This window comes from Giraffa tippelskirchi, chromosome 1, assembly GCF_054371585.1.
Source record: "Giraffa tippelskirchi isolate mGirTip1 chromosome 1, T2T-mGirTip1v1.2.pri, whole genome shotgun sequence".
NCBI classification, from domain to species: domain Eukaryota; kingdom Metazoa; phylum Chordata; class Mammalia; order Artiodactyla; family Giraffidae; genus Giraffa; species Giraffa tippelskirchi.
In genome coordinates this window covers 211783959-211856047 of record NC_137275.1, presented here as the reverse complement: position 1 = coordinate 211856047, position 72089 = coordinate 211783959, and the positions used below count along the sequence as shown (strand labels likewise).

Below are 72089 nucleotides of genomic sequence, written 5' to 3'. Positions count from 1 at the left end.
CATCCTCGAGCTGACATTTTGTAGTTTAAAAACTTGGCTAAGGATTCTGCCCAGCATGTCTTTTTTCCCCCTTGATTATTGAGGTGTAGCTTACATACAGAACAGTGCACGAATCAGAAGTGTACACCTAGACAGTGAGATGGGGTGGGAGGGAAGTTCAAGAGAGAGGGGACAAATGTATACCAATGGCTGATTCATGCAGACACATGGCAGAAACCAACACAATACTGTAAAGCAACTGTCCTACAATTAAAAACAAATAATTTTTTTAAAGCTAAAAAACAAAGTATACATCTCAACAAGTATTGGAGAAGGCAATGGCACCTCACTCCAGTGCTCTTGCCTGGAAAATCCCATGGACGGAGGACCCTGATAGGCTGCAGTCCATGGGGTCGCGAAGAGTCGGACACAATTGAGCGACTTCACTTTCACTTTTCTGCATTGGAGAAGGAAATGGCAACCCACTCCAGTGTTCTTGCCTGGAGAATCCCAGGGACGGGGGAGCCTGGTGGGCTGCTGTCTATGGGGTCGCACAGAGTCGGGCACGACTGAAGTGACTTAGCAGCAGCAGCAGCAACAAGCATGTCATTTGGGTTGTATTAAAGACCTTAAAAATATTCACAAGTGCACACACACAGAGACACATATGAAAACAGAAGCCAGTCTCCTCTCTAAGAATTTTTGTTCCAGAGGGAAGGACTCTGAGCAGTCAATGGGCATGAAAACATCATTAAGCCCAAACACCCTACTTCATATGGAATGCAAGACCCTCCGGCATCTGACTCCTGCCCACTTCTCCTCCCTCACTTGTTGCCAACAACACCACCATCCCCTCCCCAAATTCAGCTCTGGCCTTGCTAAGCCTCAGAGTCCTGGATCCCAGCTGCTCACTCATCCATCCACACCCACTGTGCTTCTCTTGCCTTTTCCCACTTACTCCAGGTCCATCCAGCAAATTCTCTCTTGGGCTTTCAGGCCCTTGCAATGCTTGCTCTTTTCTGAAGGCCTCCTCCACTAGTCTCCTATTTCCATCCCTATCGCAGTTCCATCACTATTTTTTTTTTATTTCTAAATTCTATCAGCACAATTCCAAGGCTGTCTCTCCAGAATGAGGTTGGATACACCTTAACTCTCTTTGGATGCTGTTACCATCACTGAGCTCTCAAAAGAAAAAAGGAAAAGTATGTTTTGAAACAGACTCACAGACTTAGAGAATGAATTTATGGTTACCAGGGGGGACGGTGGGGGAGAAGAATAGATTGGGAGTTTGGGACTGACATGTACACACTGCTAGATTTAAAATAGATAACCAACAAGGACCTACTGTAGAGCATAGGGAACTCTGTTCAATATTCTATAATAACCTAAATGGGAAAAGAATTTGAAAAAGAATAGATACATGTATATGTGTAACTGAACCACTTTGCTGTACACCTGAGACTAACAATGTTAATCAGCTATAGTCCAACATAAAATAAAAACTTTTTTTAAAAAGTCTGTTTTGACTTGTGGTTGCCAAGGAAAGAGGAGTGGGGAGAGAAGGATTGGGAGTTGGGGATTAGCAGATGCAAAGTGTATTATGTATAGGATGGATAAAAAAGGTCCTAATGTATATCACAGGGAACTATATTTAGTATCCTGTGATAAACCATGATGGAAAAAATACGAAAAAAGAATGTACACATATGTATAACTGAATCACTTTGCTGTATAGCAGAAATTAACATAACATTGTAAGTCAACAATAGATGAATAAAATAATTTTTTTAAATGTCTCTTTTGAAGAAAGCAAGAAAGGAAAGAAAAGAAGGATGGAGGGAAGGGAGAGAGAGGAAGGGAAGGAAGAAGAAAGAAAGAAAGGAAACAAAGGAATGAGGAAGGAAAGAATATACAAGAGAATTCACTTTTATTCTCAGTTCCAAGCCTGGCAAAAACGTGTTGGCTATGTAAGACCAGGAATCAGAGGCCCAGGCTCGAGTCTGAACTTTACAACTGACCAACTGTGGATGATGCACAAGTCAGTTCACCCCTCTTCCTGATTCCTTCCACTCTGCAATTGTCCATGATCCTCAAGCCAGAAATTTAAAATTATAATAAACAGTATGTTTAGTGATCTCACTTCTCTGCTTCCACCATCTCTCATTCGGTCTCCACTCGTGTGAACAGACACTGATGCAAAACATATTTCTTTTCATTTTTACCCTCTGAAATATAAAACTGGAACAGAGAGGGAGAGAAACAAGAAATGCTGAATTCTTTCTACATGCAACACAATAAAGTCAAATAATACACGTTTTAGTCGTCCTACAAGGGAGCCAGATTAACAGCTTGGTTGGCAACACCACGCTGGCCCCTCTCTCTTCACAAACGCAGCAAATGTGTACATTCTCAAGGGCCAACTGGCCAACCACCCCCGCATCAGTCATTCTCTTTAATGACGCTCCTCCATCAGACCCCATTCTCTCGAAGACAATTCATTTTATGAAACGGCCGCAGCTGCCATTAGAAGTGGGCGAATCCAGGCATGTGTTTGGGTTCGAGATCTGTCTTGTGTGATGTTTCAAATACTTTAGGTTTGGCAGAAGCCAAGACACATTCTGTCAAGTTCTTTTTCCCCTCGCTTTTTAAGCCCGTGTGGATTCGAGAAAAATGTGGCCATCTGATTCTCATTCGTTTTTGCCTAACTCAACAACAAAAATTGTCTCAGAAGAACTAGAAAATGTCCAAGTGGCAAATACAACCTCTTTCACGGAAGCCTTCTTAGACTCTCTGTTGGTCCACCCGACAGCTTGACATTCTCCAAACAGGCCAAGCGTTTTCACTTCTTTGTGCCAGCTGCCCTTGCTCCCTGAGCCTGGAATGTTCTTCCCTTTCACCCTCTCCTCTGCTCATCGACTCTTGCTCTCCAAGTCCCATGCAAAGACGATCTGCCTCATGAAGGTTTTCTCCACCGTCCAACTTGTAGACACTCCCTTGGTCCCCTGAACTCCTGCAGGACTTCACCTGGAGCCCTAAAAACCCCTCTATTCTGTGCTGCTTCCTGTTACAGTGAAGGTTTTCTCCACCATCCAATTTGTAGATCCTCCTACGGTCCCCTGAACTCCTGCAGAACTTCACCTGGAACCCTAACGACCCTCTATTCTGTGCTGCTTTCTGTTACAGTGAAGGTTTTCTCCACCATCCAACTTGTAGACACTCCCTCGGTCCCCTGAACTCCTGCAGGACTTCACCTGGAACCCTAATGACCCTCTATTCTGTGCTGCTTCATGTTACAGAGCTTGTTGAACCACGTGAATCAAGCCCTCACTGATGTTGACCTGGACTTCAAGCTCTCAACCTTAATTAAAGGCCTTCACGAGAAATGGCAGACAAGAACTGGCATTTGTGGGAAAGCTGTTGCCAAAAACATTAATTATTGTGTCTCTCAATGTCCCTAGGTGGGCTTCCAGGTGAGAACTGAACTTGAGGCTTAAGGACCAGAAATAACAATGGGCTTCTTCCTCTATGATAATGAGAGCTATGTTCTCTTTTTCTCCTGGCTGCCAGGAAGCTAAGCAGCAGCTCTGATGTTTGTTCATAGCAACTGTATCTCATGCCAACTTCCTTTTTTTTTTTTTCTTTGTGGACTTGGTTTTCGATTTCTACGTTATTAACGTATAAAGGAAAAGAAAATCTATCGTCCACCATGAGTCACTTCCAAGTCTCTGTCGAGTAGCCAAGTGAAAATAGTAAAGAGGTATTTGTGATGGTTTCATCTAGAAAATAGCTCTAGTACTTAGAAAAAGGTTTTGCTTTTAGTCTTAGGTTTTTCATTTAAAAAAAAACAGAAAAACCTTGGACCCTTTTTACCAGGTGCAGTAGTAGTTCACAAAAAAGTCAATTTTTAACTTAAAATTAATTGTTAAAAACATAATCATTTATAATTCTGACTCCCCCAGAACACAGCCCATGTCATTCATCTCCTCTGAATCCTCCTCCATATCAGAGCACTCTGTATACAACTGGCATTCACCACGTATCTGTTAAGTGGACGAGGAACAAAGTTCTCCCAAGTCAGTTTCTGAAGCCAAAGAGAAAGCCCTGGACTCCGTATCCCTAGCCTCTCCTGGTTTCGAAGCCCAGCTCTGGCTGACCACTAAGCCTTGAGACAGGCAGTTACTTGGATCCATCTGAACCTGTTTTCTCATTTGTAAAATGAGGCTTTAACTACTTCTGTTTCAGGGTTGTTTTGAGGATTGATTGAGAGATGAGCTGCTTAATATTGCTAATTGCCTTCCTTTTATGTACAGGTGCTCCTGGGCAGAAAAACAACATTGTATGTTTTAAACAGGAAACTGACCACAGGAAGTTGCATTGCTGGAGAACACAAGAGTAGATTATGTGGGCAGCTGTCATTAGCTGGATAATGCATGCTCTTCAGTTCAGTTCAGTGTCTCAGTCGTGTCCGACTCTTTGAGACTCCATGGTCTGCAGTAAGCCAGGCCTCCCTGTCCATCACCAACTCCCGGAGTTTACTCAAACTCATGTCCATTGAGCCAGTGATGCCATCCAACCATCTCATTCTCTGTCGTCCCCTTCTCCTCCTGCCTTCAATCTTTCCCAGCATCAGGGTCTTTTCAAATGAGTCAATTCTTCACATCAGGTGGCCAAAGTATTGGAGTTTCAGCTTCAACATCAGTCCTTCCAATGAACACTCAGGACTGATCTCCTTTAGGATGGACTGGTTGGATCTCCTTGCAGTCCAAGGGACTCTCAAGAAAGAGTCTTCTCCAACACCACTTCAGAACCACAGAAATGGGAAAAAATGAGATCAAAAGAGAAGCCAAGCCCACGGGCTTCTTCCAAAGGAGGCAGTGGCCCTTACTTGCTAGTCATAGAAATCAACAATTTAGACAGAAGAGATTCTGCTCAACCATTAAATGAGAGACATGAGTGACAGAAGAAATAAATAATCTTTTGGATTTTAACATCTAAATTGCTCTTATAAACATCAAGGTCCTACTGTTATACAGGAAACTATACTCAATATCCTGTGACAAACCATAATGGAAAAGAATATGGAAGAGAATGTATGTATTTGTATAACTGAATCACTTTGTTGTATAGCAGAAACTAACACAACATTATAAATCAACTAAACTTCAATAAAATAATTATTTTTAAAATACCAAGAAAAAAAAGAAAGAGAGAAAGAAATTGCTGTAGAGTTGTCGTACAATGGTTTTCATCAAAATGGAATACAAGTACCACTGCTGGGATTCAAGATGATTTTATATGGCACGAGAGAAGCATTTATTCTTTTAATCATGTATTTATTGTATATTGTGTTATAGAACATTGAGCTAGTACAGCCAAACTGTGATATTATACAAATTATTATGGAGTGTATTTTAAAGTTTTACAATATTTTCTAAATAAAAATACTGAACGTATCATGGCTGGAAGAACATATCTATGCTAAACAATTTTAACATAGTTCTAGAATTACTGGAAGTGTGGAAAATACAACTTTAACCTGTGGGTCTTCTTGAGCAGCTATTTGGGCCCCTCAATTTTTGCCCCCAAAATGACTTTCCAAATATTACCAGTCTCATCTCCCCTCTCCACTTTGACCCCACTGGACTTCACACCAGTCCATCTACACAGCCTGCACTCTCCCACCTCCGTGTCTTGCTTTGCCTCAGTGCCCCTTCTCTTCCCTCCCTGCCAGGCCAGCCTCAAGCAGAGTCAGTCTCTGTCTCCTCTGGGCTCTCTTGCAATCTTGTGCACAACGCTTGCTGTTGCAACACTCAGCACTTTGTTTTACAATTTCTTTCAGGGGTGGTCCTAGGCGGTGTCTTGGGTTTTTTAAATTATTTTTTCCTTTATTGCAACATGGTTGATGTGACATATTATGCCAGTTTCAGGTGATTTGACATTTGCATACACTATGAAATGATCACAATAAGTCTGGTAACCATCTGTCCCCATACAAAGTTATTACAGTATTATTGACCATATTCCTTATGCTGTATATTACATCCCTGTGGCTTATTTATTGATATAACTGGAGGTTTGTCCGTCTTAATATCCTTCACCTATCTTCTCCAACATGCCCCTCCGGCTTTGTGTATCTATGAGTCTTGTCAATTTGTTTTGCTTTGTGTTTTAGATTCCACATAGGCTATACCGTTTGTCTCTATGCCCTGAGAGCCTGGCCTAGAACATTAAATAACTCAAAAAGTTAATAACTTAGAAATACCATTGAGGCTATGCTAGGTTCAGAAATTCAAAGGCATAAATACTTGTGGTAACTGTCAGGGATCATAGTCCACAAGGAGGACATGACTTTCCTCTCCCCGCTGTACTCCTTGTATACCCCCACTAGGCCAGTTTCCTTTTATAAGCTTTCCTGTCCCATGCCTCCTCTTTCATAGCAGTGTTTGCACTTTGCTATTATTTTTTTCTTGTTGCTGTTATTTGACTAACATTTTTTCCCAACAATAGACTATAACCTTCCTATGGGCAGGATCACATCTACCTTTGTTCACCATTGGCCTTTTTTCTTCTTTTTTTTATTTATTTATTTGGCTGTGTTGGGTCTTAGTTGCTGCATGTGGGACCTTTGTTGCATAGCGTGGGATCTTTCATAGCAGCACAGGAACTAAGAGTGGGCTCAGCACTTGTGGCCCATAGGCTCAGTTGCCCAGTGGCATGTGAGATCTTAGTTCCTTCACCACAGATCAAACCCATATCCCCAGCATTGCAAGGAGGATTCTGAACCACTGGACCACCAGGGAAGTCCTCCACTGGGCTTTCAATCAATGCCTAGCACTGAGTCAGACACACAGCTGGTGCTCCCTAAACATCAACTGTATGAATGAATGAATGAATGAATGAATGAGCGTTTCTCCCTACACACACACACAACAGAGGCTTCTAGCACCTACATAGTTGTATAGATCACTGAGTAGGCAGATGGGTGATACAAAGACCAGTGTAAACTCTAGTGTTTGTTTTTCAGACAGATTACAGAGGAAACACAATGTTTGCCAACTAGACAGGGAGAAATTCAAATGGTAAACGGAGCGTTCTCGTTCACAGCACTCTATGAGGGCTTGACAAGCAACATGAGCCAAAATAAATGTGTCGAAAGTATACTCCAGGCAAAAGAGTATTGACTGTGTCTTTTCAAGAATTTTCCCAGCCAGCAAGAAGAAAAACTGTAAGGACTGGACTTTGAAGAGGACTCAGGCAACTAGGGAATGTAGTCTCTATGCTGACGACTTCTCAGAAATGGGAGGACACTGAGGCCACAGGGAAAAAGCAGAAGAAAGAATCGATGTCCTATTAAAATGAAGGCAAAGCCACTCTAAGAATTGCTTTTGCCCAAGCTGACAACAGATTTTCTAAAAGGATCAAAGTTACTTGACCAGCACAGTTTTCAGCAGAGTTGTATGGAGGGTGAAGAAGAAATGTCTCAGCTTTGAGAGCCACCAGATTTACTGCTTTTTTTTTCCTTCTCACTTGAGAATATCTCGGCTGAGACCATCCAGAAAAAGTCAAGAATGGACCCCACCATCCCAATGAATCCTGATGCTTCGGAGCCGCGGGGGCCTGGCTCTGCTCGCTCTCCCACGTGCAGCTGAAGAGCCCAACGTGCAGACAGAGCCCGTGACTGACCTCAGCCCACGTGCGTGCATAGCAGGGCATGGACTGGGGAGTGAGCGAGTGACAGCTGTGTCTGACCCTGCGACCCCATGGACTGTAGACCGCCAGGCTCTTCTGTCTACGGGATTTTCTAGGCAAGAATACTGCAGTGGGTTGCCATTCCCTTCTCCAGGGGATCTTCTCAACCCAGGGATCAAACGCAGGTCTCCTGCATTGCAGGCAGATTCTTTACCCTCTGAGCCACCAGGGAAGCCTGTGGACTAGGGGCCAGCCCATCAGTTTTGTGGTCAGGCTCATGTCCCTCCCCATCCTGCTCTGTGACTACCCCAGACCAAACACCAAGCCACCACCTGCCCCAACCCTCGTGACTGGCTGCGAAAATCTGCTTGAAGATCGGCCAGCTGAGGGCCAGGTGTTAGTCCATCTGTGGTCTTTGTTGCAGTGCTTTTTCTATCCCAGGACATCCCCACTCAGTGCCACCATGTAAACAAGCAGTGAGCCTCTTTGTAGTATCTTTTCTTAAATAACTGCCAGTTTCAGGCAACCTAATCAGATCCCAGTAGTCTAGAATACAAGACGATATATGTTGACTGGCTCTGGAGCTCCTTGAGGGCAGGAACCGTTTTTTACTTATTGGTGCAGCCCCAGTGCCCAGGCTAGCGTCTGGCTCACGGAAAGATGGCAAAATGGGAAGATGCCCCCAAATCACACAGAATCTGAAATTGAAGCCAGAGAGAACCACATTAGAATCCTTGGCCAGAAGCTTACAAATATGCCTAACCTCTGTGGACTTCAATTTTCTCATTCATAAACTAACACGTAAAATGCCAACTACCTGACAGAATTGCTACAAGGACAGAAGATGATGAGTGTAAGTGTGCAGAGCATCAAGCCACGGGATGCTCCGTCAGTAGCCCTTACAATGACGTCCTTCATCGTTGTAGGTGCAAGGAAAGGATGAAGTAACGCAAATTGTAATTGGTTCTTTTCTAGGAGACAAGCAAGTAATAAAGCAAAGGAACCAACAAATGAGTTACTCAACCTGTGAGTGGTCAGACTTTCCTCCGCTATTTATTGTCAGAGCTCAGGGGCCCTGCTCTAAAGCCAGCCCTGCCTCATCCCAGCTTCTGCTTCATCTCCCACTGAAGTCATAACGCTGGGCTCACTCTCTGTCTATTGACACAGAGAGCCTGTGAGTCACAAATTCAACAGGATGACTTTGCTGCTGTGTGATTGACTGGAAAATGTTCCCTCATCTGAAAGACTTTTTTTTTTTTTCAAGCAAATGGACATGCTTATTTTTGCAGCATGGAGTGCAAGCTCTGTATTTATTTGACGTTGGTCTCTGTGACATTCCAGCCGGCCAAGGGAGGACTCAGAATGTTCACAACTTGCCTTGCAAAGTGACACATATTTTTCCCTCTCCCTCTCCTTCTCCCTTCCTGCCGACTAGTATATCTAAAGCAAACAGTCCCAGCACAATTGTTAGATTGCACTTCAGTTTGATGTTTACTTGACATTTACACATGGGCCATGCTGGACAGCTCAGTCATTCCAGAAGAGGACCCGGCCAGCAAGCATTGGGTTCCACTTGTGCTCAACCCCTAGCAACACAACCCCTGAACCATCTAGATAATGTCTTGAGAGGTGCTTGTGCTGCTGGGTTTTACTCTTACATGGGGATGCAGAAGATGTGGTTTCGACCCCTGGGTCAGGTAGATCCTCTGGCGGAGGAAATGCGACTCACTCCCTCCTTCTCGCCTAGAAAATCCCATGGACCCAGAAGCCTGGCAGGCTACAGTCCATGCAGTCACACACACACACACACACACACACACACACACACACACACACACACGGACCCAGAAGCCTGGCAGGCTACAGTCCATGCAGTCACACACACACACACACACACACACACACACACACGGACCCAGAAGCCTGGCAGGCTACAGTCCATGCAGTCACACACACACACACACACACACACGGACCCAGAAGCCTGGTAGGCTACAGTCCATGCAGTCACACACACACACACACACACACACACGGACCCAGAAGCCTGGCAGGCTACAGTCCATGCAGTCACACACACACACACACACACACACGGACCCAGAAGCCTGGCAGGCTACAGTCCATGCAGTCACACACACACACACACACACACACACACGGACCCAGAAGCCTGGCAGGCTACAGTCCATGCAGTCACACACACACACACACACACACACACACACACACACACACACACACACACACACACACACACACACACACACACACACACACACACACACACACACACACACACACACACACACACACACACACACACACACACACACACACACACACACACACACACACACACACACACACACACACACACACACACACACACACACACACACACACACACACACACCCTGGGGTGAGGTGTCAGAATGTCTTCAGTCTTCCCAGGAAACATCTCCTTGATCCATTTAGGGCAGATGGGTCTTGCTGATACCACCCTTCCTTGCTTTACACCCAGCGCACACTTTGCCTCCTCATTCACTCTAAGACAGATGTAATCTAGTTCCCCGTGCTAAATCTCCTTAGGACTGGGCACAGGTTACTCATTTGATTAACTTCATCTCCTGTTTGTTCATCTCCTCCTCTGTAGAGTGCAATGAAGAATACCTACCTAACAGGGTTACGGAGGGCCCAACATAGGCAGAGTACCTGGGGTAGGTGGGAGTGCTTAGAAAGTGCACCAAGGCACTTCTCTGGTAGTCTGGTGGTTAAGAATCCACCTGCCAACACAGGGGACAAGAGTTCGATCCCCGGTCCAGGAAGATTTCACAAGCCATGGAGGAACTAAGCCCATGCACCACAACTACGGAACGCATGCTCTAGGGCCTGCAGCTGAAACTACTGAGCCCGTGTGCCACAACTGCTGAAGCCCACGCACCCAGAGCCTGTGCTCTGAAAAGGAGAAGCCATCTGCAACGAGAAGCCTGAGCACCGCAACAAAGACCCAGCACAGCCAAAACTTAATTAAAAAATTTTTTTAATTTAAAAAGAAAGCACACTGAAAATGTTGGTTCTCATCCCCCACTGAGGTCCACACTTCTGGCTGCAGGAGGGAAAGGGGCTCAGGGTAGGGTGAGTTTTAGGGGTTCCTGTCAGTCAGTGCAGTTTGAGGCAAGCAAGGAGCTGGGACTTGGCTGGGAGTCAGGACACATGACTTGTGGTCCCACCTCTGCCAGTGTGTGGCATGCACAGCCACCTCTGTCCCCTAGGCCTCTGATTCTGTATGTGCAAAGTGGAAGCCTCTGATTGCATTTTAACATTGTCTGATTTCCACACCCTCAAAGTCTGGAAGCTATCCAAACCAACTGCCCTACAAGGTTGACTAGCGTCAAAGCTGACATATGTAGATGCCTGGATTTCAAAGGAGTAGCAGAGAACTGTACTCAATATTTTGTAATAACCTATAATGAAAAAGAATCTGAAAAAGAATATATATGCATATAACTGAATCACTTTGTTGTATACCTGAAACACATAACATTATAAATCAACAATACTTCAATTAAAAATAAATCAGTTCAGTTCAGTCGCTCAGTCATGTCCAATAAATAAATAAAAGCAAATGAACTTATTTTACAAACAGAAACAGACTCGTCGTCTTGGAAAACAAATTTATGATTACCAAAGGGGAAGTGTGAGATGAGGGTAGGGATAAATTAGGAATCTGGGAATAACATGTATACACAGTACTACAGGTAAAATAGATAATCAACAAGTACCTACTGTATAGCACAGGAAACTCTACTCAACATTTTGTAATAACCTATATGGGAAAGACAGAGAAGGCAATGGCACCCCACTCCAGTATTCTTGCCTGGAAAATACCATGGGTGGAGGAGCCTGGTAGCCTGCAGACCCATGGGGTCGCTAGGAGTTGGACATGACTGAGCGACTTCACTTTCACTTTTCCCTTTCATGCACTGGAGAAGGAAATGGCAACCCACTCCAGTATTCTTGCCTGGAGAATCCCAGGGACGGCGGAGCCTGGTGGGCTGCCGCCTATGGGGTCGCACAGAGTCGGACACGAGTGAAGCGACTTAGCAGCAGTAGCAGCAGTATATGGGAAAGAATCTGAAAAAGAATGGACGTATGTATATGTGTGACTGAATTATTTTGCCGTACACCTGAGACAAACGCAAAATTAAATTATAAAAACAAAAACAAACAAGAAAGCATAATAAATAAATCAAAGAGTAGCAAGAGAGTAAAATGCTAATACTCAGTGCTGGGCAGCATGTAATACTGCCATGTAGCTTGCCCTTTTGTCATCCTTGTTTCCTCCTGTCTTCAGCTGTGCCAGGCTCCCCTTTGTCCAGAGTTTTTTTTTGATCAATTTCTCCAGCAAATAAAGTTCTCACCTTTGGTTCAAGTTGGGGGGAAAGCAGTCACACTGTTGTATGGGGTAGAGGAGGAATCTTAGGGCTTGACTGATTGGATGGATGGATGGGTTAGTGGGTGGATGGATGTAATATACCTTGCTAATGGGAATGGAAATGCTGATGGGAATGTAAATTGATGGAAACATAACTTTTTAAGGAGCTATTTGATAATGAGTAATGTTAACCTAGTAAAGTAATTGCTATAAATTAAGCCTAATGAAATAAGCAAATTTGTCTAAGGTTGCAAAAGGAAGTTCTGGAATAGTGAAAAATTGGAAACAATCTACATGACTATCAAAGGGCAACTGATTAAATACCAATATTAGGAACTACTATGATGTGTTTAAAAATAAGAGGTGTATCTATGTCTTAACATGTACAGCTGTGCTACATTGCTAAGTGAAAATAAAAGCAAATCTGCAAAGCTGTGTGCAAATGGTAATTGGTATTTTAAAAATAAATTTTACTATTTGTATATATGCATAAAATTTGTACTCCTAACTGTTAACCACAGTCATATGTGGATAGGTACCATGTGGATTCATTTTTCTTGAATCCACACTTATTGATTGATTTTGTGAGTAAGCAGGCATTAATTTTCAAAATCAGGAAAAAAAAAAAACCTTTAAAAAATGAAACAAAAGGAGCAAAGGGTTTTTTAAGAATCAAACATGGTGTATTCAACAAAAAGTGTTTTCTGATGCTCCTTCTGACACCCCATTCAGGTGACAGTAAAGAATTAAAAGACAAAACCTACCAGGGCAAAGACAGTGGGAGCTGGGAAGCCACGGACATATAGCCACAAACTTAGATCAGAGGAAGCGAAAGACCAGGCAGATTGATTTCAAGGTGCAGGACCCTTGAAGGGCTCAGGAAGTGGAGACACCAAGGTGTTACTCAGAAGTAGGGTGCATCTGGGAATAGAAACAGGATTATTGATTGAAAGCCAATATAAGTAGTTACTGGAAAATCCATTCACCTATCCATCCATCCATCCAATCAAGCCCTAAGATTCCTCCCCTATCCCATACAACAGTGTGACTACTTTTCCCCCAACTTGAACTGAAGGTTAGAACTTAATTTGCTGGAGAAATTGATCTAAAAAAACTCTGGACAAAGGGAAGCCTGGCACAGCTGAGGACAGGATGACAAAAGGGCAGGCTACATAAGGAGAAGGGATACCTCAGGCCTCTTTCCCCATGTGGACTCCAAGAACACTGGCTTCCTCACTCACTTAGCTGTACAAGCCTGGGCTAGTCACCTCGCCAACTTGACTTTGTAGTTTCTTAAACTGTAAAATGGAGCTCACTTATTAAACAAATGTGTGTTGAGCACCTATTACGGGCCAGCAAACTACATTACATTCTGGAATAATAGTCCGTCAGGGTCCTTATCTCTTGAAGCCTGCATTCTAGTGCCTCAATGGCAGTGCCAACCTCAGAAAGTGCTGGGCACAGTACCCGGTACTGTGTCTGATAGTTGTGATGTTAATTATTAATTTGAATGTCGCAGCTCCCTCTGCTTCTTGGAGAGAGAACACAGCAGATCTTTCCAGTACTCCCAGAAAAGACAAGGTTAGAGCTTTGCCTAGATTGTTAACCATTATATAACTCTTCATGGCAAATTTGACTTTGAAATTCCCTTCTCTCCAACATTTTGACTGGCTTATGTAGGATCAAGGTCACTGTCTTTCTACATCTGACACAGCCAAAAAAGGCCTTTGCAAGTCATGGCATGAATCTAAGAAGTGTGATCACCAACTTAATTTACACTTGTTTTGTGCTAAGTCGCTTCAGTCGTGTCTGACTCTTTGCAATGCTATGGATCATAGCTCACCAGGCTCCTCTGTCCATGGGATTTTCTAGGCAAGAATACTGGAGTGGGTTGCCATTTCCTCCTCCAGGGGATCTTCCCGACCCAGGGATCGAAGCCACGTCACATCCATCCTTTAAAAGCTTTCTATTTACCTATCCAAACAGGCAAACAGTCCAGATTTTCCTCCTACTGCACAAAGTACTTTGGGAGCACAGTGAGGTCCTGTCATCAAGACTGTTTGATGAGACTTAAAATGGTGTCTTTGTGAGGTTTTAGGTGGGCTTGGTCCTTAGTTGTTGCATCTGCAATGATGCTGAGATATCCAGTGCAGGAGAAGGGGCAGAATTCTGGGAAAAAGCTTTTTGATCTTCAAACCAAGACACTGCATCATCTCCCAATGCTGGATACAGAACCAATTTCAAGCTTATCAAATGGGGATAACTATGTTAGTTTCCATTGCTAGAGGGGAGAAGCTAACACCAGCGGTGCCTTGCACACCGGATGTCTTGGTGTTCATAACAGCTTTGTGAGGTAGGTGCACTCATAGCCCCATTTCACAGGCATGGAAAATAGAGGGCAGCTAGATAACATACCCAAAGTCATCCAACTAATAAGAGGCATCACAAGGTCTAGGAACCCAAATTCTTGGGTGGAAGTCCCAGCCATCTTCCCCAGCATGTTTGCACTTTCATCACAAGTCATTCTTTCATCTCCCATAAGACAAGGAATTCTGTCCAAGACCCCTCCTTCACTGAGTTGAAGCAAGAGGGGGCAAAGAATCAAACTTAGATAATGACGCTCTAATCCACATTCACATAGACCAAAGAGTCTGTCATGTCTTTAAAGAAACTCAAATGAGTTTCTATTTCAATAGAAAACTGAGTTTGCTGAATGAAACACAGAACACTGAAATTCATCAGTTCAGAGCTTCCCATAAACATGTGACTCGGAGAACTCTGTTGGGTAAGTGTAGCAACCCGAGGGCTTCCCAGGTGGTGCAGCGGTCAAGAACCCACCTGCCAATGCAGGATACACAGGTTCGATCCCTGGGTTGGGAATATCCTCTGGAGTAGGAAATGGCAACCCACTCTAGTATCCTTGCCTGGGAAATCCCATGGACAGAGGAGCCTGGCAGGCTACAGTCCATGGGGCTCGTCAAGAGTGAAGACATGACTGAGCACAACAACAACAATCTGAAAAATTCGTCAGTAATGACAGTATAGACTCAGTGAGTCTCTGCACAGCTTAACTTGTTGAATCTCTATTATAATGCTGGGAATTCCTATAAGTTTAGGTAACTATTCTAGGGCTTTCTCTTTCAAGAAGCTTCTGATCATCCCTGGATCTAAGAAGAGCCTGTGTCTAGATTTGAGCTAGTGACTGAAAAACACATCAAGCACACGAAGAGATACGCCAGCGCTGCCAGAAATTTATTTTGCTGCTGCTGCTGCTGCTGCTAAGTCGCTTCAGTCGTGTCCGACTCCGTGCGACCCCACAGACAGCAGCCCACCAGGCTCCCCCGTCCCTGGGATTCTTCAGGCAATAATACTGGAGTGGGTTGCCATTTCCTTCTCCAATGCATGAAAGTGAAGTCGCTCAGTCGTGTCCAACTCTTAGCGACCCCATGGACTGCAGCCTATAAGGCTCCTCCATCCATGGGATTTTCCAGGCAAGAGTACTGGAGTGGGGTGCCATTGCCTTCTCCAATTTATTTTGACCTTTGTTTAAAAAAAAAACAACACGGACACTGGCCATCCTCCCAGCACTCTTCGCACCAGCCAGGACATTAAAATTGATTAACAAACACAATATCTGTGAGAAAGAGTCAGCTGCAGTATAATCAAATGTATTGTTATTATTATTTTTTTAATAATTTCTTTGGCCAGGAGTACATAATGTCAAATTGGCAAAAATAACTTATCCTCTTGTCCAGCTCACAAACTGAGAAGAAAATTCAGCACAGAATTGTTTCTTGTTTGCATTTCTCAGGGTGTGAAGCATTCATTTTCAAACGCTCAAAAGCTCTACACTTTCCATAGTGTAAAAAATTGCCCTCCCCCCGCCCCCAAAAAATTGCCCTCCATTCTGATTTAAACCAGGGAATCTTGTTTTCCTCAGAAGGGCGATATTGTATTAGTCTGAGAATCTTAAGTATAGAGACTTTTTGCCTCACAGTTGTATTGAGATACAATTGCCATACAGCCCACGGAGGCTTCTCAATTAAGGAGATAAAATCTTCTAGAGTATAATAGGCTTCTCAGGTGGCGCTAGTGGTAAAGAACCCAACTGGCCATGCAGGAGACATGAGACTTGGGTTTGATCCCTGCGTCAGGAAGATCCCCTGGAGGAGGGCATGGCAACCCACTCCAGTATTCTTGCCTGGAGAATCCCAGGGACAGAGGAGCCTGGCAGGCTATAGTCCATGGGGTTGCAAATAAGCAAACACAACTGAAGCTACTTAGCATGCAGAGTATAATGTTCTGCTTCTCTTTTCAACACCAATTCTACGTGAGGAAATTGTTTATCAGGCCAGGAAAATTTGGTGAACCAAGTCAAGGAGAAAATTCCAGCAATGGTTTTTCTCTGCTGATTTGCCCTCTGTGTGGGTTCATTTACCCCCTTTTTTTTTCTTGGCTACAGCATGCGGCATATGGGATCTTAATTCCCCGACCAGAGATTGGACCAGAGATTGAATCCGTGCCCTCCGCATTGGGATAACAGAGTCTTAACCACTGGACCGCTGGAAGTCCCTGATTCATTTACTTTTAACTGCTAGATTTATTTTCAAAAGCCCATAGTAGCAGAGGATTCTTCTTGTGGCCTTAAAAACAATCACAGTTGATAAAAGATGATAAATGTTAGACCCTAATTATTTGTTAAGAGAAATATTACTACTATGCACCTTACTCTTAAAAGATATTACTTGCTGTACTTAGGCATTTAAAAATAACCTAAAAAGAGATTTTGTTTTTTTGTTTGCATTCTCTTAATATCTCAGAACAAGCTGAGGACACTGAAAGGCTGCATTTAACATATTGCTGTCAAAATAGCTCAAGTCTTTTAAGATAATCCCATTGAGTGCAGATTTCTTTTTAAATAGCTTAAACCCGGCCTCACATTTTTGGGCTAAGAATGTAGCTTAAGTGATCAAACCTAAAGGTTCATGAAAAAGATTTTAATTAAATTTCTGAGAATTGATTTTTAAATGTCTGTGATTCATTTTCTGCTCTAAAAACTTCAAAACCCAATGTTTGGGTCTTGAAAGGCAATGGATTTGGCTCCAGAAGAGCGGCCGCTTTCTCTGTTTGGTTTTGGTTTGGCTTTTGGTGGTTTGTGTTTGTGTTTTCTGGTTTGTTTTATTACAATGCCTTGGGCCGAGCTGTTCCCTCCCTAACTCGTCTAACTGCTTTGAGAGGACAGAACTATCAAGGACTTTATTTTCTCTGTCCTTCATAGAATTTTTCAGAGAAGAGAAGCGGGTGGAAGACAAGAAGGGACTGGAAAGCAGAGGGCTGAGCCAGTGAACTCACCACCAGGGACAAGCTATTGACAAGATAAGGGCAGGGCTCAGGGCAGGCTCCCAGATGAAGTCTTTCACCAGGGCAGTTCTGCTGGCCCTCTTCATGCTACAGCAAACACTCACTGAGCATTTGTCCCAAAGATGCCCCATCAGAACAGGAGCCACAAACAGTTATCAGATCCTCGCAGACCACTGGGAAATGTCATGGCAGAGCGGCCACATGGCTTCATTAGAGCTCAGAGGAAAGAAGATGGATCTAGACAGGGACTAACAGACCAAGGGACAATTAAGAGGGACTGGGGAGCCCGATGAAAGCCTGAGGGCACAAAAGGCATTTCAGACAAGAAAAACAGATGAGGAAAATACACACTGTGTATTCACAGACTTGACAGAACATCCAGTTAAAGTTGAGGGAGGGTGGAGTCTCTGGAGATGATCCTGTTAGCTTGTCTAGGGCCAGGACGAGTTTGCTACTTCAGGCTAAGGAGTTTGGTCTTGCTCCTTTAGGCCAAGGAGGGTAGTTGAGGAGGAAGTGGAACTGTGGTGATTTCAACAAAATGGATTAGATCTAATTCCAGGGAGGCTATTTTTTTTTTTTTGGCAGCAAGGCATGTGGGATCTAAGTTCCCTGACTAGGGATTGAACCTGTGCCCCCCTGAAATGGAAGCGTGAAGTTTTAACTGCTGGACTGACTGGCAAGTCCCTCCAGGGAGACTATGGAGGAGGTGGAAGAAGAGGACAGCAGTTTGGAGGCTTACAGCAACAATTAAAAGTAAGAGATGAGCCCATGGGCAACTAAGACGCCATGCAGCCAAATAAAAAAAGAAAAATGTATACATATGTATAAATGAATCACTTTGCTGTGCAGCAAAATACATTGCAAATTAACTATACTGCAACAGAGTAGATTAAAAACCCCTTTTTCTAAAAAAAAAAAAAAAAAAAAAGTGATAGATGAGGAGGGTTTGAACCAAGGCAGCCCAGCCTGACAGTAGGAAAAAAATGACTGAGATATTTAGGAATAGAAAGGGCTGAACTCTGTGCAGATGCCTGAATGCACAGGTTAAAGAAAATGAGGCATGAGTTGAGGGAAATAAGAGCTTGGGAAGCTGGGGAAGAGTGATGAAATAAGGTGGGAAAAATGGTAAGAGTCTGAGTGGATTCAGGTTCTTGACCATGAAGGGGATTAATGAACATACAGTTGAGAGCTTAAAGGGAAGACAAGCTCTCTGTTGATGGACTGCTGACAAAACAAAAGTCCATTATTTATTTACTCAACAAACACTTAAAGAGTACTACAGTATCACTGTACGAGAACTTAGGAATATGGTAATGAAAAAACAACAGCTCCTGTCCTCATGAAGTTGAAGGTGCCTTGGAGAATCCTGGTGGTAGAAATCATACCTGTATTGAGTGTTAAGCCCTACACTAAACACCTTACTTGGATGATCCCGTTTATAATCCTTATTACTTTCAGCAGTAGATACTATTAATATACCCATTTTGTAGAAGAAAAAAAACAGGGAAAGTGAGGTCAACGAACTTGCCCAGCTAGAAAGCAGCAGAACCAGAACAGAAATCCAGGAAATCTAGTGTTACAGCTCACTTTCTTAACCTCTGCACAAGACTGAGATGAAAAAGAGGCTGGGAGTTTACCAGGACATGGGAGTCACTCAGAGGCTGGGAAAAGATTTGCCACCCTGAGAAAGTTGCAAGACCCTCTCCCAGTCATTCATCTGTAGGGATTTCATTTCAAAGCAGTGGACACTTCAAAGCATCTCTTGCTTTCACCTTCTGAAAAAAGCAGCTTTTCCTGAATCCCGTGGCATTGACGCACAGGCTAGGGTGCTGTCAGACACCCAGCCTGGGTGCCCAGCTCTGGGTGCCAGGTCCTTCCCTCAAAACACTGGGTGCCAGGTCCTTCCCTCGAAACACTGATGTAGCCTCTTCAATCTCTCACACTCCTCCGTGGCTCCACATTAATCCCTTAGCACTAGTGGTTTTCATCACATCTTCTGCCAACTAATGCAGTTTGTGCTGGAGGAAAAAAAAAAATCTATTTTATAACTCCAAGGACATTAATAATTAACTTCCATACCACAAAACTTGTAATATCAGTTTGCTGAAATAAAGTCACCAGTAAGTATTTAATTCTTCTTTCAAGGGTGTCTTCCATTATTATTTCAGAGTGCAATTTAGTCATCAAACGTTTACTCAGCCTCATGTTTATAAATTATATAGGCCAGGGATTTAACTCTTCTGGACCTACCTGTTCTGAAAAGAGGGAGGGTCATAACCCTGATGTCACACCAGGCACCTGCCTTGAAAGGCGATGACTTGTGAACTTGAAGTTCCTTACCTCTTTCAGAAATGCTGGAGCAAATCTAGAGAGTTCCCTTTATGATGCAATCAGAGGAATAACCAGAAAGCTGCCTGACACAAAGAGGCACTGGCTTTCCTCCTCCAGAAGGCTGTTAGGAAAGTTTGCCTTTTTTAATTGAGTTTCAGAATCTTGTCTTGATTATATGACATAATAACAGTGGCTTTCCTATTCATCTGTGTAATATTGTTTTTTCGCTGTGGTGGTTACTTTTGTTGAAGGGGAAGGCCTACTGCCTTAGATAAATAAGAGAAAAGCAGAAAGCTCCTCATGCACCGGTTCCCTAACTAGAAAATGCCAAGTCCTGACTTACAGATCAGGAGGGTGAGGGTTGCCAATCAAGGACTTATCCAAGTTCAATGCAGTTTAAGAACCTTGGCTTTGATGGTAAAGTGGATTAACTTTTCCATGTATACTTCAAGCCCCAGTATCCCAAGAAATGTTTGCCATCACAATGAAAGGAACAGGGGGAGGAGGCTGCAGATATCTTTCTTTCTTGGTTCCTCGTTTTGAAAAGGGCAATATTTTCAGAGTTAAAGTAAACTGGCCGGCTCCTATGGGGTGGGGTTGAAACCCTCCAGGCCGCGGGAGGAGGGTCGGGGGTTTTCCCGCGAAAATCTGCTCTCCCCTCCAGCTACAGGCCCTGGCAGCCATTGGCCAAAGCCCGGCTGGAGGATCCGCAAGGGCTTCCAACTCTCCGAACCGAGCGGGATTCCTGGCCTTGGCATAAAGGGCTGAGTGGATTCATTCGGGGCGCGATGCATTCCAAGAATGCTTCTGTGGTTGGCAAGGAGTAGGAAAATCAAGGATAACAAATATTCTAAGGAAACCTAATAGGTACCAGGAGCGTAGGACTCAAATAAACAGGTGACTTAAAAGTACGAGGTAACTGGATCTCAGTGAGGGTGAGTGCACACTGCCCAGGGCTGGGGCTTCGACCTTTCCCCATCTCCTCCCTTTTCTCTCCTGGGCTGACACCCGGCAGCCTTTACAGACATGGGGGCTTGGTGCAGAGGGCGGGCGGAGCCCAAGGCGCGCCTGAATCCAAACAAAACACCTCGCAAGCCTACGTTTAGAAAGCGATACCGAACACCACACTCACGTTTAAAAAAAAAAAAAAAAAAGGCACTGTTTGCAGAGAAGATGACGGCGAAAACATTTCCCGGCTGGAAAATTACTGATCACAAACTAAGGGGGAGTGGGGGTGGGGAGGCCGAGTTATAAGACTGAAATAACGATTGCCGTTTCCTCTTCTCTTCCTGGTGGGCAGGGACGGCTGCCGCGAGCTCCGTGGGCCCTTTTCCAGTACCCGGGTCCCACCGCATCTTTCCACGTTCTGGCACGGGGCCACTTTCCAGCTGAGCCCCTTTCGGTGGGTTTGACCGCTCTAGAGCCTGAGCCAAGGAAACGAGTTGCCGTTTGACCTTTACCTCGCCACTTCACCTCTTTATGACTCAGTTTTCTCATCCATAAAGTGGAGAGTTGCGTGCTTTGCAAAGCGCTTTGAGATTCCCGGTTAAAAGGTGTCCCCGCGCCTCACGCCCCTCCCCTCTCCCCCCACCTCACACAGCGAAATCTTTCAGTCCCTTCCTCGCTCCTTCAGCTATCAAAACCGTAGCTCCATTTCCCATTCCGGCCTCTTTCCGCCCTTTTCAGACGAGGAACACCCCTCCCGCTTTCTCAGTCTCCGGGTCCTCGCCACGCATTTGAGGGCACCCACCTCCCTTCTACTCCCAACCCCCACCCAGGCAGACGAGCCCAAGAAGGACTATGCGAGGCCAGGCCAAATGCCCGCACCGGCGCTCGGGGACTAGAGCAGGGCTCCTGTGTGCGTATGACGGACCCGAGCTGGATGAGTCACGCGGATAATCGCGCTCGTCTCCAGGGCGCAGACTGCGCGGCAAGCGCGCACCGGAGCGGGGGTGGGGTCGCGCTACCGTCCCCCTCTCCCCTACCGACCCTCTTGGCCGCGAGCTTCGAACTCAAGGAGCGGCCCGTGGCGACGCCGACTGTCCCCTGCGCCCCGTACCCAGATCCCAGCGCGGGGCCCGCTGCCGCCACCGCCGCCGGCGTCAGCGCGGCTCCTGCCCGCCAGCTGCCGGGCTAGCGTCACGGCCCGCCGGGCCCCGCCTGCGCCCCTCCCTCCTCCCCGCCCCCACGTGCGCCGAGTTTGTTTATTTAGCTGCCATGGCAACGCGCGGGGGGGGCCCTGGAGGGAGGGGAGAAGAAAGGGAGGGGCGGGGCCTGGCGGCGGGCCCCAGCGCGCAGCGGGTAGGAGGCGGGGGAGGGCGGGAGCGGAGAAGTTATAAGTAAGGAGCGCGCGGCGGCCGCCGGCAGTTCCCCGGCCTGAGAGAGCGAGCGCGGTTGCGGGCGCGCGGGGAGCAGAGGCGGTGGCGGGCGGCGGCGGCACCGGGAGCCGCCAAGTGCCCCTCCCCGCCCCTCCGGCCCCCCACCCAGCCACCCACCCGCCCGTGGCCAGCGCCCATGGCCGCGCGCGCTCCGCGCAGCCCCCGGGACTCCGCGCCTCGCGCCGCCGCCCAGTCCGCAGATCCGCGCCACCGCATCCAGTCTCACCTGGCGGCGCCGCCCGCCCGCCACCCCGGCCACAGCCCCAGCGCTTACGGCGATAGCCGCGGCGACCGCGACAGCGGTGGGGGACGCTGCTGAGTCGAAGAGAGCGCAGCCTGGCCACCAGACCTACTTAACTCGCCTTGCTGATTGTCTATTTTTACGAGTTTACAACTTTTCTAAGAACTTTTGTATACAAAGGAACTGTTTTTTTTAAAGGCATCTCCCTTTTATATTTAATCCAAAGAAGAAGGATCTCGGGCAATTTGGGGTTTGGGGTTTTGGCTTCGTTTCTAAGTTTTTTTCCTCTTCGTTGGCTTTGGGGTTCGGGTACCCCTGCTGCTTCGGACTCCCGAGGACCTTTTGGGCCCCCACATTAATGAGGTAGGTGCGGCGCGGGGGGCAGGGAGGGGTGAGGGCGGATGGGACGCGCCAGAGCGGCGGTCGAGAGTGGCCCCTGACTTCTGCCTCTGCTCCCCACCCGGTCCGAAGGCAGCCACCTGGCGAGTCTGACATGGCTGTCAGCGACGCGCTGCTCCCGTCCTTCTCCACGTTCGCGTCCGGCCCGGCGGGAAGGGAGAAGACACTGCGTCCAGCAGGTGCCCCGAATAACGTGAGTGTCGGCCCGGGCCTTTGGGGCCCTCCGGTGGGCTTCTGTGGATGGGATGGGGACGGGCGGAGCCCTGGGGCCACCGAGCACCACTAGACGACGGGCAGGAGTGGCCCCGCACGGGCTCCTCCGCAGGCTAACCGGGATGGCTTCCGCGCCCTTGGCTCAGCTGTACATGCGTGTGGTCCCGACGCGGTGGAGCCGCCGGGGGGCACACCGGGTCCGCACACTTCCCAGAGTGCGCGAGCGGCAGGGCGGGCACTCGGGCCACCGGGCGGGAGGTGTCTGTGTCCCCAGACACAGGCTGGGCCAGAGTGAGCTTGGCGCGTAGGCGTCCCCGTGGCGAGGGCGCACCAAGAGAACCTCGGTGTCCCAATTCCTGGGGCGGCGGGAGCGTCCCCGGGATCCGGCGGGGGAGGGACCCAGGCTGGCGAGCCTCGGCGCTCGCTCACACGCAATCGGGCAGACACAACCTAACATCCTCCATATATCCACGCACCGCCTCTCCTCAGACGCGGGTGTGGGCCATGATTGCAGCACTGGCACCCACAGACCTCGGGGCCCTTCCTGCCCGTCCGGTCCCCGTGTCTAGGCGGTGTAGGCGCGGCGGGCCCACCACTAACATTGGGTGGCAGTTAGGGACAGCACTGACTGTCTCTCTTGCGTCCTGTCCCCACAGCGCTGGCGGGAGGAGCTCTCCCACATGAAGCGACTTCCCCCGGTGCTTCCCGGCCGCCCCTACGACCTGGCGGCGGCGACTGTGGCCACCGACCTGGAGAGTGGAGGAGTCGGCGCGGCTTGCGGCAGCAGCAACCCGGCTCTCCTGCCCCGGAGGGAGACGGAGGAGTTCAATGATCTCCTGGACCTGGACTTTATCCTCTCCAACTCGCTGTCCCATCAGGAGTCCGTGGCCGCCACGGTGTCCTCGTCGGCATCAGCCTCATCCTCGTCCTCCCCGTCAAGCAGCGGTCCAGCCAGTGCGCCCTCCACCTGCAGCTTCAGCTATCCAATCCGGGGTGGGGGCGACCCCGGCGTGGCGGCGCCGGGTGGCGCGGGCGGCGGCCTGCTCTACGGTCGGGAGTCTGCACCGCCTCCGACGGCTCCCTTCAACCTGGCGGACATCAACGATGTGAGCCCCTCCGGCGGCTTCGTGGCCGAGCTCCTGCGGCCCGAGTTGGACCCAGTGTACATTCCGCCGCAGCAGCCGCAGCCGCCAGGTGGCGGGCTAATGGGCAAGTTCGTGTTGAAGGCGTCGCTGAGTGCCCCTGGCAGCGAGTATGGCAGCCCGTCGGTCATCAGTGTTAGCAAAGGCAGCCCGGACGGCAGTCACGCGGTGGTGGTGGCGCCCTACAGCGGCGGGCCGCCACGCATGTGCCCCAAGATCAAGCAGGAGGCTGTCTCTTCGTGCACCGTCGGTCGGCCCCTAGAGGCCCACTTGGGCACTGGACCTCCTCTCAGCAATGGCCACCGGCCGCCTGCGCACGATTTTCCCCTGGGGCGGCAGCTCCCCAGCAGGACTACCCCGACCCTGGGTGCCGAGGAACTGCTGAGCAGCCGGGACTGTCATCCTGCCCTGCCGCTCCCCCCGGGCTTCCATCCCCATCCTGGGCCCAACTACCCTCCCTTCCTGCCCGACCAGATGCAGCCGCAGGTCCCACCGCTCCATTACCAAGGTCAGTCCCGGGGATTCATAGCTGGGGCTGGGGAGCCCTGCGTGTGCCGGCCGTCCCAGGCACAGGGGATGACGCTGACCCCACCTTCTTCACCCCTAGAGCTCATGCCACCCGGTTCCTGCATGCCGGAGGAGCCCAAGCCAAAGAGGGGGAGACGGTCGTGGCCCCGGAAAAGGACGGCCACTCACACTTGTGATTACGCAGGCTGCGGCAAAACCTACACGAAGAGTTCTCATCTCAAGGCACACCTGCGCACCCACACAGGTAGGAGGACGGGAAGCCGTGGGGGGGGGGGGCTGGTGTCCAGCCTCGACACTCCTCAGGGCCTCCCTTGGGATGTGGGGTGCAGTCTATCTCCTCCATCTCCTGGATCACAGGAGAGAATAGCAAACTGGCGCCTACTATTTTGCCCAGGAGCCTTTTGCTAGGTGGATGGTATCAGTGCTTGAAAGTGCAGTTTTGTTATGCCTTTGAAAGGCGGGGAGATTCCAGGCTGCAGGTGGGCCTCTTCTAGCTTGAGCAAAGCATTGCCCTTGTAATCAAGAAATTATGCCTTGCTATGCAAAGTCGTGATAAGTTTTTTAAGCAGTTTTGTATTCTCCACTATTTTTATTAGTTGTTCCCTTCCCAGGGTTCACCACCTCCCCGTCTCTAGTCCTAACAATTAGGTTTTATTTAAATCTCAAGGACTTAGTGGTTAGGCTTGCTGAGATTCTGACTTAAGATTGTCACCACAGAGAATCTGTGGATGTAAGTAGGTACAGAAGGTCACTAGGTATAGCTTTCATTAATAATAACATTGACACAGGAAAAGTAGTAGTCTCCTGTCACTTTTTAGAACCAGTTGTAGTGGGATAGGATATTATTGCTTGGTTTGGGCTAGGAGAGACACACTAACAGTCATAATTTCTAAATTCATTTCCTGCCCCTATCTTTGCTCAAAAGAATGAAAACGTTAGTCCAACAGAAGTATAGTTTTATGTGGTTTTTGTGTTTTCTGCAATTATCTAATTTCCCTTAAAAAAAAAAGCAAAAAAAATAAAACCCATAAAATTCCTGTTTATGATCTGAAATTTAATACAGCCTTGAGAACGTATAAAGACGTTTCCTGGATCCTTTCGGAATGGGGTACTTGAGTTAGTTTGTCTATTCTCCAAGTTCTTAAAATTGCATCCTTCAGGAATAGCTTCCAACGAGTTTATTTTCCTTTTCTAGGTGAGAAACCTTACCACTGTGACTGGGATGGTTGTGGGTGGAAGTTTGCCCGCTCAGATGAACTGACGAGGCACTATCGCAAACACACCGGGCACCGCCCCTTCCAGTGCCAGAAGTGCGACCGGGCATTCTCGAGGTCGGACCACCTCGCCTTACACATGAAGAGGCACTTTTAAATCCCCAAACGGTGGATGTGACCCACACTGCCAGAAGAGAATTCAGTATTTTTTACCTTTCACACTGTCTTCCCGGTGAGGGGAGGAACCCAGCTGGAAAGCACTACAATCATGGTCAAGTTCCCAACAAGTCAATTTGTGAATGGATAATCAGGAGACACAAGGAAACCAAAAGACAAACTCAAGGAAAAAAACAGATGGGGTCTGTGACTGGATCTTCTATCATTCCAATTCTAAATCCAACTTGAATATATATATTCCTGGACTTACAAAACGCCAAGGGGGTGACTGGAAGTTGTGGATATCAGGGTATAAATTAGATCTGAGAGTTGGGGGGAGGGAAGACCAGAACCCCTTGAGAATTGTTTTGATGCAATATAAGCATAAAGATCACCTTGTATTCTGTTTGCCTTCTAAAAGCCATTATGACGATCTTAGAAGAAGAGGAAGAAATTCAGGTACAGAAAATGGTGTTTAATAGCCTAAACGATGGTGCTTGGTAAGTCTTGGTTCTAAAGGTACCAAATGAGGCCAAAGTTCTCAAACTGCTGCATACTTTGACAAGGAAAATCTATTTTTGTCTTCCGATCTACATTTATGACCTAAGTCAGGTAAATACACCTGGTTTACTTTAATCTTTTTATGCAGACAGTCTGTTATGCACTGTGGTTTCAGATGTGCAATAATTTGTACAATGGTTTATTCCCAAGTATGCCTTAAGCAGAACAAATGTTTTTTTCTATATAGTTCCTTGCCTTAATAAATATGTAATATAAATTTAAGCAAACTTCTATTTTGTATATTTGTAAACTACAAAGTAAAAAAATGAACATTTTGTGGAGTTTGTATTTTGCATACTCAAGGTGAGAATTAAGTTTTAAATAAACCTATAATATTTTATCTGAGCATTGTTTTTGTTTTGCATTGTTTTTCCCCGGGAAAAGCACATAACAGAAACTGCAGTTTAAACCTAGTGGGTAAAGCACGGGAAAAGCACCCCCCAAAAGCCGACTTTATCTCAACAGATTAAAAGAAGACTTTTAAATGACTACTTAGCTTTACAATGAGTACTGTATAATGTTGTGGGCTGAAGGCTCTGAGGATTTATGATCATAGAATTAAACTTAACTAGTTCAGTTTTCTCTTTCAAATATTCATTAAAAGATACAGGAAAGTAGTTTCCCTGCCTGACTATGAACTTCCAGGTAGAAACAGCTCAGCCATTCTTAAGTTTCCTCAGTTTACTATGAGAGTAGTCATAAACATACATGTTCCAGTTTCACATGTTAAAAGATCTGTATGGTTTGGTTTTTAAAATCAAATGAAAATGTAAAAAAGTCTCTCTTTCCCAGGCCTTGCCTTGCACTCAGAGCAATTTGTATAACAAAAGAACCTCCCCACCGCGGACAATATCAAGAATGCAGTTCCACAGTGCCCTCCTGAGGATTAAAGGATTCACTTACGTTTTGTGTGTAACAGATACATTACTTTTAGAGCTCCAAAAGAGAGTAGAACCAAAATTTCAAACAAATTTTTAAAACTTCATCAGTCCTCAGATAAGCCAGCCCCATTGTTTCAGTCGATTGAAACAAAAGAGGCAAAAATGACTCAGTCACAAAACCAAGGGTAATGTAAATTTGAGTATGTTTTAAACTGTTTTTGTCAGTTGGTAGCATATTTCTTGAATTATTAAAACTTTTTTTACGGTGGATACCCAAGAATCTGAAGTTCATTTGTGGCTATCACAGAATGGAAAAAAGCATTTGTGACACTTGTTGACATTATGTATTTGTAATGGTGATGTGGGTGACTAATTAACATTGTCAAGCGGACAGAAGCTGACTGGCATTTTCTTTAGACTGCTTATTACCTGTCCATTATAGCTGGTGTTCAGAGGTGTGTTGGCACTGTGGGTACATTTTATAAATGGAATGAAAAACTGAAATTCGTAAGAGGCTCCTGGTGGATCAACACAAAGTATTTTCCTTGGCTTTTGAGAGTCCAGCATGACTGGAAAACGTGGCATGTGTCTTAGCTTAAAAGAAGACAGGTGCATCAATAGGATGGAATTTTATGTGGCCAAGAACATATTCAAAGCATATTTAATGACATGGAAAAATGCTCACGGTATGTTAGGTGGAAAAAGCAGGATATAAGACTATAAACAGAATGATTCCAATTGTATAAGCTCAAATGTGTGCATTGAAGGAGAGAAAAAAAACAAAATTAAGAGTAAAGACCGGAAAGAAACATCAAGATACTAATACAGGTTTTCTTGGATTAAATTTTTTAGTTTCCAACTATTCCAAAATAAGTACCTATTTTAAATGGAGAAACTTTTTAAAAAAGGGTATAGGTGCAAATATTTAGCCTTTGTTTTTAAAAGAGCAATTAAAGTTATTTAAACAGAAAGTCTACATTCTGTTACCCTTTTCTTTGTATTAAATCATGGTGACTGCTCTTGAATCCACCTTTCTCTTATACAGAGGTTTCTGGCATGTAGTTTGTGTATGAAAAGTGTTTATTGAAAGCTTGTTTTGCCATTTTCCTATTTACTAACTGTCTATCATCTCAGGTAGAAGAAACACCATAAAATACCAAGACATGTTAAATGTGTTTACATCTTCTTATGTCATAGGGAGGAAATATTGCATTAACTTTTTCTAACCTGAAGAAGAAAGCTTCGGTATCTAAAGTGAGATTTTCAAAAAATGTAACAGGACAAAACTATTCGAGACTATTTACTAAAGTAAACTATTTACTTTAATACCTATCAGTTCTGAGCTCCTAGGTGTACTGTCATTACTGCATTACAGAGCCGTTTACACTGTATAATAAAGAGTACCCAATAATTGAGATGCCTGCTTATTACATTTTCCTCATGACATTTAATTTTATATGTCCTAGATTTTAACTTGTGTGTGTGTGCGCGCGCACACATACAGGATTAACAATAGTGTTTCCTACACATCAACAGACTTTCGGTCTCTTCCCTTCCAACAAAATGGCTCTTCCAGCAAAATAATTCTTTGAATCTGAGAACCTGTTTGACTCCTACAATCTTGTTTGGGTTTGTTAAAACAGGAAACTTCACCGTCTCAAGCAGGACAATCGGGGATTAATCCTTTCTTTTAAAAACTGTCCCCGGTTTTTAGAAATAAGCAAAGTTGTTTCAGATTTGGAGAGTCACAATTTTTACATACAATTTTTTTATGTATAAGAAGTCGAAGTGAGACAGTCTTTAAGCCATGGAAGCAAGTCTGCAGGGAAAATATTAAAACAAGTGGTCGGACCCATTGTACTTTGATCTATGGGAATACCTAAATTTAGCAGCCTATGTAGCCACCTGTTCCATTATATGTTCTAGCTTCTGAAGCTCCATTCAGCATAATACCACACACTCAGAAGTGAATTTATAGTCCTTATTCTCTTTCTCCCCACCTTCGCCCTTCTCCCTGACTTGTAAAACACACAGACACCATCCGGACCTACCCAAACCTTTTTTGTGTATTTATAATTTTGTCCTTGGTATTTATCATTATGTATTAACCTTTTATGTGTTTTATTTCCTCGTCTTTCCTAAGCACATTTTATACACTATTGTATAGTGACATGTTTTTACAGCACTAAACTGAAACTATTTCTGCTTCCTAAAAGTTGTTTAGGAAACTCATTCACTGTTCACATGCAGAGCAGAGCACTCAGTAATATTTCATACCAAACTACCAAGAATTCTCTACATAACGAATGCTGTGGAATATATCACGGAATGTTCTATATTCTGTGAAAATGCAAAGATAGTACTGTTGCAATCAGAATGCTTTTGATTGCATTTGATTGTATAATATCTCCCCCCACACACATTAAGTGAAACTAAAATGCAAGTTGAGAACAGATACCCTTTGGAAAGCTTTAACTTAAAAAAAATAAATAAATTTGGGGTAAATTTCTCATCATCTCCTAAAAAATAATAAATTCTTATATCCTTCTAAAGTACCTAGGGGTTCAACACCCTGGTCACAGTCGAAACGCAAAGGAAACCATCTGCCAAAATGCTAGCATAAACACAGAAAATCTTTCAGGCTGCCCTCTAGGCCACCATAGGCAGCTGACTTAGTTGTGGGGGAGGTAGGGCATGGGGTTGGAATATCAGTCAAGTTGCTTCTCTGGAAACACAAACATCCCGAGCCCATCTTTCTAATTGTTTTCCCCGTGCCTGTGCTATAATACCACTTTTTCAAATTGTTTCAGTCTTCTCAACACCCTAAATGAGTCAGCATGTTGCAACCCGTCCTCCCAAATGTCATTCGCCACTTGTTCTTAGGAAAAGGAGGAAATAAATAGAATTCTAATTTAGTAACAACGACAGGAAATAAATTCACACTTCCAGAATCCCTCTGACATTTGGGTATGCCTACTAGAACAGTTTTCGCTGATACAACACAATAATTATAATTATGTTCCAGAGTATGAGGGCCATTTGCCATCCTTTTTTGTTTCTTTCCACCTGTATGTTAAATGTTATCATCTAAACAGAAAAAGAGAAACAGCTCTTTATGGAGAGACAGATAAATAGATGGGTGGATGAAGCTGCAGGTAGAGATTTGACAATTATCTAAAATCAACTAGGGAAAACAGTCAAGGCTGTCCAGTCCAAGGTATCCGAGGCTGAGAGGTTGAGTGGGGTTACAACACCTATCTCAGCTATAATATTTGAATCTGTACTACCTGGTACTCGATCAACATATTACTGAATGGTGACCAGATTATCAAGGCGCGAAGCAAATGCACTCACACTCTCTACCTGCATTGTTGTTGTTGTTTAGTCACTTAATCATGTCCAACTCTTCGCAACCCCATGGACTGTTACCCGCTGGGTTCCTCTGTCCATGGGATTTCCCAGGCAAGAATACTGGAGTGGGTTGCCATTTCCCTCTCCAGGAGGATTGAACTTGCATCTCCTGCACTGGCAGGTAGATTCTTTACCACTGAGCCACCAGGGAAGCCCTACTCTACCTTCATGACCTCTTACAACAGCTAAAATGGATAAGCAACTTTACAGGGAAATTGAAGGAACTCTAGATACACTTGATGAAAGCCAACGAGGAGCGTGAATTTGTGAAAACCATAAGCAGAGTCTCTTTGTCATGACACATGGAAGGAATTTTTCAGTAAAAACAAGCATACCCCTTTTCTGATCCTGGTCACGTTTGCTGATATATAGTCACCTCTTATTTCTGCACAACTGTCTGAGTTCTCTGAAGCATTTACACGCTCCATCACCTCAATTAATCCTCAAAACAAAAGTTAGGGGTGGGATTTCCCTCTCTCATCCCCATTTTATGGACGAGGAAACCAAGGTTTCCTTTCCAGTTTAGTGTTTTGTTTTTGTTTCTCATTTTTGCTGGCATACTCAAAGCATTTCTCTTCTAATGCTTTTGTCCTCAGTCTGCTGGGCTGGTAGGGCTACAGGCAAAATGGATACACTCCAGTTCAGAAGGATTTACTAACATCCAGTTTCTTCCAGTAAACCTGTTTAGGAGTCAAAAGCCCCAGACTTTCTGTCGCCCAGTTAACATGAGACTGCCTTTGTCAAGGTAGACAAGATGGGGAAGTTTCCTGCAGAAGTTTCTGGAGCTGATCACTCTGCCACGAATATGATTTATACTTTTAGTGTGAGGTGGAAGAACAGCACCTGTGTCTGTCTCAGCACACAGCTTTCCCAGTCAAACAGATCTGGTCAAGCCCCTCCTCTGCTCATTACCTTCCCAATGTCCCTAGGACCTAGTGGGTAAAGATTTAAACTGTGGCCCCTCACTACTTGTCAAGCTTCATCTCCTTAAGTATCCAATCACACTGTAAGTGTACCAGCCAGGCAAAACTATTCTGGACCCCTCAGTGCATGATGTTTAGCCTTTGCTGGCAGACGCTGGTCTCTGCTGGTTCTCAAAAGACCCATATTCCCCTGACAAGCAGTCATATATCCTTCATAGGTAATTCTTAAAAAGCCCTCCCACCCCTTCAGTCTAGGTCTTTCCTTAAAATCATATCCTTATAGATCACAAAATTTTATACATACCACTAAATATAAAATAGATAACCAACAAGACCCTCTCTATATCACTCTTTATTTCTATCTTATAAAAACCTGTAACGGAAAAGAATCTATAAAAAGAAAAAAATACTATACGTATATATATATATATATATATATATATTTGAGTCATGAGTCATTTGCTGTACATCTGAAACTAACACAACATTGTAAATCATCTATATTTGAATAAAAACTTTAAGAAAAAGATTTTATGGGCGTGGCTCCCCTAGCAGACATGAGCTCCTGAAGGGCACTGGAAGCTTTCCTTATGTGCCCTTGAATACCTGTAGTTACTGGATTTCATTGAATACAACTAATTATTTATTGATTATTTAGCCCCAAATCCTGGCATTTCTTTCTAAAGGACTCCTCCTTGCTGAGTGTTTTTCAGTATTGATTCTGTAAAGCATTTTGTTCATGGCTGGGTGGGAGAGGGGTGGTGTTGATGTGTATTAGGGGAGGCAGATGGGTGTCAGGTGACCCACTGGAAGTAGTTAGGAGACTACTGGGCATGGCCTTCAGGAAGCCAGAATTTGGAAAAAGGAAGTATTTTTTTCTTCCCTTTGGATACCCATTGTGCCGCCTCTCAAGGGTGAAAATATAAGTAAGTTTACTGTGAACATACGACAAACACTTTAAAAGCTTTAAGAAGCTACTTTCCATTCTAGGATCCTGGATGGGCCAGTCTGCCCAAATAAGGAAGGGCCACCTATTCTTCCAGTTTGTTGCTCTTCACGCTTGAGACTCTCCTTGCTGCTTGGATGACAGTAATTTTCTTACTTCTGAACATGTCTAAACTGTTCTAGAAAACTGACTCTAGAAAACAGTGCCTAGAATTGACAAATGTTCCTCCCTGCCTTTGAGGCATTGTTACTACCTCCCAGAGGAATGAAGAACAGACTGTAAGCACTGAAAGTTATAAAATTACACAGGCGGTCTGAGCAGGAAAGGGTCTTCAAGACCCTTCAACTCAAGGAGAGAACTGAGGCCAGGATAAAAGACTGGAACGTGCCCAAGGTCACATCAAGCGGGGATCTGAACACTGTTGAGGACCTAGGTCTCACTTAAAAAGCCAACAGCTGATGGCTCCAGTCTGAGAACCCAAGGGGACATTAGAGGGGGATGCAGTTGTTTTTTTTTTTTACAATACATACACCCTTTTTCTAGAAGGAAAGTTCTAAATTCAATGTGATATTGTGCTCTGATGCCCCAAAATTGTTTCATTATTCTCTGTTGTGCTGCAATAGTATTGTGTTACCAGCTAAGATGGGGACTATTCACTTATCACCATGCTCCTCATGGGAGAACATAGGAACCATTTCCTAAAAGTATAAAAATATAATTCTGACTTGTTCTGCTTTCTCTTTCCATGCAACTTCATTCAAGCATATATAATCTGTTCAACACCTACCTTACCAGCAACTATGCAAAAAGCAATGGAACCAAAAATGAATCAGTACATATAAATGTGCATGTCTACAGATATTTTTTCCTAATGCAGTTGCTCTATCCACAATGTAACCCAGTAAAAATTGTTTACCTTCCTTGGACAAGTGATTGGATAGTTAGTTCTTTGAGAGACTTAACTACTTGACTACAACCACATGAGCCATTTTTTCCCTACAATTTTCTTGATTCCTTATTATTTTAGATACCTCCAACTTGTTTATCAGGCGCATGTTAAAGCATGTTGAAACGCGTTATTCAGGTTCAGCATGAAGGATTTGGCATTATTCAACAAAATATAAACTTCTGTTGAAATGAATGATTCCAGCAAAATGGAGCTTCACCTGCAAATCCAGGTACCTTCGGTTTCTCAAGTTTGGAGACTGTATATCTAGACCAGGGGAATAACATGATTTTGCTCTAAGCACAATTAACTTTATGATTTTGCAGCATAACTGACTTCATAGGCTCTTTTGGTGACTGGTGCCAAAGCTTGTAGAAACAGGGGAGGCTTTGCCTAAGGGATTCTTTGCATTAAAGACTTTGTTAGGCAAAGCCAGCCTGGCATGGGAGTCTGATTTGCAATTTGTGTCTTTGTAAAAGGATTAGAAGATCCCTATTGTTTAATGTTTGGATCTCAATTTGCATTTGGAAGCACGTGACCTCTTCTAGGTTTAGAGTTTTTTATTTTCGTTTTCTTGTTCTGATATACAATCAATACTGCCTGTGAAAAAACTGATAATATGGCACAGTCAAATGTTTGCACTGATTAAGTCAGATCAGTTTTCTCAATGAATGGTGGAGTCTACTCAAGCTCCAGCAATACTGAGCCAGTGATCTATTTAGCAACTGACAAATAACTCACAGGAATAGGTACACACATGTTTTCATTTATTATTTCCTTAATTAGAATGTGTGGCACTTTGGGCTTTTTTTTTTTTTTAAGCACTACAGAGGGCTGATCAGACAGTAAATCTACAAAAATAACAGAAAGGAAAAAAAAAAAAAATCCTCTCTCCACCTCAGGACCTATTTGAACGCTTCTGTCCAATGTCTTCCTTTATAAAGAAAGATTTGAGAAAAATTATTTTAGATTTGCGATAACAAAATTCGCAGCTGTACGTGATATTTAACTACCTGTCCTTTGGTAAACAATTTTTAACTAACATTTGCTTTGACAATGTTCCCAGATTGGCCACACAGAACTTGGAACAGAAACTGCGTGAGAAGGAACAATTTCTTAGATGCTAGGTTTAGGACACATGGTTTATTTGTTTGTTTGTATTCTTTTTAACTCTTTGGTTTCTCCATCCTTGGTCTTTGCCATTGACCACAAGAAAACATTTCTTGCATGTTTGGAGGAAGGTCCTGGGAACCTGGAGTTGCTGGTTGAGCGAGCTGGAGGTAGATGGAAAACATTCACGTTCACGGAGCACCTATAGTATGCCAAGGACTTAGCTAGATGTTTACTGATTTATGATTATGCCCATTTTGTAGTAGAGAAGACCAAGGCCCAGAGGAGGCAAGTGACTCACCCAAGGTCACACAGCTGTGATGGGAAGTTAGATCTACCTGATTCCTAAGCTCAGGCTTTTTCTGCCACATCACACCACCTCCCAGGTAAACTCAAGCTAACTTCATTTGGAGGTTTTTCTGTTCCTCACCTCCATGGAATGTGTTAGTTTTTAAAACTAAACAGGGGTTAATTTGGTGTACAGGAAGCTATAAGGACAAGACTAACCTAATCTACCCTTCTTTCTAATAGACACAAGTAATCTTATCTGTCATCCCATTAAAAATACACCACATTCTTCTGTGCTCCAGTTTGGATAATGACTCAAGAAAAGGCAGTCTGTTTCTGCATCACGGCACCCCCACAGCTTCTATAAAATCATCAAAAGTAAGTAAGCCATGCTTTTCTTTCTGGGTATTTCATTCACTGATTCCAAAGTACTTGACACATGTATTCAATCTGTTAGAATAAAGACTAGCATTTGATAGTTAGGCCAGTTGGAGACTAGCCTAAGAGAGTATCTTGTGCAGAAGATCATACACTCCAAGGCCCCCCCCCGAATGGAGAATGCCCAAGAGGAAGTCAGCCAAAAGGAGTGGCATGCTGGATGGCTGTACTTTGAGCCCACATTTCTCAGCCACGTCCCACGGGAAACACTCCCTCACCGCCATCTTCCAAAATGCTCTGCTAACATTCTCCTAATGCTCCCAATATCTGAAGATAATCCCTTTTCCCCTAACCAGGATCTCAACTTAAAATAGATCTGGGTCTGTGCCTCGGGGCATGGACAAATGACTCATAGAGCCATTTCTGATCTCGGAAGCAGGGGAGGCTCTGCAGAGCATGGGAGCACAGTCTGGGAGCTGGTTAATACTCAAGCAACACATGACCGTCAGAGCCAGAGGGAGTTCCAAGAAACGTGTCACCTGAAGAAGGGAAGGCACCACCTGAAGAAGCCGAGGCCCCCCAGGTTCCACAGTTACGCTGCTGTAGAATCTCATTCCCATCTAGGACTGTTTAGACCCTCATCCTTAGTCTACATCAGGCCATAGACTGATCTGCTCTGCAAAATCCAGAGGTCCCTGAACCTTAAGTGTAGGTGGTAAATGGACAGATTTTTAATGTGAGAGTATGATTCAGCATCAGGGGTGGCAGAAGGAAAAAAGAGTCTCTCCTAAAAAAAATGTGTTGATGGGACTTATCTGGAGGTCGAACGGTTAATACGGTGCTTCCACTGCAGGAGGCACGGTTTCCACCCTTGATTGGGGAACTAAGATTTCACATGCCGTGCAGCACAGTCTGAATAAATAAATGAATAGATATTTCAAAAATTTTTTTAAATTCTTAAACACTTAAAACGTGCTAATTTGGCACATTTCCTACATTTGAGTTTGGTTTTGTTTTATTTTTCTCCTTTAGCTCATTCATATTATCTGAGCTAGGTTTGCATCCAAATATTTCTTTCCAGCAGCACAGTGTAGGTTAAGTAAGTCCTAGGGCGACTTAGGCTTCCCAGGTGGTGCAGGGGTAAAGAATGCTGCCAATGCAGGAGACACTAGTAGGGAAGAGCCTCTGGAGGAGGAAATGCCAACTCACTCCAGTATTCTTGCTTGGGAAATTTCATGGACAGAGGAGCCTGGCAGGCTACAGTCCCTGAGGTCGCAAAAGAGTCAGACACAACTTAGTGACTAAACAACACCAAAACATTTATTAACGTTTACTGCATGCTGTCCCCATACTCGGTATTTGACATGTATTTTTCTCATTTGGTCTCCTCAATAACCCTCATGAGGCAGACATAATTATTCATCTTATTTTAAGGATGAGGGCTCTGAGGTCAAGCCAGCTTAGGGAACTTGCCTGGAATCACAAAACCAGTGAGGAGTGAAGCTGGAATTAAACTTGATTCCACCCAGTCTCAAGTTCTCAAGCCATATGCTCTTTAGATGCAGAAGAATGTTCAGGAGAAGTTAACTGGAGGGGGAGACACCTATACAGTACAATCCAACTTGATAAAAATATATCTACATTTATGTCTTTTGGGGTATATTTGCATTGGGAAAGTTCTAGAAGGACCACTCAAATGTCAACTCCTTGGAGCAACCTTCCCTGGCTGTACTAGAAGAACCCTCCCACTCTGTCCCTGATATTATCTTTTAATGTGCTGGATTTTTCCACAGGCCACTAAGCATTAGCGGAGATGTAACATATACTAGATACATGTATTGTCTAGCTCCCCTGTAGGAGGGGTAACAACACCTAACAAACTGCTTGGCATGCAGTAAATGCTTAATAAATATTTGTTGACTGCAGCAAATGTACTAAACCCTTAATGCTGATTTTTTTCCCCTCTCTTGCTGTCAAACAGAAACAATTTAGAGTCTTCTTCTTCTTTTTTTTTTTTACAATTTAGATTCTTGATCTTAGATGATTTTCTTTTTTTTTTTCATGTTTCCTCCAAAATTCTATGAGGAAAAAAGAAAAAGAACATATGCATACCTGTGACTGATTCATGTTAATGTTTGTTAGAAAACAACACAATATCGTAAAGCAATTATCCTTCAATTAAAAAATATTAAAAAAAAAAAGACAAAGAAGCAGGTTCCACATAAGGACAAGAACCTAGATCGGTTTACTTGAAGATGCAAAAGGATCTCCTCCATGCAGGACATACAGCTTAAGAGCAGAAAGTTCCTAAAGAGAAAACCATTGGAAATCCACTTAGGTAAACTTGCCTTGAGTCAAAAAAGGCTCATTACTGTTTCAACTGCTAATCCATTTAGTGTCCTGTTCACCCTGATGACTTCTAGCAGCATCCCTCTGGTGGTTTTAGGAAGATAACCCTTCCAATCACTAGGATCAATTGAGCAACAGGGAAAGACAATAGACTGCAGAGGAAGGGGCTGATTGAAGTGTTTGGGATGAATGGAAGACTGCCTATCAGGACCATATGAAAATGAAAGGAACATCTAAAATGAGCTGATATGAGTTGGGCAGGTTTTATACCAATAATAAACTCTCCTTTCTTCTCTCAAAAGGATTAGGCCTCCTGTGAACGGGAGTGTCTTGTCTTCAAGTCCCATGGCCTTGACCTTCCTTTGTACTGTTCAATTTACTTTAAAACCACCGGTGGTATTTGTTTGTGATTTTTTTTTTTCCATTCTCAGCCATGTCCTTCTGAAGGAGGACTTTTACTCCATCAGCAGCTTCAAGATCCATCTACAAGTCAGGAGCACAGTATCCCTGAATTCCCGGCAGAGGAGGGGGCTGCTTTGGCTCACTTCCTTCCTCCTTCCCCAAACAGAATCCAGCTCCTATATAAAATTCATAAATTCTTGGCAGGAAAGAAATCCTCCCATTGGAAGGAACAGATGTTCTACGAGTAACTTTTGCCATCATAACTCTGTTCCTAATATCATACTTTTAAAGTGTAGGGGGATGTTAACTTTTTTTTTAAATGTCAACATGTTCTGGGCAGCCTTTCCATCTCCATCTGTGGCATACACATCACCAACCCTCCCACCGCCCTTTTTAAAATTTCCAGAGACTAGTTGGGAATTGGAAAGATATTAAAAAGTGAAAGTGGAAAATTCAATTCAAGAAGTATGCTAATGTATAACCTAATGCAAAGTAACATGATACTTCCCTCCCAGTTGTAAATCTCAGAAACATTCTTTTCCTTGTCGTCTTAGAACTTGGAGGGGTCTGCAAGACCTTTAACGGCAGAATGACCAATTAAATTTAGGGGTGATTACTGGTAACAGAATTCCTTGAGAGTAACCTATTCATAACATTCCTCTTCTAAAGAAAGCCTCAATTGGTGCTTCAAATTCAAGAGGCTACCAGATCATTTTCACTTAGTTATCACCTCGTTAAACTGCCCACCTTAAATGCCTGTATCCCAGGTGACCGCGGAGAAGGGTCAAGGTCAGTGGATGCCTCTTACTTCGCCTGGATATAACTTTGGAAAGCATGACCCCGCCTCGGTGGGGTTCCCTCGCGAGGGACAGCGATGCCCATTTGCAGCTGCTTTGGCGAGGGCCAGAGCGCCTACTGGCTGTGGCCTGGCCTCAAACACTCCTGAACACGTTTCGGTTCAAAGTCAGAATTCGGTGAGCGGGCTGGGTGGGGAGTGAAATCTGCAGGGCAGAGGGAGAGAAAGGTGACAGATTGGGCGGGGTGGGGAAGCATCGGCCCGACATTCAAATGCTCCGGGGATCCTCCCGGAGTCCCAGCTCTTGGTCTGGGTTTCCCCTTCTCCGTCTGATCGGAGCCAGTGGAGTCCAAATCCCCTGGACCCAAGCGGGGCCCGTGCCGAGCCTGCCGCGTCCACCCCGGAAGAAGCGGTCTCTGAAACTTTTTTGTGCGCAAGTGAAGGTGTAAGTGAGAGCGCGCAGGGCGCGAGGGGGTGTCTCTGGGGCCAGGATCAGCGTTCTCTGCATCCCGGCGGGAAGGTTAGTCTGTGCTTGGGGGGCCCGGGGGTAACGGGGGCCGAGGCGGGGGCGAGAGTGGCGCACCCGGGCGCAGCGGCCCCCGGGCGCCGGGAGCTGCAGGCGGGCGCAGCGCCGCGCGCGGTCTGCAGTGCCCCCAGCCGGCCGGCCCGGCTGAGGACCGCTCGCGGCCGCAGGGCCGAGTGCCGAGCCGCACCTCTGCGTCCCTACGGAGGCTGACCCAGTGTTACGAAATTTGCCATCAGTTCGAGGTGGATTTTCAGTCTGGTTCTGTCACTTACTGGCTTCCTGCCCCCGGGAGCTCTGGACGTTTGCCTCCCTTTGGCTAATGTCGATAATACCCCAGACAAAGTTGATGAAATAGTTGAGAACGCGCCACCAAGTGCCTGGTATATAGTAAGTGAAGTGAAAGTCGCTCAGTCGTGTCCTACTCTACGACCCCATGGACTGTAGCCTGCCAGGCTCCTCTGTCCAAGGAGTTCTCCAAGCCAAAATACTGAAGTGGGTAGCCTTTCCCTTCTCCAGGCGGTCTTACCAACCCAGGGATCGAACCCAGGTCTCCTCCATTGCAAGCCGATTCTTGACCGTCTGAGCCACCAGGGAAGCCCAAGAATACTGGAGTGGGTGGCCTATCCCTTCTCCAGCGGATCTTCCCGACCCAGGAGTCTAACCCGGATCTTCTGCATTGCAGGCAAATTCTTTATCAGCTGAGCTACCAGGGAAGACAAATATATATATATAGGATATGGGTATATGGGTATATACTAAGTACTCATTACATGCTGACCCTCACCACCACCACCGTCATTATCATCATTAGCTGGCTAGACTTTGGAAGGGGGTCTCACCGAAGTCTCTGCTCTTCAGTGGTGGGTCTGAGGGGAGGACAGGGAGAGATGGTTTCTGCCTCCCTTCTGAAGTGGGAAAGGAACCTAGCACCCAGCTGGGGTCCAGCCTTCCTGTGCCTTAGGCTCCACCTCTAACTGCGGACTCAGCCATCCCCTCTTTGAACTAATATTCTTATTGCAAAATAGAAATACTCATCCCCAACTCAGAGTTGTTGCAAGACAAGAAATGAAGAGCTCCTGATACATAGTTGATGCTCAGGAGAGTCCCCACCCACCCCTGTGGCCCCCAGCCAGCAGGTCCCAGAACACCTGTATAGGTAGCACACAGCAGGCACAGTGCAAGCCCCTTTGCCCTTTGCACTGGCAGTCAGCGGGCCCAGGGGTCGCTCTCCTAACAAAAGGGAGGTGCTCAACGCAAGCCCCGCCCACCTAGCTGTCAGTCAGTGTGCCATTTGTTGAGTCCTTACTCTGGACCTCTTCTATCCCCATCTGACTGGGACAGTTTGGGCTGCAGGAGGCTTTAACTCTGAGGTTCTTCTACTTCACCTCCCCTGGCATCTCCCCTCTCCCAGACGCCTCAGATCCCTTCTGGAAATTGGTAGTGTTGGAAATAGTATGAACACACACTCCTGATGTTGGAGTAATGGAATGTATAGTCAGAGGACCTGGCTGTCAAGAGCAGCTCTACCAGTTCCTGTCTTTCTCTCACAACCTCTCTGAACCTCAGTTAATACCTTCTGGGGTGATGAGTGTGAGGGTCAATGGGTACGTGTGTATAAAAGCATCAAGCACACAGTAAGTATTCAGTAAATACTAATTTTTATTTGTTTCAAGCATAAGGCAGGTGCCCAGTGAATACTAGTTGGACTGAACTGAGCTCTCCCCTTGGCTAAGTTCTATCCCTGGGAAAGCTTCCGTTCAAACTTTCTCCCTGTCCTTGGCCCTTGTCAAATGTCATGTCCTATGACTTGCTGCTGGTGACCTTTTTCTAGAGGTTGGTACTTTGCATATAGGAAGAGTAATGGATCTCTCCAGAGTTCAAAACCTAATATTAAGTTCAGTTCAGTTCAGTTGCTCAGTCGTGTCTGACTCTTTGCAACCCCATGAACCGCAGCACGCCAGGCCTCCCTGCCCAACACCAACTCCTGGAGCCCACCCAAACTCATGTCCATTGAGCCGGTGATGCCATCCAACCATCTCATCCTCTGTCATCTCTGTCGTCCCCTTCTCCTCCTGCCCTCAATCTTTCTCAGCATCAGGGTCTTTTCAAATGAGTCAGTTCTTCACATCCGGTGGCCAAAGTATTGGAGTTTCAGCTTCAACATCAGACCTTCCAATGTTACCTCTTTCAAACCTGTTCTGTGATACTTACTTCAAAAGTTTACTGAGATAAAATTCAACATGGAGACCTCATATTGTTGTTTTGTTTTTCATGACCAGTGTGTCTTTTATTTGAGGGCAGAGGGTTTGTTGCTGTCTAGTCACTAAGTCGTAACTGACTCTTTTGCGACCCTCTGGACTGTAGCTTGCCGGACTCCACTGTCCCTGGGATTTTCCAGGCAAGAATACTGGAGCAGGTTGCCATTTCCTTCTGCAGGGGATCTTCCCACCCCAAAGACTGAACCATATGTCCTGTGTCTCCAGCATTAGCAGGCAGTTTCTTTACCACTGAGTCACCAGGGAAGCCCAATAGGGGGAGATTGGTAGAGCATTATTTGAAAGTCCTAAATGAGCATTTGTGTAACCATATTTTCTGCCAGCAATTCACATGTGGTTGATTTTGTGAGTGTGTGATAGGATGTCAGCAACTTCGGGGTCCTGTCCCTTCTCTAGCTCTTGATTAGGACAAATCCTGAATGGGAAAACAAACAGCATCCAATCTTAAATGGGCCTTCGCAGTCTCAGGGCATTTGTGTGTCCATTACACCCATGTAATCTCAGCACAGCCCATTTTCCAGATGAGCCTCAGTGAGGCAGATGGCTGACTCAGTACTCCTTTCCATGTCGCAGACTGACCTCCGAGTCCTGCCTCTCCACACTGCTCTCTCAGACTATTACACACCGGGCTTTTTGCACTGGCCATCTGAACAAACGTTGTTAAAGACTCTTTAGAAATGCTAGGGTGTGAGTTTTATTAATACAGAGCACTAAACAAATTAGAGAGTTTCCCATATTATGACAAGGAATGCAACAGCTGTTACTTTACCAAAACTATTCATTATGGGGCCATTTGTTTAAAGGTTACCCCGGTGGCTTGGGGACAGTGCCTTTTGCTCTCTGACTCACAGGAAGCAAAAATAAGTTACTATCAGGTGATGGTCATACTTAGAAACCAAGCTAAAAATTAGAAGGTTTGTCATCCTTGGGAGTAGGGCAGTTGGCTTCACTTTTCAAACTGGTAAGTGTTAGGCGGTTCAAAATTGAAGATTTTCTTTGTGTCATATTTGGTTTTTTAAAAAAATCTATTGAAATATTTGCTGACTAATTCTAGCGTGCCAATTTCTGTGCTTGGCCATACTCAAAGGATATTCTGTGGTCTCTGGCATCCAGTATTTCACAGGTGGGTAGCAGGGATGCATATATGAAATGCATCCAATAGTCACCTTATCGTAATCACAATAGCTGCTTCCTGGGTTTATGAGGTCAGGCCAGGTCAGAAGCACAGGTGAGACGCACTTGCTGAGACCCGCCCCCTCCCCCCCAAACCAAGGCAAGCTCTTCCAAACATAGAGGTTGCATTAGTCAAATTTTTAGACAAAGAAATCGAGGCTCTGAAAAGAGAAGGGGTTTGCTGGTTCACAGCATACCCAGGATTCAAATTCAAAGATTTAATTCAAAGCAACTTTGTTATTTGCCTTCTAGCCCAGGGGAGTTCCTCAAAGAACCTTGGAAGAGCCTTCTCTTTAACCAGTCTGTGTATACAGTGGAACTTAAAGATTGTCCAGGTGTTCACTAGCTCTTTGGCTTATGAGATTTCTCGATCATGTCAAATGCATTCCCCCATCTTCCACTCTATTTCAGTTTTCCACGGAGAATTTTGCCTTCCTGTCTCTATTTGTATTTATCCTCAAAGTTAACATGCAATGACTTCCTTCACTCCCTTCCAAAAAGATGAATTTTATTTAGCACATAAGTATATCAGGGATCTCAAGTGCTTTGAGGATAAAACAAGTTTTTTATGCGTTTGTTTCTTGTTCAGCTTCATTGAGGTATAATTGTATACCAGAAAAACTGCATTTGTTTAATGTGTACAATTTGATGAGTTTGGACATAAGCATACACCCATGATACACCTCCACAGTGAAAATAAGAAACATATCCACCGCCTCCTAAGATTTCCTTGTATCCCTTTGTGTCCGTGTGTGTGTGCATGCATGTGTGTGTGCTTGTTGTTATAATAAGAACACTAAACATGAGATCTACCCTCTTAACAAATGTTTAAGTATGAGACACCGTATTATTAATTATAGGCACTATGTTGTATAACAGATCTCTAGAACTTACTCATCTTGCATAACTGAAATTTTATACCCACTGAGCAATGATTCCCTCCTTCCTCCTCCCCCTAGCCCTTGGCAACCACCAACCTATTTTCTGCTTCTATGAGTTTGACTATTTGGACACCTCATATAAGTGGAATCAAGTAGTACTTGTCCTCCTGTGACTGGCTTACTTCACTTAGCATAATGTCCTCCAGGTTCATCCATATTGTCACAAATGATAAGATTTCCTTCTTTTTATTTTTAAGGTTGAATAATATTCCATTGATGTTTTCTTTATCCATTCACCTGTTAATGGACATGGGGTTATTTCCATATCTTGACCACTGTGAATAATGCTACAGTGAACATGACAGCGAAGATACCTCTTCAAAATCCTGATTTCAGTTCTTTGAGATATATACCAAGAACTGGGATGCTTGGATCATACGGTAGTTTGATTTTTTTTTAATATGGTAGTTTTATTTTTAATTTTTTGAGGAAACTCTGAACTGTTTTCCTATTGATTGTACCATTTTACATTCTTATCAATAGTATACAAGGGTTCTGATTTCTTCACATCCTTACCAACATTTATTATCTTTTTTAAAAATAATAGTCAATCCTAACAGGTGTCAGGTAATACCTCATTGTGATTCCCATTTGTATTTATCAAATTTGAGTAGTGATGTTGAGCACCTTTTCACATACCTAGTGGCCATATGTATGTCTTCTTTGAAGGTGTCTATTCAAGTCCTCTGCTCATTTAAAAAATTGGGCCTAAATAGCCTAAAACCTAAATAGTTTTCTTGCTATTGGGTTTTATGAGTTCTTTGTATATTTTGGATGTTTACTCCTTATCAGATAAATGGTTTGCAAATATTTTCTCCTGTTTCACCCTGTTGACCACTTCCTTTACTGTGCAGTTTTTAATGATGTAATCATCATGTAGTACCGTGCATCTCTTGTTGCCTGAGCTTTTAAGGTCATACCTGAGAAATCACTGCCAAAGCCAATGTCAGGAAGCTTTTCCCCTATGTTTTCTTCTGGGAGTTTATGATTTCAGGTCTTACATTGAAGTCTTTAATCCATTTTGAGTTGATTTTTTTTGTGTATGGTGTAATATAGGGGCTCTGTTTCATTTTGCATATTGATATCCAGAAGAGTGATGCTGAAGCAGAAGCTCCAATACATTGGCCACCTGATGTGAAGAGCCGACTCACTGGAAAAGACCCTGATGCTGGGAAAGGATGAGGGCAGGAGGAGAAGGGGCAACAGAGGATGAGGTGGTCAGGTGGCATTATTGACTCAATAGACATGAGTTTGAGCAAACTCTGGGAGATAGTGAAGGAGAGGGAAGCCTGACATGCTGCAGTCCACAGAGTCACAAAGACTCAGACACAACTTAGTGACTGAACAACAACAATGACAAAAATACAAAATTAGTTTTCCCAACATCATTTGTTGAAAAACCTCTCCTTTCCCCATTGTGTATTCTTGGCAACCTTATAAAATATCAGCTAATTGTATATGCACAAATATATTTCTGGGCTCTGTTTTATTCTATTGGTCTATATGTCTGCCTTAATGCCAGTACTATACAGTTTTAGTTATTATACCTTTGTACTATACTTTGAAATTACAAAGTATAATGTCTCCAGCTCTGTTTTTCTCAAGATTACCATTCTGGGTCTTTAGTGGTTCCACTGAACTTTAGAATTTTTAAAAATTTTCTGTTAAAAACACCACTGGGATTTTGATGGGGACAGCATTGAATCTGCAGATCACCTTGAATAGTACGGACATTTAATCAATCCTGTGGCTCAGATCATGAATTCCTTATTGCCAAATTCAGACTTAAATTGAAGAAAGTGGGGAAAACCACTAGACCATTCAGGTATGACCTAAATCAAATCCCTTATGATTATACACTGGAAGTGAGAAATAGATTTAAGGGACTAGATCTGATAGACAGAGTGCCTGATGAACTATGGAAGGAGGTTCATGACATTGTACAGGAGACAGGGATCAAGACCATCCCCAAGAAAAAGAAATGCATAAAAGCAAAATGGCTGTCTGAGGAGGCCTTACAAATAGCTGTGAAAAGAAGAGAAGTGAAAAGCAAAGGAGAAAAGGAAAGCTATAAGCATCTAAATGCAGAGTTCCAAAGAATAGTAAGGAGAGATAAGAAAGCCTTCCTCAACCAGAATTGAAAGAGACGCGTGTACCCCAATGTTCATCGCAGCACTGTTTACAATAGCCAGGACATGGAAGCAACCTAGATGTCCATCAGCAGATGAATGGATAAGGAAGCTGCGGTACATATACACAATGGAATATTACTCAGCCATTAAAAAAAATACATTTGAATTGGTTCTATTGAGATGGATGAAACTGGAGCCCATTATACAGACTGAAGTAAGCCAGAAAGAAAAACACCAATACAGTATATTAATGCATATATATGGAATTTGAAAGATGGTAACAATAACCCTATATGCGAGACAGAATAAGAGACACAGATGCATAGAACAGTCCTATGGACTCTGAGGGAGAAGGTGAGGGTGGGACGTTCTGGGACAATAGCATTGAAACATGTATATTATCATATGTGAAACAGAACGCCATACCATGTTCGATGCATGAGACAAATGCTCAGGGCTGGGGCAATGGGATGACCCAGGGGGATGGGATGGGGAGGGAGGTGGGAAGGGGGTTCAGGATGGGGAACACATGTAAACCCATGGCTGATTCATGTCAATGTATGGCAAAAACTACTACAATATTGTAAAGTAATTAGCCCCCAACTAAAATAAATAAATTTATTAAAAAAAAAAAAAGAAAGCCTTCCTCAGTGATCAGTGCCAAGAAATAGAGGAGAACAATAGATGGGAAGGACTAGAGATCTCTTCAAGAAAATTAGAGATAACCAAGGGAACATTTCATGCAAAGATGGGCTCAATAAAGGACAGAAATGGTATGGACCTAACAGAAGCAGAAGATATTAAGAAGAGGTGACAAGAATACATAGAAGCACTGTACAAAAAAGATCTTCATGACCCAGATAATCACACGATGGTGTGATCACTCACCTGGGAGTGAGCCAGACATCCTGGAATGTGAAGTCAAGCAGGCCTTAGGAAGCATCATTATGAACAAAGCTAGTGGAGGTGATGGGATTCCAGTTGAGCTATTTCAAATCCTGAAAGATGATGCAGTGAAAGTACTGCACTCAATATGCCAGCAAATCTGGAAAACTCAGCAGTGGCCAAAGGACTGGAAAAGGTCGGTTTTCATTCTAATCCCAAAGAAAGGCAATGCCAAAGAATGTTCAGACTACTGCACAATTGCACTCATCTCACACACTAGTAAAGTAATGCTCAAAATTCTCCAAGCCAGACTTCAGCAATACGTGAACCATAAACTTCCAGATGTTCAAGCTGGTTTTAGAAAAGGCAGAGGAACCAGAGATCAAATTGCCAACATCCGCTGGATCATGGAAAAAGCAAGAGAGTTCCAGAAAACATCTATTTCTGCTTTATTGACTATGCCAAAGCCTTTGACTGTGTGGATCACAATAAACTGTAGAAAATTCTAAAAAAGATGGGAATACCAGACCACCTGACCTGCCTCTTGAGAAACCTGTATGCAGGTCAGGAAGCAACAGTTAGAACTGGACATGGAACAACAGACTGGTTCCAAATAGGAAAAGGAGTACGTCGAGACTGTATATTGTCACCCAGCTTATTTAACTTATATGCATAGTACATCATAAGAAACACTGGGCTGGAAGAAACACAAGCTGGAATCAAGATTGCCGGGAGAAATATCAACAACCTCAGATATGCAGATGACACCACTCTTATGGCAGAAAGTGAAGAAGAACTAAAGAGCCTCTTGATGAAAGTGAAAGAGGAGAGTGAAAAAGTTGGCTTAAAGCTCAACATTCAGAAAACTAAGATCATGGCATCTGGTCCCATCACTTCATGGGAAATAGATGGGGAAACAGTGGAAACAGTGTCAGACTTTATTTTGGGGGGCTCCACAATCACTGCTGATGGTGATTGCAGCCATGAAATTAAAAGATGCTTACTCTTTGGAAGGAAAGTTATGACCAATCTAGATAGCATATCAAAAAGCAGAGACATTACTTTGTCAACAAAGGTCCGTCTAGTAAAGGCTATGGTTTTTCCAGTGGTCATGTATAGATGTGAAAGTTGGACGGTGAAGAAAGCTGAGTGCCGAAGAATTGATGCTTTTGAACTGTGGTGTTGGAGAAGACTCTTGAGAGTCCCTTGGACTGCAAGGAGATCGAACCAGTCCATCCTAAAGGAGATCAGTCCTGGGTGTTCATTTGAAGGACTGATGTTGAGGCTGAAACTCCAATATTTTGGCCATCTGATGCAAAGAGCTGACTCATTTGAAAAGACCCTGATCCTGGAAAAGATTGAGGGCAGGAGGAGAAGGGGACGACAGAGGATAAGATGGTTGGATGGCATCACCAATTCAATGGACATGAGTTTGGGTAAACTCCGGGAGTTGGTGATGGTCAGGGAGGCCTGGCGTGCTGTGGTTCATGAGGTCGCAAAGAGTTGGACACAACTGAGTGACTGAACTGAAGTCTTTCAATCCATAAACATGGGATTTCTTTCCATTTTTTCCTTTTTTGTCTTCTTTCATTAGTGTTTTATAGTTTTCAGTGTACAAGTCTTTTACCTTCTTCATAAGTTATTTCTTAAGTATTTTTTAAAATTTTAATTTTTTTAGTTTTTTTTCTCTTTCTGATGCTATTGTAAGGGAAATTGTTTTCTTAATTTTTCTTTCAGATAGTTTGTTGTTACTGAACAAAACACAGTTGATTTTTGTATGTTGATTTTCTTTTTTTTTTGTATGTTGATTTTCTACTCTGCAACTTAATTAGTTCTAACAGTTTTTGTAGTGGAGTCTTTAGGGATTTCTATTTATAGAATAGAAATCTGTCCTGCAGAGAGACATTTTACCTCTTCCTTTTATATTTGGATGACTTTTATTCCTTTTTTGTTTCTTCTTTTTTTGCCTAATTGCTCTAATTAAGAAACCAAGTACTATGTTAAATAGGAATGACAAAGAGTGGGCATCCTTGTCTTATTCTTGATCTTGGAGGAAAAGCTTTCAGTTTTCCACTGTTAAGTATGATGTTAGCTGTTCAGTTGAGTTCAGTCGCTCAGTCGTGTCTGATTCTTTGCAACGCCATGAATCGCATCACGCCAGGCCTCCCTGTCCATCAGCAACTCCCGGAGTTTACCCAAACCCATGTCCATCGAGTCAGTGATGCCATCCAGCAATCTCACCCTTTGTCGTCCCCTTCTCCTCCTGCCCCCAGTCCTTCCCAGCATCAGGGTCTTTTCCAATGAGTCAACTCTTCGCATGAGGTGGCCAAAGTATTGGAGTTTCAGCCTCAACATCAGTCCTTCGAATGAACACCCAGGACTCCTTTAGGATGGACTGGTTGGATCTCCTTGCAGTCCAAGGGACTCTCAAGAGTCTTCTCCAACACCACAGTTCAAAAGCATCAATTCTTCAGCACTCAGCTTTCTTCACCATCCACCTCTCACATTCATACATGACCACTGGAAAAATCATAGCCTTTACTAGACAGACTTTTGTTGACAAAGTAATGTCTCTGCTTTTTAATGCGCTATCTAGGTTGGTCATAACTTTCCTTCCAAGGAGTAAGCATCTTTTAATTTCATGGCTGCAATCACCATTTGCAGTGATTTGTTTTATATGCCTCTCGTTATGTCAAGGTACATTCCTTCTATACATAGTTTATTGAGTATTTTTATCATGAAAAAGTATTGATTTTTTCAAATGCTTTTACATCTATTGAAATTATTGTATACTTTAATCTCTCATTCTGTTAATATGGTTTATCACATTTATTGATTTGCATATATTGAAACATTCTTACATCCCAAGGATAAATTCCACTTGATCACAGTGTATGATCTTTTTAATAAGCTGTTGAATTGGTTTGCTACTATTTCATTGTGGATTTTTGCATCTATGTTTGTCAGGGATATTGGCCTGTAATTTTCTTTTCTTGTTGTGTCCTTATCTGACTTTGATATCAAAGTAATCCTGGCCTTGAACAATGAATTTGGGAGTGTCTCCTCTTTTTCAGTTTTTTGAAAGTGTTTGAGAAACATTGGCATTAACTCCTTTACTATTTTGTTGAATTCACCAGTGAAGCCATTTGGTCCTGGGCTTTTCTTTTATGGGAGGTTTTCGATTACTGTTTCAGTCTTCTTAGTCATTATTGATTTGATCACATTTTCTATTTCTTCATGAGTCAGTCTTGGTAGGCTGTATGTTTCAAGGAATTTGTGTATTTATTCTAGGTTATCCAATTTGTTGGCATGTTCAAGTAGTTACTCATGATCCTTTGTATTTCTGTGTCATCAGTTGTAATATCATCTATTTTATTTCTATTTTTCATTTCTATTTTTTAAAAATTTGAATCTTATCTCTTTTTTTCTCAGTCTAGCTAAAGATTTGTCAATTTTGTTTATCTTTTCAAAACATCAGCTCTTAGTTTTGTTGATCTCTTCTATTGTTTTTCTACGTCCTGTTTCATTTATTCCTGCTCTAATTTTTACAATCTCCTTCCTTCTGCCAACTTTGGGCTACAGAACCTGTGCACCACAACAAGGGAAGTCACTGCAGTGAGAAGCCCCATGCACCTCAGCTAGAGAGTAGCCTGCACTCACTGCAACAAGAGAAAGCCCAGGCACATCAACAAATATCCAGGATGGCCCAAAATAAATAATAAATAAAATGTTTAAAAAAGCATTATCAGGGGAAAATATTAATAAAGAAACTAATATAAATTGAAGATCTTCTATCATTTAACTCTCACAAGTCCCTGGAAAGGAGGTATTATTCCAGTTCTGAAACTCAGGAAACTGAGGCTTAGGCAGCCTAACACGCCTGAGATTCTAGCCTCTGCTTTAAATCATAATCACGGGAATTTTAAGCAAATATGGACCCCTGGGCTTCCTGGTGCCCCAGAGCATGAACCTTCCTGGAGGTGGGACCTGCTCTCCTGTTCTGTTAGGCAAACCTCCACCAGTCATTCCAGTTACCGTGGCTCAGATTCTACTCCACTATCCTTCAGTTATTAATGTTAGAATGGAGAAGATGGGAGAATTAGGGACACTGCCATTCTTACCTCTATTTGTCTTTTGAAACTGTGTGAATCTGGCATTTCACAAACCCAATCACAGAGGAACTTGACTTACCTGGATTCATTGCTGTATCAGCATCTAGAACAGTGCCTGGCATGTAATGGATGCTTAATACATATTTGGAAAGAATGGGTGAATGACTAAGGACGTCAGTGTAGGAGAAAGGTGATTCAGCGCGTTGTTACGCTGATCAAATCAAGTCCTCCTGCTACTTTGCCACACCCCAGGCCACACCTAGAAGGGTGTTCCTTCCTAAAATTAGCCCCCCACTGCTGACTATTGCTGATGGTGGCAGCTACTGAATATAAAGGGGATCTGATACATGTGAGATAATATGAAAACCTTTAGGATTTGCAGCAGTAACCATTGTCCTGTTCTGCCATTTAAGAAATAGTGTTGAAACCAGCAACTGGCTTTCAGGTTTGTCCAGGCAACACAGTTGTTGGGCTTTCTTTACAAAATGCCAAGCAAGCTGATTATCGTAAATGTGTCCCTTTATGCCTGATCACGTATCGTCCGCCTGCTTGGGTAGCAGAATAAAAAAGAAAAGTGGCAGAACAAGCACACAGGACTCTGCTCACGGTCGTGAGCCAGCCTGGATGGGAGGGGCGTTTGGGAGAAAACAGATACATGTATGGCTGAGTCCCTTCGCTGTCCACCTGAAACTACCACAATGTTGTTAATCCACTCTACCCCAAAACAAAGTAAAAAGTTTGAAGTTGGGGGGGAAAAAAGGCAGGCCTGGGTCAGATCTCCTCTTAGTCAGAATAGCCATAGAACCTTGTGGTCACCAAAGCACTCTGAATCTTATGTTCATACTTTTCTATATGGGCAGGAGGAGGGAAAAAAGGAGACAACCAGTGGGACGTATTGGTGCACACCTGGCTGTTTTGACATGTACTTTGGAGCATATTTGAGAAGCCCTACTTGACCCTCTCCAACTCCTCCAAAACACCGGCCTTCAAAAGCCCACTGTGCTCACTCTCTTCCTCATGGTTAAAGAAATTCAACACTGAAAGCATAGACTCAAGTGCTGACTTATTTACTTGCTAAGGATGGGGCCTTGGTTGAGTTACTTAACCTGGCTGAGCCTTAGTTTCATCGTCTGTAAAAAGGGGAAGACAATAGGGTTTGTTAAAGTAAGACTGTTAATAAGAATTAAATGGGATAATGCAGTGTCTGTCTCATAGCATGCATCCCATGAGTGCTGGCTATTTTAATCATCATTATTAATATGGGTCAAATTTCCTAGGTGTTGGGAGAATGAATGCAAGCTGAGATTCCATTACTAAATAATGCTGGTAAAGCCATTTCTCTAAGAAGAGATTGCTGGAGTGAAATGCTTCAGGCCTCTGATGTTTGATGCCTTCTGGCTCTAGCTCATTTACTATCTGGTCCCGTGACCTCAGGGTCTAAGGCAAGCCCCTCCTCATCTTTAGCCCTAGTGCCCCACCAACCACCCCAAAACACATCATTAAAGGAATCGGCCTAGGTCTCTAACCATGCTGAGCGTGTTCTCTGCTACAGTTTGAAGGACCTCATCAAAAAATTCTTCATTTCTCTCCTATCCTATTCCAATTCTATGTGCGGGAAGCAGAAAAAAATCCAAATTAACCTTACCATGACTATAAGTTGCAACTTCCAAAGACCAAATCTGGCACCTTGAGACAAGAGTAGTGCAGTCAAAATATAATATAAATTGACTGACAAAACTTGAAATATGTACAGTATAGCAGCCACAGTCCTGTATGTAAATATATGAAATTGATACTGAAGCTGAATGGACCTGGATGTCCCCAGTCTTAGGAAATATGCACTGAAGTACTTAGGGGTAAAAGGCCATCATGCTTAGAACTTAATCTGAAACAATAAAATCTTAACAATAGATGAATCTGGGTAAAGGGTATATGAAGTTGGCTTGTACTATTTTTGTGTACAACATTTGTAAGTTGGAAATTATTTCCAGATAAAAATTAAAAAATAAAAACCTAATAAAGGGGATATAATGTACAACATGGTACACATGTGTGTTATTTATGAAAGTTGTTAGAGTAAATCTTGAGTTCTCATCACAAGAAAAAAATTTTTTATTTCTTCAGTTTTGTATCTATATGAAAAAAATTATTTTTGTATCTGTGTAAGAGGATGATTTGGAAAAGGAGATGGCAACCCACTCCAGTATTCTTGCCTAGAGAATCCTGTGGACAGAGGGGCCTGGTGAGCTGCTGTCCATGGGGTCGCACAGAGTCGGACACAACTGAAGCGACTTAGCATGCATGCATGCATTGTAGAAGGAAATGGCAGCCCACTCCAGTATTCTTGCCTGGAGAATCCCAGGGGCAGAGGAGCCTGGTGGGCTGCCGTCTATGGGGTCGCAGAGTCGGACACGACTGAAGCAACTTAGCAGCAGCAGCAGCAAAAGGATGATTGTTCACTAAACTCGTGATAATCATTTCATGATGTATGTAAGTCAAATCCTACTGTACACCTTAAACAGACAGTGCTGTATGTCAATTATATCTCAATAAAACTGGAAGAAAAACAAAAACAAACAAAATCTACTAAGGGGACAAGGAACACCAGAAGATTTTGTTAATCCTTTCCCAACTAACACAAGTGCTCTGAAGCAAATAGGTGAGGTTCTGGAGTAAAGATTTCCCAGCAAGTACCACTTCATTATAAAATACTGAGGTTCGAGGAGTATGCAAATACTATTCAAGCCAATCACCAGATGGGCGTTTATGTAATATCTTCTATTTCTGTCACAAGTAGTTCAGGTATGGTTTAATGAACCTCTAGGGGCTCACACAATAAATGGCTTGTTCAAGATCACCCAGCCAGTGACCCTGGCTTTGAGTCTGGAGACATGTCTCAAGATCCATTTCTCTTCCCTCTCCCCCTCTCCCACCATGAGCCAGCATGGGCCAGCCCTATGGGAATTTACTGTTTCCAGGGCACAGTACATACCAACGTGAGAAGATTTTGCATTTAAATTGTGTGTAAGGAGGCTCCCTTGATGGTCTCGTGGCTAAGACTCCATGCTCTGTATGGATGGGGGCCCATGTTTGATCCCTAGTCAGGGAACTAGATCCCACAGGCCACAACTTAGACCGGGTGCACCCAAGTAAATATATAAATAAATATTTTTTAAAAGATCGTGTATGAGGTTGTAGAAACAGCTATAACAATAAGGACATCACTACAGAAGGATTCACATGGAATCCAGTTCAGCTACAAAACAGGCTTTGTGAACTTTCAGCAGGAACTCCACAGATGATCTGCAATGGAAAGGAAACCCCTAGATGTTAGATTAGTGCTGTGTTTCAAAACTATATAAATATGAGGAAAGGGATAGGCTAGTGTTTATTTCCACATTTACTATTTTCTATCTTATCTTCCCAGGTGGCACTAGTGGTAAAGAATCCACCCGCCAATGCAGGAGACATAAGAGACCCTGGTTTGATCCCTGGGATGGGAAGATCCCCCGGAGGAGGGCACTCCAGTATTCTTGCTTGGGAAATCCCATGGACAGAGGAGCCTGGTGGGCTACAGTCCATGGGGTTGCAAAAGAGTTGGACATGACCTAGCGACTAAACAACAATAGCATTTAATAAATTACATCATATATTCAATACTTTGTTATAAAATAGGCTTTGTATTAGGTGATTTTGCCCAACTGTAGGCTAATGGAAGTGTTCTTAGCACGTTTAAGGTAGGCTAGGCAAAGCTGTGATGTTTAAAAGTATTAAATACATTTTCAACTTATGATATTTTCAACTTACAGTGGGTTTGTTGGGGCATAACCCTATCATGAGTCAAGGAAGATCTGTAGACAGACTGAGACAAATCCGTCTTTTGCATAAAAACGCACTTACTTCCCCTTCATAATCAGATGTGATAGATGAATCTACCACTGTGCAGCCAGATAACAGATGAGGGAAATTGTCTCTTTCTATGATCTGCCAAATAACATATAAAAACAAAAGGCTGGAATTAGAATATCAGCATTTTGCCACCCCCAGTGAATTAATACATCTAGGCATTAGCATCAATGTCTGCTAACATCAAAATAAGAACAGAGAACTCTGCTCAATATCTTGTAACAACCTATATGGGAAAAGAATCTTGAAAAACAAAGGATATATATATATATAACACAATCATTTTTGCTATACACCTCATACTAACACAACATTGCAAATCAACTATACTCCAATATATAATAAGTAAAAATTAAATTTTAAAAAGGAATGGAAATGAGACATTGTGTGTCCTCTGATGAAAGAATGCAGTGACACCCATAGGCTTGCCAGAGGGATCACCTTGGTGGCTGATTAAGCCTTTGGGTCCAACTGTCACTTTGCAGTAATTCAGGGGACAGAGAGAAATGCCAAGCTGCATCCAGAGCATGCAACCAACCAAATCCAGATAGAGAAACTTTACATGTCAACCTGTCACGATCTTCAATGTACAAAGTGAATGGAAAGGAAGGGATGAAGGGGAAACCCATAGATTAAATAGACTTCAGAGATACAGCAAATTTTTTTTTTTTTAAAGAAAGAACTTCTATAATGTTTAGATATGCCTAAGTGGATGACAAATTCAAGGAAGTAACTCATGTATGGATCATAACATCTTTTTCTTATTTTTTGGCCAGCCTGTGAGATTTTTGTTGCCTGACCAGGACCCTCAGCAGCAAAAGCACAGAGTCTTAACCACTGGACTGCCAGGGAATTCCTGGAAGTAACTACTCTAAAAATCAAGAATTGTGGTTAGTTTGGAGGGAGGCCTGGGGTGATGAATGGGATGAAGCACGTGAAAGGCAACTGGGGTTTCCTGGGCAAGTTCTTCTTTTTGACCCAGGTGAAGTTTTAAAAGATGTGCGGCTTTATGATAATTCACTAAGTTATAAGTTTGTGTGATTCACTGTTGCTGATCTTTATTTTACAGTTAAAAATATCAGAGGCAGCACTCTGCAGTTTATGTGCAGGTGGCTTCAAGCTTTGGTACCCAAAGCAACAGTCAAGGAGTCAACGACTGTGATCCTTCAAAACCTTCACCATTTCACAGGTGCCATCTTTTCTCACAGCATCACCAGGAAGGAGACCTTGTAGACCAACAAAGGAGGAATAACAAGAGATTTGAAATGAGATGGACCTAGGCTAAAGCCTGCCGTCTGAACTTTTTACTCTTTGTCTTCTACTTTATAGCCCCACTGTTGTGTAAATTCCCCAATCCCAAGGAGCTTCAATTTCCTCGTGTATCAAATGGGGATAAAGTATTATGAGGATTAGATGTGTGTGCAGTAGTGTACAGTAGATGCTCAAGTGATGCTATTACTAAAATTATTCCTACTAGTCAAAGAAGAGGTTGTCGAGGTTCTAGGACCTGGGAAGTGTGTGTCGGTCCGCTGCCATGCTGGGCCGTCATTCTAATTGCTGTCACACTTGCTCTAAGCCCAGTGGTCTATTCTCCTCCTGCACTCTGCCTGATCCAGGAGGATAGACCCACACAGGGAAACCCGGGGTCACACATGGGAGCATCTGACCCTTGAGGTGTCCTTTCCTGGAGATATGATGTAGGAAATCCATGAGTCACTCTGTCAGTGACAAGGTCAATGGCAAAAACTTGACTTTCCCCACCTAGGAGGTGTGGGCTCATCAACAGGAAAGCCCCCTGCTCGCCAGGCTCCATCTTCAGCCAACACTGCTGAGGCCACCAGGACCTGTCCACCAGGACACCACCCTCCTGGAGACAAGTCTGGGTGACATCCTCCTACTCCAGGGGATATTTGGAAGTGTCTGGAGATTTCTGTTGCTGTTGTCATAATTGAGAAGAGGCTACCAGCAGCTAGTGGGAAGAGATTAGGGAGGCTGAACATTTCACAGCTCCTCATAGCAAAGAATTATTGGGTCCAAAGTGTCAATAGGGCCAAGGTTGAGAAACCTGATCTAGAGGGAGATGGGCAAGGGGACTGTGATCTGCAACCTGTAGGGCCTGCCTGGGCACCCTGGCATGTGGCCATTGTATAGACAGAATGCTTGAGGCTATGAGAGGTTATAGTGAAAGTGAAAGTGTTAGTTGCTCCGTCATGTCTGACTCTTTGCGGCACCATTGACTGTTGCTTGCCAGGCTCCTTTGTCCATGGAATTCTCCAGGCAAGAATACTGGAGTGGGTTGCCATTTCCTTCTCCAGGGGATCTTTCTGACCCAGGGATGGAACCCGTGTCTCTTGCATTGCAGGCAGATTCTTTACCATCTGAGCCACCAACCAGGGAAGACCCAATGAGAAGTTATAGGACTTGCCCCAAATGGTTTTCAGACACTAAGGTTCATTCTGTGTTTAAAGACCTATCTCAGAACTTCCTGATAATTGGGGTTTGTGGGAACCCTTTAAAATAAGACTTTCAAAGGACAGGTGAGCCACAAAAAGGAGGCGATGGTTTCCCCCTGTCTTGTGAGTTGCTCATAGCACAGACTTTCAGTGGTTGCCCATTCCTGACTCTGAGAATCAGTCCTGCTCCTTAGCCAAGCACACAAGCCCTCTCACATCCAGGCCCCATTCAGCCCTCCAATCTCACATCACAATCCTCCCGCCTTGAGCTCACTCTTTCAGAGTTTCCTCCACACCCCACATTGTTACGGCCATGCCTTTGTTCACGTTTGCCAAATGTGGTAGGTACTCATTCTGCCAGATGATTTCAGGGGGATAAAAGAATGACCATTTTTCACTTAAACATTAGATTTTCATTTTAATATGTATTAGAAAAAAAGAACCTAAAAAACAACCCCACAATATAGTGTATCCTTTTTTTTTTTTTAACTGTTTACATTTTTTAATTGAGGTATGGTGCCTTGGGCTTTCCAGGTGGCGCTAGTGGTAAAGAACCTGCCTGGTAAAGAACCACCGTAAGAGACATGAGTTCTATCCCTTGGTGGGGAAGATCCCCTGAAGGAGGGCATGGCAACCCACTCCAGTGTTCTTGCCCAGAGAGTCCCATGGATGGAAGAGCCTGGCAGGCTACAGTCCATGGGGTTGCAAAGAGTCGGACACAACTGAAGCAACTTAGCACACATACATAGTTGACTTACAATATTATATTAGTTTCAAGTGTGCAACATGGTGACTCAATACACCACGTAAAGTTATTATAATATTATTGACTATGTACCCTGTGCTGTATATGACATCCCTGTGGCTTATTTATTTTATATCTGGTAATTTGTACCTCCCAATCCCCTTCTTCTACTCCATCCATCCCCCACCATTCACCCCACCCTGCCCCACCTCCTGTCCCCAGCAGCCAGTAGTTGGTTTTCTGTATCTGTGAGTCTGTTTTATTTGTGTTTTGTTTTTTAGGTTCCACATGTAAGTGAAAACATACAGTATTTGTCTTTCTCTGTTTGACTTATTTCACTTGGCGTGATACCCTCCAGGTCCATCCATGTTGCTACAAATGGCAAGACTCATTCTTTTTTTAATATTCTGGAAGAATACAGGACAGTTCTTTATTAGGACAGATTAAGAAGACTCATTCTTTTTTTTGACTGAGTAATATTCCATTGTGTGTGTGTGTGTGTGTGTATGCCACATCTTCTTTATTCATTCATCTGTCAATGTGGTGTACCCCTTTAAAACAAATGCATTCAAAGAAATAGTCAATTGAAATATTATCTAAATATTGTATAGGTGACAGTCAGAGGAAATACGATTCATGAAAGTGATGTACACTGACCTGAAATATGTTTTTGCCCTTTCTCTGTCTTCATGACTTTTCCCTGCCTGGCCCTCCCACCTCCCCAGCTGGCCTCCCCGTCTCCTCTTCCTTGGCATCACTTGCCCAGCTGAAGCTGACCCCTCCTTGAAAACGCAGCTCAGGCTTTCATTCCTGCAGAAGCTTCTCTCACCCCTACCCACTCCTCGAGTCTAAGCTGGGTCAAGCATTTCCTCTGTGAATTCCAGGAGGTGGGACACCCAGCTCAGTGAACTCTGGGGTAAAACTGCCTGGCGCAGCACAGGCTGGAGCGGAGGCTCTAAGGAGTCTAGCTGTTGAACCGCGGGCACAAAGCACTTGTTTTTACCGTGAGGCTCCTGTCTGGGGTTTAGCCTGTCCTGAGAAATGAGCTCCAGACCAAAACAAAACTTTAGTAACAAGCCAGGACTTGAGAGCAATTCAGCTTCACCTCCACATCCACCCTGCACAGGCATCAGCACCGTGTGGCACTGGATCCCAACCTGGTCTCTCCAGGCCGTCACTACGTGCCCGGAAGTCTCCGAACTCGGTGCTGGGAGGCCCGGATCTATTGCGTTTGGCCAAATCAGTTTTCCTCTCTGAGCTTCTGTGTCCCCATCTGTAAAGTGGGAGAGGGGAGTAAAACCCACCTCCCAAGGTGACTGGGAGTTTCGCCCTGAGTGAACAGCTGCAGAAGTACTTTGGAATCCATAAAAGGCTTTTGAATGAATGGAAAGGGTTGTTATTTTTAAACTCATAAATGAGGACAGCCAGTGCTCTGGGGTTTTCAGTATGATGCTGTGTAACTAGAAGAACCGGATTGCACGTTCCTGCATCTGTACCTACATGCGTGCACACACGCACACACCCTGATTACCAAAGGCGGCTTTGAGGTCTCGCTGAGATCCAGCATATGGCCAGTAGCTCACAGAGGATGACTAGGATCCTACAGGTTGGGAGGGCAAAGCCTGAGAGGAGAGGCATGATCAAGACTCAGGAAGAGACTCTTCCCTACAGACACCAACGGCACTTGCTTGAGAAGCTCTTGGGAGCCAGGCCCTAGCAACAGGGAGACACAGGATGGGTCTCTGCCCTCAGTGAGCATCTCTTCCAGCAGGGAGGACCTGCTGTGAATAAGCCATTCCATGCCCAGCGATGGCAGTGGATTCACAGCACCTGGGGAACCACCGAAATTCCGAGATGTAGTCCACAAGTCCTGGGGTGCCGAGCTCCCTACAAGGCAGATGAGAAAGAGATGGTTTTAAGATGAAAGAAATGAAATACTACCTTACTAATCATCTTTTACAAGAGTCACAAAAAATACAGAATGTCTTTTATTTTCCAGAGGCATTTTAAACTGCCTAAGTGTTTAGAGAGAGCAACACATTAGCAGTGAACAATTGTACTGTGCTCAGTTGCTCAGTCATGTCCAGCTGTTTGCGACCCTGTGGATGGTAGCGTGAGAGGCTTCTCTGTCCATGGAATTTTCCAGACAGAAATACTGAAGTGGGTAGCCGTTTCCTACTCCAGGGGATCTTCCCAACCCGGATATCAAACCTGTGTCTCTTGCATCTCCTGCATTTGCAACTGGATTCTTTATTAGTGCGCCACCTGGGAAGTCTTGGCAGTGAAAGGCACAGCTAAATCATGCGCCCACCTTATGGCTGGAGCTGCGTCTGGTGCTTTCCAGCATCATCCCGGGTGGAGCAAAGTGTTCTGCACAATGATCTTAGCTACCAGCAAATGCAGGGTCAACATGAGCACAGTCCAACAGCCAGCAAACACTGCCTGCCAGGTGCTAGGCTGGGCCCAGGGGTTGGAGGAGGATGAGGGCCTGTATGCAGCCAAGAGTCAGAAAGGCAGACCGTGATGATACCTGACGTTGGGATGGCCTCTGCCTGGGCTGGGAGCCACAAGGGAGACCTGGACCGAGGAGGCCATCTAGGCCCATGATGGGACCAGCTCCGTCCCCGCCAGCTGTGACCTCCTCTGAAGCACATCCTTGGGGTCATCAACAGAGACTCAGGAGAGCCAGGGCCTGATTCCAGGACTGTGGCTCCCTACAGTTCACACTCTCCCATGTCTTTGAGCAACTCTAGACCAAGGACCAGTTACTCTGTATCTCCAGATGCCTGGCACAATGTAAGGACTCAGAATATTGTTGTTGAGTGAAAGATTAGAAGACTATTCCATATCCATAGAAGACCACATACCTTAAACCCTGCATCTCAAGAGTTATGTGTGGCTCTAATTTAGATCTCATTTATTTGAGCATTTCTGTTAAGCACCTCTGAATGTTATTAAAGTTATGATTAGTATTTGGAGGCAATATATAATGCATACAAAAGATGTATCCACCATATATGTAAATTATGAAATACAGTTTGAAAATGAATACCCAAGTCAAGAACAGAGCATTTCTACTGCTGCTGTGTCTGCCTGGGTGAGCCTTTCCTAGAGCCCTCTTGCAGACCATCAGACCTCCCATGGCCTTTCTACTGAACTTTATATTTCTTATTCCCTTTGTCTTTTAATGTCTTCATTTCAAATGAATAAGAAATAGTCTATTACTTAGTTTATTTTGTTTTCTTTGGTTTGCTCTTCATGAGAAGGTGTCCTACTCCATCAAATTTTACACAGTGTGCTTTCTTTACTCCAGTTGTCATATATCGATGTGAAAGTTGGACCATAAAGAAGGCTGAGACCCGAAGAATCGATGCCTTTGAACTGTGGTGTTGTTGAAGACTCTTGAGAGTCCCTTGGGCTGCAAGGAGATCAAACCTGTCAATCCTAAAGGAAATCAATCCTGAATATTTATTGGAAGGACTGATGCTGAAGCTCCAATACTTTGGCCACCTGATGAGAAGAGCTGACTCATTAGAAAAGACCCTGATGCTGGGAAAGATTGAAGGCAGGAGGAGAAAGGGGCAGCAGAGGATGAGATAGTTGGATGGTTGGATGGCAGACTCAATGGACATGAGTTTGCGCAAGCTCTGGGATTTGGTAAAGGACAGGGAAGCCTGGCGTGCTACAGTCCATAGGGTCACAAATAGTTGGACATGACTGAGCAACAGAACAACAACTCATTCATGCCCCTTGTGTTAATATATGATCATTGTTATTCATTCACCTTTGAGTGGACATTATGCTTGTTTCCAGTTGTTGACCCTTATTTCCAATGCTGTAATGGACAATGTGTGGAAATTTTCTGGTGTACGCAAGCACGCTTCATCTAGGGTATATATACCAAGAAGTGGATTGCTCAGTTGTAAGGTTCTGACTTGGCCCAGAATACTCTCTAGTCTTGCCCCTATAACCCCTATGAAGTCCATCCCTCTGTGCTCCGTTTCCAGAACGATGACTTGCCATTACTTCCTGTCTTTAGGACTTAGATCAAACCTGGAATGCCTATCCTCCCCTCCTCCATCTCCTCTCTTCTCTTTGAAGTCCAGCGCAGAGCTCCACCTCTCAGGCTGACGACCTGTCTCCTCTGCATATTTTGGACTTGGGGAGGAAATAGTCAGTGCTAAGCTCCAGCTCTGCCGTCTCCTGGTCTTGTGATTTTAAAATATTTTTTCATCTATGTGGCCCTCAGGTCCGCATCCCTAAAGCAGAAGGGAAATGCTACCTCTCCTGCATGTTTACTGGTGCCAGGCTTACATGATGTACAGTCATGCCGCAGTTAATACAATGGCTGTGGTTAGGATCATACGCTTTGGAATGAGATCACTGTGGGCTTGAGGATTAAATGAGTCAATGTATATAAAAGACTTAGCACAATGCCTGGCACATCAAAAATGTGAAGTAATTTCTAACCATTGTTAACACTCACACCCCTATGAAGGAGTCACTATTTTTATTTATTTATTTATTGGTCACACCATACGGTGTGCGGGATCTTAGTTCCCCGACCAGGGATTGACCCTATGGCCCTTTCAGTGGGAGCGCAGAATATTAACCGCTGGATCGTCAGCAAAGTCCCTATTCCCAATTCACAGATAAGGACACCGAGACACAGAGCGATTATACAGCTTGTCCAAGGTATACGGTCAGTTAAGATTTGAATTCTAACAACAAGCCCAAGCCCCTAATTGCAGTTTGGAGATGCGAGCCCAAAAACAAAGTCTTAATATCAGAAAGCATTTTGGCCTTTTCCACCTGTTGGATATTTGGCCAAATCACTTTGACTTGTGTCTGAATCTCTGTTTTTCTCTCTCTGATGATAAAAACTTTCAGATGCAAAAGCCTGGCCATTTTTGCATCTGGTACTTTCCTGGTATAGCTGGGGCAAAAGGAGGCGTTTAAAAATGATCGAAATGGCTCATTCAGGGGAAATCTCCTTGCTAGGAACTATTGCCTCTCTCTGTCTTTCTCTCACCTAAAAATCCTCAGTTTTATGAAGTAATAAACCTAAACTGTAAACATGTTTTTCAATTTCACCACCATCTGTCTGGTGAGTCATAAAGCTCCCTGAAATGAGGTAGGAATGAGGACCATCCTGTCAATGAAAATTAATCTTTAGGTTTTAAAGTGGTAAACTAGTTACCAGAAACCTTCAGACCATTCAGAGTTTTTGAAGAACAAATGCCCTGCCCTGTGTTTCTTTGAGCCATTTACACAGGTACTCCAAGCACTTGTTAACAGGATTCGGTGTTCTTTCAACTCTGCCCTAAGAGGCAAGGATTTTATTGTATGTATGTTATTTTAAATCGTGATAAAATACACATAAAATGTATCATTTTATTCATTTATTTATGGCTGTGCTGGGTCTTTGTTGCTGTGTGGATTTTTCTCTAGTTTTGAAGTGTGGGGGCTGCTCTTATCAGGGAACTGGGCTCTAGGGTGCTACAGCTTCAGTAGTTGTGGCTCATGGGCTCCAGAGCACAAGCTCAATAGTTGTGGCACATGGGCTTAGTTGTTTCACGGCATGTGGGATCTTCCCAGACCAGGGATTAAACCCGTGTCTCCTGCATTGGCAGGTGGGTTCTTTACCACCTGGGAAACCCATTTTACATGGCAACTCAGGCAAAGTAATATAGAAGGAGAGGAAGCAACAGGTTATCATGATCATTACATAGGATATTTATTGTTTAAGGAGGATCTATAGCACTGTAATGATCACATTCAAGAAAATTATGTTACTTGGAAAAAAAATAGTTTCTTATCAGATTATTCTGATGTGGCAATACACAAATGTTTTCAAACAGCTGGTACCTTGTAAAAGGAGGCTCTTGTAAACAGGATATTCCTGTTGGCATGGAACTGCATATTTGCTTAGAAAAACAGTGCCCTGTTTCTGCAACAGTCAACCAATGCAAACAAGGAAATATTGATGGAGAAATAAGAAAATCTATACATCATAGAAAATCCCCTGGACATGAATGTAGACAAGACCAGCTGAAGAGTGACAAAAGACGTCTGGCAAACAGAGCAGCTTTCCCTTTGAAATGTTTGACATTTTCCTGGAAAAGTCACACTCAGGTGATTTGTAAAGGAAAAGCATAGAATGTCAAAGCGGGAAGGGAGCTTAGGGATAATTTCATCTATCTACCCAATTGTCCTGGTTGAAGAAATGGAAGCCCAAAGAGGGGAAGGGACTTGCCCAGGGTCAACAGCCAGCTAAGATTTCTGAGTTCAGCTTTCCTCATTCCAAGTCTACAAGTCCTTTCCTCTCCTCCATCCTTTCTTTCATTCCTCTACATCTCTCTCTTTGCCTGCTTCCTCACTGAGTTGTTTGAGTGCACGAGGGAAAAAAAAAGTACTTTCTACCTGCCAATGTACCCTCTTCACTGTTCTCACCATCCCTGGGATCTTGGCAGGGTGGGCTTTATCCTCTCTCCCACTGACCTGGGAGTGTCTGAGAATTATTCCAAGTTATGTCTGTGGAGTTGACAGGCAGGGTGACATGCTTCTCCACCAGTGCCTGATTTACTGAACCAGGGTTGGGGGGAATAGAATGTCCAGCAAAATCTTTTCTCCCTGGCTCTCTCCAGTCCCATGAAGATGTCCACGGAAACCCTTTACCTCGTGACAAGTGGGAGGGGAGGGGGGCAAGCACATCACGGCATCTAGCACACACCACCCAACACCCTGAGCCCTTACAGCACACACAGACACAAAGTCCCCAGAGGAACGCCCCAAGCCCCTGAGGAGTCCAGATGTACGGAAATGTGGAGTGGGAGAGAGAATGCGCTTCACTCCTGCGTTTGAATCCGGCTCTGTCCTAACCTTGGGTGGGTTCCTGAACTTCTCTGAGCTTCCATTTCAGCATCTGAACACGGGGTGCTAGGAGGGTCTGATGAGAGGATGCACCTAAAACACTGGGTCCAGGGCTTACTACTGATGAGTGGTCATCCATGCTGCTGTTTTTATATGAAGTGCTGTTTGTCTAGGTTTATGATTATTTCCACTTTGGACTTTGGGGGCCAAGAAGACCAAGGCTAATGGGATCTGACAGGCTCACTGTGCCAGCCTCTTGACTAGTCCCTCTGCCTCTATTCCTTCTCCCACCCTCCACTCCACCTGCCCTCCCAAGAATCTCACTTGAAGGGCCAATCTGTTCATGTTCCTCCTTGCACAAGAAACTCCTTCAGCTGCTCTTCATTTCCAGGATCAAGTCCAAATTCTGAACCTTGGACACAAGTCCACCATCAGCTGCACTGGCAACCCACCATGCTCAAGTCTCACAAATTTGCTCATCGCTCTCTAAACAATTGTTGCTTTTTCACCCTGCCATGTCTGCACAAACTTCCCCTGCCTGCTGGTCCACTCCTTTTGATCTAGCCTCGTGGTTCTCAAAGTGTGGTCCTTGGACCACAAGGACAACTGCATCATCAGGGAACTTGTCAGAGATGCAAGTCCTTGGGCCCCACCCCAGACCTACTGAATCAGAGCATGGGGACCATCAATGTGGGTTTCAACAAGTCTTCCTGGGGATTCTGATGCACGCTTCAGTTTGAGAACCGCTAACTAGTGAAAACATACTTTACCTGAGCTTCCCAGGTGGCACAAGTGGTAAAGAACCCACCTGCCAATGCAGGAGACATGAGAGACACAGGTTCAATCCCTGGGTCAGAAAGATCCTATGGAGGAGGGCATGGCAACCCACTCCAGTTTTCTTGCTTAGAGAATCCTATGGACAGAGGAGCCTGGCGGGCTACAGTCCATATGGTTGCAAAGACTCAGACATGACTGAAGTGACTTAGCATGCACACATGACTAGTGGAAACATACTTTTCCAAGCTCATGTGTTGTTGCTGTTTGGCTGAACTGGGTCTTTGTTGCTGTGCACAGGCTTTCTCTAGTTTCAGAGAATGGAGGCCACTCTTCATTGTGGTGTGCAGGCTTCTCATTGCAGTGGCTTCTTTTGTTGCTGAACATAGGCGCACGGGCTTCAGTAGTTGTAGCAGACAGGCTTAGCTGCTCCACAGCATGCAGAATCTTCCAGGACCAGGAATTGAACCTGTGTCCCCTACATTGGCAGCTGGATTCTCAACCAGTGGACCACCAGGGAAATGTAGTTATTGCTTTTTAAGGATGTTCTTCCCGACTCCCTGCCGCCCTTTTCAAAGAGAATGCTTCCTTCTCCAAAGCTCTTCAAAGTGTTGCTTGAACTCTGAACACACCTCCCAGCACTGCTGATCACATCTGGTGGCTGCAAGTGTTCTCTCTTCACATGCATGTCCTGCATTAGCCACGAGAGCCTTGAGGCTGGGGACCTGGTCACACTGAAGCCTGTGTCTGCCCCAGTGCTCAGCATAGGGCCTGAAACATGTGATGAATGTGGCTATGAACCTTCATATCCTGAGGACCTTCACTGTAGAACTCAGATTTGCCTACATTTACAAAGCACATCAAACTCTATAACCTGGCCCAAGTTCAGGAGCATGGGACAACAAGGGTTTCTAATACTCATCAATCTATGATTCATGAACTTTGCCTCTCTCCCTCCCCAACATTCAGTCCCTATCTCCCCTCTTCACCCTGCACATAGCCAGAAAGTCACTCCTATATTTTATTCATGTACTTGTGCCTTCTATTTCCTCATATATTTGTGGCAGGTTAGTTTTCTTTTAATCTTAATGTTTAATTGTGGTAAAATACACATAAAACTTACCATCTTAACCGTTTCAAAGTGTGCAGTTCAGTTGAATATACTGTTGAGTATATTCACTCTGACATAGTTTAAATGGGAGAAAAGTAATGATTTAAACTATTAGGAAACAAACAAACAAACAAAATTGGTAATCTAAGGATATTCTCACATCCACAATGAGATTTGGAACTCTCTGAGAGGTGTGCACACTCCATTTTGACAATATTCGTCATAGATAACATTTATTGAATGTTTAGTAATTTAGCAACATGCTAATTGTTTTCAAGCATCTCTTATTTAATAGTTACACCAAATCTAGGAGGCAAATATTATTATCATCTCCACATTACAGAAGAAATTAATACAGAGAGAAAAAGAGTGATTTTGCTAATAAGCTGTGGCTCTCTGGATTCAGACTTGCTGTGCTAAAGCATCTGGCACTGCCCAAATCCTAGTCCCTGCCAAAGTCCCTCCAGAGTACATCTGTGCCCCTTGCTTCATTGTCAGCTAGTCGGTCTTTGCATCTGCGGACCATGAATGATCTACGCAGTCTTCTCTCCAGTCAGGCCATTTCCCTGCCATTCAGACTGAGCCTTTGGTTAGCCTCGTGGAAGCATGATCCCTTACCTGAAACTGGACCAGAGCTGAAATTCTCCATCTGTCACTTGGCACCTCTGTGGCCTAACACACTTCGCTTCTCCTGCTAAACCTCAGCTCTTTCCCTTGTAAACTGGGAATAATCTAGCATCACCATCTCTTACCTAAAATCCTCCAGGCCAGCTGTGCCTCAGAGCTCAGTATGTTTCAGATTTTAGAAAGGTAACAAGGATTACGTAACATCCCACGAGAGTCGAGAGTCGGCAACAGCATTCCCAAATCAAACATGTTACTGTTTTTTCAGCAAAAGTCTAAATAGTCACACTGAGTGGGATAAGGATTCATATTATTTCAAGTTAGAATTTGACCAGTAAAGAAGTTACAAAAGTGTTTTTCATTTTTTAAGCATTCTGGGATCTGGAATGGAGATTATGGATTAGTACCTGTCTCAGAAGGTGACCTCAAGGACTACATACACTCAAAGAACATGCAGATCTTTTGAGAAGGGGAACAGATACCACGGGAGGAGCTGAAGGTACTTAACAAAACGCAGCTCTTCACTTCTTCTTCCCTTTTCCAAATCCTACATTTTCCTTCAGCTCCTTCCAAACTGTCTTCTTTGACTTTCCTGTTCATGACCCACTTCCTCAAGATGCTCCTCCCAGACCAAGACTTGCTTTCTTCATAGGCGCCTAACTAAAATCTCTCCAGAAAATCACTCCTTTGATCTCACCCTTCAGCTTAAAAATGTCAGCTTGCACGTCCTCCAGTCAGCTGGCCTGTGCCATCATTTAGGGCTGTTGGAGGTAAGCTATTCCTAAAGTTGGGTGTTTTCTTGCAAAAGCATGGTCACGTGGAACCCACATTTTTCTAGAAAGATGAACACGACCACTCTCCCACCAGAAACCCCAAACAGCCCTCTTTTGCTGATAAATGGTTGAGGGAAGGACTTCCCTGGTGGTCAGTGGTTAAGAATTCATCTGCTGACACAGAGGACATGGGTTCCATCCCTGGTTCAGGAGAAACCCACGTGATGTTGAGTAATTAAGTCTGTGAAGCCCACCCACTCAAGAGCCCCTGCTGGGCAACAAGAGAAGCCACCGCAATGAGAAGCCCACACCCCCACCCCCGCCCCCCCAGCCTAAGAGTAGCCCCTCTTCTCCACAACTGCTCATCTAGGCGCAGCAACGACCACCCAGTACAGCCAAAAATAAACCAGTACATCTTTTTAAAAATGGTTGTGGGAGGGTGAACCAAGAGCTGATGAGCCAGCTGGGCTAATCTCTTGGTCTTCTAGGGATAGGCCAACTCTAGGGCCCTCCAGAGTCCAGCACTTACCAATAGTCAGGGTATGACCACATCAGGGGCAGGGGATGCTTGCGGAGTACATGGAAATGTGGCGAGGGCAGACGCAAGGCCTCCCTTGTGGACCTACGTCAGTTTGTAGAGTGATGTTGTTGCCTGGATGACGATACTGCCCCCATGGAATGGAAAAGGCTCTTCCCTGACCTAAGCCATTATTATGTGGGTCCTATTCTGGCCACAGACACCACGTGGGTAGTCAGGCCTCTGCTGTTATTTCAGCCTCCGGGGTGAAAACATCCCAACAGTGGAATCTTTTTTGTTCCTGGCTCCAGATCATACCGTGCAGACTTCGGACGCACCGTTGTTCGTCTCCACCTAACACCACACCAAGCAGAAGGGCCTCCTGAGGCACATCCACTCTTCTTCCTGTGTTTCTGGCTGGTTCACAGCTGGCACCTTTGCCGCCATTTTGGCAGAGGCCCAAGGCCTAGAAAATGAAGGAACCTAGCAACCGCTGGGGACATAGACCTGCTGGGTGAGGCTGGTGGAGGCAACAGCGTGTTGGTGGGAGGTGGGGCGTGAGTCGAGCTAGCTAGCCTGGGATAATAGAAGCGGGGAAGAAGAGGCTGCCAAGGGGCTGGGTGGCAGCCAGCGCCTGCCTCAGCTGCTGCTTGCGCCCCTCGTGGCGGCCTAAGGAACTGCAGGCCGAGGTCCAGGCTGACTGTTATTGTTGATTTCACCAGCTTTGATGATGCCGGAGTTGGCCTCTTCGGAGGAATGTAGACCTGTCTGCACCCGAAAACCAAAACCGAGTCCAAGGGGCGTGACCGGGTTGCTGGCGGAGAGGCCCCATCTCACTTGGGCGGACACGGATGTCTGGAACGAGGTCTGGCAGAGGGGCCCGGGAGGTGGCTTCAGACCCAGGGCCAGCCACGCTGCTTTCCCACGTGTTCAGACTTTGGCTTCTCTAGAACGAGACTCCAGGGAGGGAAGACGTCTCCCGGAGAGAGAGGAGAGCCAGAAGCTTTCCCCTCTGTGTGCAGCCTCCTGCCCTGGGAGGCAGCAGCTCCAAAGAGCCTAAGTGGGGCTTCTGCCGGGATTCTGAATATTTGTGTGAGATATTTAGAATCATTAGAACCCATCACTGACTACTGACCTACCCAGTGCTGGCCACAAGGAGGCTGTGGCTGTCAGGTACTTGAAATGTACTTATAATTCATCAGTTTTCAGAGAATCAGTATGAAAAAAAGTAATTATTTTACTACTAAAAACATTTCTGAAAGTGAAAATCGCTCAGTCGTGTTGGACTCTTTGTGACTCCATGGACTGTAGCCTGCCAGGCTCCTCTGTTCATGGAATCCTCCAGGCCAGAATACTGGAGTGGGTAGCCGTGCCCTTCTCCAGAGAATCTTCCCAACCCAGGCATCGAACCGAACCCAGGTCTCCGCATTGTAGGTGGATTCTTTACAGTCTGGGCCACCAGGGAAGCTCCCTCCAACCCCACCCCCCCACCCACCCGCGCCAAAAAAAATAAGTTCATATACTGAGCTAAACATATTAAAATTAATTTAACTTTTTTTTCATTAAAAAATGAGGCTACTGGAAAATTGAAAATTACGCTCATGGCTCATGTTGTATTTCTGTTGTTAGACCCAACATGCCAACATTTCCAAGCTTGTTCTTGCTCTTCTCTCTGACTGGAATGCTTTGCTTCCAGCAGGACATTCCTCTTTCTCTGTATTCAGATCTCAGTTCAAAGTTGTCTTGCTTGACTGCTAAACCATCCCCCTCCATCTTCCTTTCATCATATTATTCAGTTGTATTATCTTCATAGCACTTCACACTCTTTTCATACAGCGTTTACTGTCCCCCCTCCCAACATCCCTCTGAAAAAAAAAACAACCCCGAAAAACCAACCCAGTCTCTCTTCATCTTTCGAACATAAGCTCCTTGAGATCTGAGACCTTGAACATCCTGGTCACTGTGGTCTCCTCGGCGCCCACGGTAAATATTTGTTGAGTGAATGTTGAGAGGCTCCTCTGAGGGGGATATCCTTCAAGTGCCTTTGTTTGCCTTCAAGATGGCCAAAGCCAAAATTCTAGTCTGTGTGCCTTAAACGAACATTCTCATGGCTCCTTTGTTTCACCTTTTCTGCTTACTTGTCCTGGGAAATGGAAAAGCAAATTTGAATTTGCATTACTGTCACAGTGCTTTCCTTTGTTGGTTTACGATTGAGCTTCAGGGTTAAGAGTTCAGGCTTTTGTACTAGTTTGGGTTCTGCTCCTCAGCTCTGTGATCCTGGCTGGGTCACTGTCTCTCTCAGAGCCCCAGGGACCCCTACATGCTGATCTCTAAGGGTCCTTCCTGCCCAAACGTGAGGATTTCGGCTTTTGGATTTAGGGCTCTGCTAAGGGCACTTCCCTGTCTCCTGCACTCCAAAGCCACTTTGCTGGTACTGCAGTCTCCATTAACCAACTGAAGGTGTCCTGGTTAATTTGACTTCCTGGCTAGGGGTCAACTAACAAAAGCATCCTTGTTGAAAATGTGAATAGTATGCAAATTCATTTTCCAGCTCTAGAAAATTACTTCATCAAATACAAGGACACATTCTTAGAAAGTATTAAGGAGGCGTTGCTGTTTCCCTCTCAAATTTAAAACTAAGTACTGGGAGTAAGTCAGAGACACCTTTGGGGACCCCAGGTCAGTTAAGCACAGCTGTGTAACTTCAGGCAAGGGATGGCCTTCATCTCCAGGGCATTTGTTTTCTTGTGGGGAAAATAGGGGTGATATTACCCAGCTTCCGGGGGCATTGTAAGGATGAAAGAAGATACATATAAAGGGTTTAGCAAAGTGTCTGGTATATAGCGAGTGCTCAATATTTAGTATTACGGTTGGCAGGGTCTCTGAACACTGCAGTGCACTGAGCCAAGTGCCAGGGAGGACCAGTGCCAGGACAGAGCTGCCCCCACAATCCTGACCTGCCTCTGAAACCCTCTGGGGTCCTGGACAAGCCCCACCACTCCCTGGCCTCAGTTTCCTCTTAGGTGAGATAAGGCATCTGATTAATCTGTGTCTTTTACGCAGGTGCTGGAAGCAGCCCAGCTCTGGACGCCTAGGGGTCTTTATTTCAGTCAAACTTAAGTCTTAATCCCTGTTCTGGAAAGCCAAGCCCCTCCTCTTCTGGACAGCCAGCTCCTTCCAGGGACCTCCCCAGGTGCTGGCGTCCAGC

General features: G+C 44.5%; 1 protein-coding gene and 2 long non-coding RNA genes across 7 annotated transcripts; 2 read left to right on the top strand and 1 right to left on the bottom strand.

Moving 5' to 3' along the window:
* Window positions 1–19038: 19038 nt before the first annotated feature.
* On the bottom strand, window positions 19039–21994 carry LOC145520097 (uncharacterized). Its single transcript, XR_014064212.1, has 2 exons — window positions 21788–21994; window positions 19039–19485 (listed from the first exon to the last, which is right to left on the bottom strand). It is a non-coding gene; the product is annotated as an uncharacterized LOC145520097 (long non-coding RNA).
* Window positions 21995–22062: 68 nt separating this feature from the next.
* Window positions 22063–26463, top strand: KLF4 (KLF transcription factor 4). Of its 5 annotated transcripts, none has more exons than XM_081525722.1 (5): window positions 22063–22780; window positions 22893–23009; window positions 23686–24679; window positions 24779–24943; window positions 25895–26463. In XM_081525722.1, the coding sequence occupies exons 2-5, from the start codon at window positions 22911–22913 to the stop codon at window positions 26068–26070; spliced, it is 1434 nt and encodes a 477-aa protein (XP_081381848.1). In that variant the 5' UTR covers window positions 22063–22780; window positions 22893–22910; the 3' UTR covers window positions 26071–26463. The 5 variants fall into 5 exon arrangements, with proteins under 5 accessions (XP_081381848.1, XP_081381826.1, XP_081381836.1 ...); XM_081525700.1 differs by having other exon boundaries at window positions 22889–23009; XM_081525710.1 differs by having other exon boundaries at window positions 22063–22784.
* Window positions 26464–39224: 12761 nt separating this feature from the next.
* On the top strand, window positions 39225–70766 carry LOC145520084 (uncharacterized). The gene is made up of 3 exons (XR_014064209.1): window positions 39225–39580; window positions 69193–69395; window positions 69604–70766. It is a non-coding gene; the product is annotated as an uncharacterized LOC145520084 (long non-coding RNA).
* The last annotated feature ends 1323 nt before the right edge of the window (window positions 70767–72089 follow it).

Bases quoted from the DNA above. Each gene is read 5' to 3' on its own strand.
- KLF4 (XM_081525682.1), top strand. The intron at 23,010-23,685 runs GTGAGTGTCGGC...CTGTCCCCACAG, and splicing joins CAGCAGGTGCCCCGAATAAC to CGCTGGCGGGAGGAGCTCTC. The intron at 24,944-25,894 runs GTAGGAGGACGG...TTCCTTTTCTAG, and splicing joins ACACCTGCGCACCCACACAG to GTGAGAAACCTTACCACTGT.